At 31.2% G+C, this 72,089-nt stretch overlaps 1 long non-coding RNA gene across 1 annotated transcript; it reads left to right on the forward strand.

Moving 5' to 3' along the window:
• Positions 1-261: 261 nt before the first annotated feature.
• Positions 262-47,666, forward strand: LOC135953234 (uncharacterized). The gene is made up of 3 exons (XR_010576200.1): positions 262-495; positions 2,007-2,176; positions 47,602-47,666. It is a non-coding gene; the product is annotated as an uncharacterized LOC135953234 (long non-coding RNA).
• The last annotated feature ends 24,423 nt before the right edge of the window (positions 47,667-72,089 follow it).

Consider the following 72,089-nt stretch of genomic DNA (forward strand, 5'->3'; position numbering starts at 1 on the left):
CACAAAATGGCCGGTGAAAAGAAAGGCGAAAAAAACACAGAGTTGTTCAAACAAGTACTTTTATGTTTTTTAAATTAAAATTCAATATTTAATAAAAACTATAAATATTGTTAAACATTAAAGAAACCTGTTATTTATGTAGAAACATGTTTATAATAAAAATTTAACAATTTTACTAAATTAATAGTTTTTTCTACACACAGTTGTTTTTTTGAGTACTAAAGTGTTTTCTAAAACAGAGTTGTTAATTGTTGTAACATTTACGGCGATTTTGTTTCCTTTCGTTCAGTCTGGTTGGTGCGGTTCGTGTGTGAAGATTTTTCCTCTTGTTCTAAAGAAAAAATATATAGACGGTAGTTAATTTAAAAAAAAATATATCTATAGGAGTATTACAGAAAAATTATAACTGTTAATTAAAATTAATTAAATAAATTGAAAAGAAAAAATAAACAGCTCAATTGGATTATTATTAGTGTTTTAGCACAGTGTGAAAAAGTAAGTGTGTTAAAAGAATGGTTAGCAAAGAGTGAAGCAAAAAAAATAGTTAATAATTATAATAAATAATAAAAAAAGTTAATAAAACATGTGAAGATATTAATTGAAGAGAAAAGATTTAAAACACAATGAAAACATAAATAAATTAAAAAGTTTTGAATTAAATTTAAACTAAAAAAAGAAAATATTTAAATTTGTTATAAAAAAATATACAAATAAGAAAAAATAATTGAGTTTACTATTTTAGTTAAAAAGAGATAATGTGTATGTGAGTTGTGTGTGCGTAAGTTTATGTGTGTAGGAAGGTGGAGACCCGACTTGAGTTTAATTAATAAAAAAAAACTTAGTTTTTTCTTTAACAATTTTTCAATGTCTACATTGGTTTTTGTTATTTCATTTAGATTTTTCTGCACTTTTTAATCCTTAAATATTTTTCTATGCTATATTCTAGTCCGGTCCGAGTTTTTTTCTTATTTTCTTTGTCCTATTGTTGACTTTTCTTTTTTTATTATCTCTGTATGTTTTTTTTCTGTATTTAGTTTGTCTGTTATGCTGCTGCTGTTTGTTGTTGTTGGTTAGTCGGTCTGTTGTTCCTGATTTTCTTTTATTTCATTCTGTTTTTTTCCTTATTTAATATTTTCTATCCATAAATCAGGCAAAATACACATGTTCGGATGTGTATGCTGAATTAGCAACATAGTTTTTCGATTTATGCTTCTTCCATTCTTTCGTTTTGTTGCTGTTGTTGTTATTTTTTATGAACAGTGTCGTTCGTTAACATTACTGCTGTTGTTTGTTTTTTTTTTCTGTATAAATTTTATTTTCGGTGAGTTTGTGTCCATAAAACTTAGAGTTTTTGCGTGTCGTCATCATTGCCACCACAACCACCACCATCGTCATCATTGCCATCATCAGCGACAACAAAAATATTCATACTTACCGTTATTTTGCCACTCCAACTATTTCTTTCCTTTTTGTCTACACCTCGCCCACTACACAATCATCGTATACATTTTGTTATTGTTGTTGCTGTTGTTTTCTTACCCACATACTTTTTACATATTCTCGTTTCTCTCTCTTGTGTTGTTGTTGTTGTATAAAGGCATAAATAAACTTTGTAACTGTTCATCCCCCTCCCACCCAAAATTGTTATTATTATTATTGTTTTCGTTGTTGTTGTTGCTATTGTCATTGTACATTAACAATAAAAACAAACCACCATCATTCTTTAATGAATGCATATTTATAGTCTAAAAATCCTATCGTCGTATACCTAGTTAAACAGAGATTTTCCATTTTTTTTTCATTATTTCTATTTTTACCGGTGTGTCGCCGTTGTTAGCATGTGTATGTATGCTTTTTATGCTATTTTCTTTGTCCTTTATACCAATTAGTATTTTTTTTATCTACCTGCAGACATACCACATATACTTATCTCTGTATTTATATATTTTTTTTCGGTCTAATTCAATATTATTTGATTCTGATTATGTGCTGTTGTCCTGTTACAGATACATTTTGAAAACAATTGGAATTTTGACTCAAGTCAACTAATTCATACCAAGTTATAAAGTGTTCAATTAAAAAATAAACTAAAACAACAACTATATTTTTGTTATTAAACAAATTATAAGAAAATTAATTGAATAAATGGATTAACATCATTGCAAATAAAAATAAGGTAAGTTTTGAGTAACATAAAAGAGTGGAAAAAACTTCAATGACACTCGCTAGAATTAATTGTTCTACGAAAACATCAATGAAATAAGTCTTAAACATGATTAAATTGTGCAATGAAAGATAGTGAAATAAAAATTTGTCATAGACCTTCCTTTTATGTTCTAATTAAGATGTTAAACGTGTTTATAAATAAGGAGTGAAATCGAAAAATCTTAACATACATTAATGTTAATAAAAAAGAAACCACTAAACCTACAAATTTTATTTTTTTTATTTGATCTAAATTATTATTACAATTTACAAAAAATATTTTTTTTATAATTCTAATCGTGATGAATTTATGAACCTTTATGAACCTTTCCGGAAACCCTTCCATTAATGTTTTTATAGATCTTTCTGTCACTTTGTTCGAACTGTTAGTCCATCTCCGTTTAAAATCTACCACACATTTTGACCTTGCCTCTTTTGTTGCAAATACCACATTATTGTTCTTGTACCACTCAAACCCTTTTTTACCATAGTGACTGCATCTCCAATCAGGCCAAAAATATGTGGATCCATTAAAAAGTCTTATGAAGCATTCTTTTTGGTAAACATTTCATTATGTAAATTTCGGTATTTACAGAGCCCTTTGTAACAAATGTTTGGCTTCTTTTGCTGCAACTGAATATTGCTTGCCGAGAACTTTTTGGGAAATTTTGTCTGCTTTTGGGTCCTAAACTTTTCTACAACATTCCCTCGATTATCAGCGAGATAAAAATTGACCCGGAAGCTGCGAAAAATGTCTGAGCCTTATAGTTTTTATACCCTTCACCTTCGTGAGAAGTTGAGAAGTTTGTCATTCCGTTTGTAATTTCTACATTTCTCATTTCCGACCCTATAAAGTATATATTCTGGATATTCTGGATCCTTATAGATAGCGGAGTCGATTAAGCCATGTCCGTCCGTCTGTCTGTTGAAATCAATTTTCTGAAGACCCCAGATAACTTCGGGATACAAATCTTCAATAATTCTGTCAGACATGCTTTCGAGAAGTTTGCTATTTAAAATCAGCAAAATCGGTCCATAAATAACGGAGATATGAGCAAAAAACCGGGACAACCTCGATTTTTTACCTATTTTTGATCTACATACATCTGGATTACTAAGTCATTAATATAGACAATATGGATATCTAATAATAGATATTTCAAAGTCCATTGCAACGATGTAGATAAGTTGGACCTACAATGGGTCAAAATCGGGAAAAATAATTTTTAACCCGAATTTTTTTTCATCAAAAAATTTTTTTTGTCATAAATTTTTTTTAAAAAAAAATTAACAAAAATTTTTAAAAAAACTTTTTTTAAAAAAAATATAAAAAAAAATTTTGAAAAACAATTTAAAAAAAAAATAATTTCGTTTACCTAAAAAGGGTATATAAGATTCAGCATAGCCGAATATAGATCTCTTACTTGTTAAACCTTTCTTTATTGGTTTAACTTCTTGTATCAAATAGTCCGAGCACTGAGTTAACCAGACTCCTTTCTTACCGGATGTGTTGGGAGCTCTTTTGAAAATGCTTTCTATTTTTATGGCTTTAGAAACACCATGTGACCATTCTACCTGAACCCGGTTTTCTATCAAAGGACAAGTTCTCCCAATACTGTTTAATAAAATTGGAATCAGTCTGACGACAGACCTTTGATTGTTTGGCCAATTTTTTGCAGAACAAAGTTGGGTTTTGTTGAAAATATTTAATAATTTTAGTAGGCACTTCTTTCTTGTCACTCATTTTAATCAGATTAGAAACAAATGAACTTGATCAAAGGTTACTTGATCAAAAAAAAAATCAAATAATACTTGGATTAAAAGTTTTAAGGTAAAACTTTTGTTAAGATTTTTTCGATTTCACTCTTTAAAATTAGGGATTAAATTTGAAAAACTCGATGCAACATTTTTTTTATTTAACGAATACTTAGAATAATTTTGTTAAAAATCACTTTTTTGACCATTGCCTGAAGTGAGGTGCACATTTATATCGATTTAAAAAAAGTCAAGTTAAAAATCGAAAATGGAAAAATTATAAATGGAAACTTGATAACTTGATGAAATAAACAAGATTTTTTTTAACGAAAATTCATTTAATATCCCTCCGTATTTGTTAAGTGCTCTAAAAAGGTTTGCAAACCAAAAGTTTTGCATTCGAACGATCCTCTATTTCACTAGGTTTATAAGAGCAGTTGGAAGTGCAAAAAATTAATCCATGTCTAATTTTGAGCTTTAGTAAATTAAATAATTAATTTGTGTCAAAATTCACAGTAATATTTTCTATTATGAAGATCACATTTCAATCATTTCATTCTCAAAATGTTTAAGATTTTTTTAAAAAGTCCCACAAATCTCGAGTAAAATTCAATCCCTAAATTTTGACAACTGAGTTAGGTCTTTGATATGAGAGTTTCCGCTCTATGTATATTCTCTATGCCATAGGGTAACATAAATACATAGACGTAATTGTCAAAAACCTAACTCTTGCAACAACAAACTACATGCTAGTCAAAGTATTTTGTTGTTGTTGTGTCAGACATATGATTTCTCGTCTCGTCTCTATGTATAATTCTCTATGGAGGCAACGCTTAGAATTTTCAAATAGTACTCGTAATATCGAACAATCTAATCTAGCAAATAACTGTGTTATAATTAATTGTTGAAGGTTTTATTAATATTCTCATATTATAATAAATTTTCAGAGTGAAACAAATGAAAGTGTGAATTTTTTACCAACTATAACACAAATTTATATTTTTGTTTTTTAAAAATTTCTCTTCAATTTTATGAACAACATAACATAATCTTTTACTATTATCTTTATTGTTTAACTCTTTAATTTATCATAATCTACACGGCCAACAAATGTCATTTCGTATTTATTTCATTCCACAAATTGTTGTATGTACCAATAAAAATCTATGAAAATGTAATAAAAAAAAAACTGAATACAGACAAATAAAAATAATAAAAAAAGAAGAGAAATATGTAAAATGTTTATAACAAACCAGTGCGTCGTAATAAACTTTAATGGTTCATTTGGAAAATTGTATGTACACGAGCATTCATATTGACTGAGCTGATAACAAGATTGATCAATAATTTTTATGTAGTACGAGTTATTTATTTATATATAAGTAAGCAACAGAGTGAGGAGATTCTTTTTTTCTGCATGGTAATGGATTAGAATCAGTAATATGTTTTATAGAAAAAACAAAATATTATTGCTAACTGATTGCAGCCGTTATGGCAAATTATATGTATTTGTATAAAGAGAATGGAGATTTAAACATTTTTACTGTTGCTGATTTTTAATGTTTGAAATAAATAAAAGAGAATGATTTTTAAAATTAGGCAATAAACAAATTTTGATCATTTCGAAGCAATAAAATAAAATTTGTTCACTTAGAAAAAAGCGCTTCTTAGAAGCTATAAAGTAAGTGATAAAAAACCAAGCTAGATCCGAGTTCACTCTGCCAAGTGCTGTCAACTCTGCAATCACTGCTGCTACAACAACAACAAAATCTATGATTAAAACAAAATACATTCAAACCTATTTCCAAGTGAAAATTCTCCCGACCAATCTCCTTAACAGAAAAAATGATTTTTGTATGTCGAGTTCTCATTTGGAAGCAAGATTGTATGTCTCTTGTTTAAATCATTGCTTTTGATTTCTCGCTTATCATTGATTGCTTATTCTCTTACATTATAACATCTACGAAGCGCTATTTTCTTAGGTACTTCCAAAAATATGTAAAATCTGTATTGGATGATATTCAATGTCAATTTGGACTTTGATCCCATTAAAATTAATTTAAAAATGTTTAAAACAATCTTAACATGAGAATGCCTTTAGATTTTTCATTATAAATACAACACTTATTTCATCTGAATCTATATTACCTTAATTAATGTTTAATAAAAAGTTCAATTACATACATTTTGCAACTGTCAATTTGCAACAAAGTAAATTGACACTGTATATAGATATATCTTCATTTTCTGTTTAGACATGCACAATATTTTCCCTCTAATTAATATTCCAGTCTAGATGTTAAAAACTTTTAAATTCAGAAAATAATCTACAACTGAATGAACTTATTATAACTCATTAATCTATGAGCTTTTCTCAATTAGTAATAAACTTCAGAGAATACTAATTATATTTCATTGAATGCAACAAACGTATTGGAATACTTATTACGAGTTTTTAAATGGAAAAAATTTGAAAAAAAAAATTTCTATTCTATTATTTTCTTTGCTGTTTGAAGGAAAATAAAACGTGCTGTAATAATTGAATTCTGGGGTGAATAAAATTTGTACAAAGTAAATAAATAGAAATATAGAAAAAATAAAGTATACAAATTAAAAATAGAACAGAACCTGTAACATTAATGGGCTAATGTAGTGATTTTTTTACATGAGATTTTATTTAAATGGTTTAAAAATAAGAAAATAATGCTTTATATTTATTATTTTATAGAATTTATATGGTACAAAAACTGGTCGCTATAATTTACTGATCTTGACCATGTCGTGATAAGCTTTTAAATCATATAAATTCTGTAAAGTAATAAATACGAGTAGTTTGATTTAATTTAACCCTTAAATGCATATTGTTGCCAATTGTCTACATTCCAGTTCCTCTTAATTAATAATAATATTCTCCTTCAGCAAAATCAAATGGAATACTATAAGTTTCAGCTAAAGAAATTCTAAATCAAACTAAAGCTATAGTAAATATAATAAATAAAAATCAAATAAATATTTGATACTTTATAGAAAAATAAAAGTAAAAATCATGCATTTAAGGGTTAAAGTTTATTTTATTCTTTTTATCCTTATCAACATGATGTATGGTTAAGTGTTAACTAATAGTTATACTGACAGTTTTCATACACATAACCAGACTTCTTGTTAATGGGGGTTAGAGCATTTAAATAAAACTATGTTTTAAACAAATTTTTTATTAATTTATTTTCTTCCTTTATTTCGAATTTAAATTCGAATTTTCGAACATATTTTAAAAGCTTATATTCTAAAACTACATTAAAAATTCTTTAAAGTTCTTAAAAATTTGAATTTTTTTTTTCAAAATTTTTAAGTTCGAAATTGGAAAATATAAAAAATTTTCCACAAATAAAACTAAAATTACTTTTTTTAAGAATCCTCATGATTTCGAAATTATTATAACAGTTTTCAAAATTTTTCGAATTTTTGAATTTAATTTCGAATTTTCGAAAATAATATTATTCCATTGTAATCAGGTTCATGTATGTTCTACAGATTATTTTAACAGCTTTAAAAAATATTTCACCTAATTTTCGAATATCTTGGGTGTATGACTTAACCCTTTAATGCATATTGTTGCCAATTGTCTACATTCCAGTTCCACTTAATTTTAGACGAATATAAGCTTGATACTAATTCAGATTCTAATTCAGAAAAATCAAATGGAGTACGAAAAGTTTCAGCTTACGAAATTCTAAATCAAACTAAAGCTAAAGGAAATATAATAAATAAAAATTAACAAAATATTTTATACTTTATAGAAAAATAAAAGTAAAAATCATGCATTTAAGGGTTAAAAATGAGGATTTTTTTTTTAAATTTTTAGCTTTTATTTTGAAACATTTATACAACATAAATTTATTCAAAGTATTGGCCAAAGTGAAGTTAATTCCAGAGAGAGCTTTCTGCATCGATCGAATCAAATAGTAGTCGGACGGTACAAGGTCTGGACTATAAAGCGGGTGAGACAAAACTTCCCAATCACTTCAGGTACCGTGAAATAGCTCCCAAATGAAATAAATCCCTATGAAATAACTCCCAATGAAATAATTCCCAGCAAAAATGAAATAATTCCCAAACTTGAAAAATTAAATAACTGCCAAAGGGTAAAATGAAATTACTCCCAATAATCGGCGGTTTCATAATTTTAAAAATATTAATCCCAAAAAAGCGAAATAACTCCCAATGAAATAAATCCCAATAGAAATGAAATAATTCCCAATCCGAAGCAATTCATTAGTGTAATCTAACTCCCAATGAAATAAAGAACTAAAAAGGTAAAATTATTCTTCGCTTACCAAACATTTTTTGCATTGCGGGCCTATGGCGTAGCGCAAAGTTTTCCTCCTCTGGGGTGTATGAAAAACTGGCTTCGCATAGAAATTTTTTTGGCATTGCCGGCCTTTGGCCGGGCGATTAGGTTTTCTCCTCTGGGGTGTATCAAAAACTGGCTTCGCTCAGAAAAGTTTTTTGCTTGACGGCCTTCGGCTGGCCACTAAGGTTTTCTCCTCTGGGATATATCAAAAACTGGCTTCGCTCAGAAAAGATTTATTTCATTGCAGAAAGGTTTTACAATATTTCAGAAAGCCGAATTTCATTTCGCACCAGATTAAGATATTGTTACGACCTGACAAAGGCCAAAGGACAAAGAATCTTTTCTGATCGAAGCCGGTTATTTGATACACCCCAGAGGAAAAATCCTTTGCGCCCGTCCTATGGCCAGCAATGCAAAAAAAATTTTCTGAGCGAAGCCAGTATTTGATACACCCCAGAGGAGAAAACCTTTGCGCCCGGCCGATGGCCAGCAATGCAAAAAACTTTTCTGAACTAAGCCAGTTTTTGATATTTTGCTTTTGCGAAGTAGAACCTAACAAAAATGAAATAACTCCCTATACAGTGAAATAACTCCTAATTCTCATAATAAAATGAAATAAAACCCAACAAAAATTTCATTGGAAGTTGTTTCATTGGCAGTTATTGCATTATGAAATAACTCCCAGCTAAAAATTATGAAATAACTCCCTATGCGTTAGGAGTTGTTTCATAATGAAATAATTCCCAAGTTGTATGAAAAATTTGTCGGGTGTTATTTCATTTTTTCGTGGGGAGTTATTTCATTTAGGAGTTATTTCACGGTACCATCACTTCATTCTTAATACTTTTTAACAGGTATTGCAACAAACGTTCCGAACGTTGTCATGGTGGAATATTACAGTTTCATGTCTGGCCGTATATTCTGGGCGTTTTTCGCCCAATGCTCGCTTCAAACGAATCAGTTGTGTTCGGTACAGGTTCCCTGTGATGGTCTGGCCAGATATCACCAAGTCATTATAGATAGCACCCGTTTGGTCCCCTGAAATACAGAGAATTACCTTAGTGTCATGGATATTTGGCTTTGTTGTCGATTCGGCTGGTTGGCCGTGCTTCACATACGATCTCTTACGCTTCGGGTTTCGTAATAGATCCATTTTTCATCGCAAGTAATGATTCGGTGCAAACATGATTTTCTTTTGAAGCGATCAAGCAGCATTTCAAACATACACAATTTACTTTCCAGATTTCTCGTCTTCAATTCGTATGGTAGCCAATTTCAGTGCTTATGGATGAATCTTACTGATTGCAAAAGCTTTGGTACCCAATTTCAGTGCTTATGAATGAATCTAAAATTAAAGATGTAAAGCAAAACTTCCCAATATTTTTGTACAAAATTCGATATTTTCGAAGCAAAAATAAACTATGGTGTTTACAGTATAATGTTCAATAACTAAGTGAGAATAAATTACAGATATGTACCCTTCAAAATTGCATTAAAGTTATTGAGAACAGAAACCGCATTCAAAAGATACGCCATCTATTGTAAATCCATAATTTTGAAGTCATACACCCAATGAATATTTCGAATTTAAATTCGAATTTTCGAACATTTCATAAAAGTTTATATTTTGAAACTACATTCTTCAAAATTTATGAAAACTTAAAATTTTTTTTTCAAAATTTTGAAATTCGAAATTAAAAATTTAAGAAATTGGCCTCAAATAAAACTAAAATTATTTTTTTAAGAATCCTCATAATTTTAAGATCATTTTAACAGCTTTTAAAAATTTTCGAACATAAGTTCGAATTTTTGAGTTTAATTTCGAATTTTCATTTATAGTATTCAATTATGATCAAGTTATGATCTAGAGATTATTGTAACTGCTTTAAAATTTTTATTCGAACATAACTTTGTATTTTATTTCGAATTTTCGGACATAATATTGAATGTCAAATATGAAAAATATACAAACAATGTGTGTTTGTATATTTTTTTTAGGAAATTGAAAATGTAAGAAATTGAAACTAAAATTGTTTTTTTTAAAAATCCTCATAATTTCATGATCATTTTAACAGCTTTCAAAAATGTTCGAACATAATTTCGAATTTTTGTTTATAGTATTCAATTATGATCAGGTTATGATCTAGAGATTATTTTAACTGCTTTCAAATTTTTGTTCGAACATAACTGTATTTGATTTCGAATTTTCGAACTTGATATTGAATGAAGAATATACAAACAAATAAACAAACAATATTTGTTTGTATATTTTGTAGGTAACAAATTTTAACTGAATTTTGAACCAGTCATCGTAGCCCGAATAGATTGAAATTTGACATTCAATAATATGTTCGAATATTCGAAATCAAATCAATAAAAGCTTGGACAAAATATTTTTATTAAAAAAAATTGTTTATTTCTCTCTTTAGCTAATTATGTAGAAAACAAAAAAGACATTTTGTTAGCTGATACAAAACTGTTTGGTTGATAAATGAAATCTGACATAAAGCCTATTTTTTATCTGTAAATATTTATCTATTAGTTCTTTTTTTTCCTGTAATAACCTAACCTTATCATTGCTTCATTGGAAGCATTCAACTTTAATTATTTTTTATTTTTAGTTTTTGATAAACTACTAATATATTATTACTAATTTGACAGAGTACCAGTATTTTACTTCAAATATCAGTTATACTGTCACTTTATTACTTTTTAAACTAATCTTTTTTTTTAGTTATTGCTCTAGACGCTTTTTTCTATATTATGGCGTTTGACACTACTGTTTGCAATGAAAATATGTAAAAAAAAAGTAAAATAAAATAAGTGGGTTGACTGACTACTACTGCTGCCTCTTCTGGTACTATTAATGCCAGAGTGTTAAATATCATTAGCTGTTGGGGGTAGCTAAAAGTTCATTAATTTATTTATGAAAAATATTTAAAAAAAATAAACTCAAACTCAAATATAATCTCTAATATTATTCAGGTTATCTAGTGAAGTATTTAGTTAATAAAAAAATAGAAATCAAAATAAAAATTCACGTTTTTAATTTAGTTTTTGTAAAAATTTTGTATAAAAAGGGAGTTTTTTAACAAAGTTAATGAAAACAAAGTAAATAGTTTTGTCTATAAAAGAGATAATCAGTTTTTTGATTTTTTAAAAAGTTTTTAACAAATTTGAGATGTATTTCCTAGATAATGCCAGTGATTAAAACAAAAGTTAACTAAAACTGTAATTTTAGTTTTCCATTATTAAATGAAAATTATAGAGAATTGAAGTAATAGGCAATTAATTGAAATTTCATTTATTGAAATGTTTAACACATTGACAAAAGTGGCAAAGCCAGAAGAAATGTTTTCTGGAATAATTATCAATCTCAGAAAACATTCACGAAATTCGTCCTGGAGTGAACAGCGACCACAATTGGGAAATGTAGTAACGAAGTACTGTAAAGGGATTTCAACAAAAAATTAAGGAAGCTGATCGGCATACGTTGAGTTTACCCTGAAGTTCATAAAATATTGTACATCGGGAAAACATATTCAAGATTTAATATTATTAACCCTACACCATCATAGTGGGTACATCTGGTACTTCAGATTTAATTGCTAGGTCTGAAGAAACAATAGCTGCATTTACAATGCATGTAGCAGAGTTATTTCGTCCTTTGTGGAGGATGTTTTAGGACGCTTGCAAAAGAGTATTGATTTTCTGTGTTAAATGTTTAATTTCCCGGGAATTACGAAGAAAATATTTCCCCTGCATAGAAACCCTAATACACAAACTCCTAAACAAAGTAAAATTTTGTTTAGATTGTTTTTCTATACAACATTTCCTAGCATTATTTTCCATTTGGAGCCATAGGAAAAATAGAAGTAGTGGGATGGTTGCCGGTTTATTCACACTTAACACCTTTTGGTGGCATAATGTAAGAAATACTTGTTATAAACTTTTGTTTATTTAAATTGTTTTAAGAGGATTTCTATTTATGTAGCTACAATATAAGTAAACAATATACATACATACAATATTATTTACATAGACTTGAAATATATTGAAATAAACATTTAAGTAGCATAGATGTTATACATTTTGTGTGTGGCAAATGTATTATATATAGCTTGTATTCATTTATATATGTAAATATGTCTGTATATACATATTTATTTGTAACACCTTTATTTTGTATGTTACACTTTATTCTCTTCTTTTCCCTCTCTGACACTTTTTAGTTTTTTCTATTTATTGTTAAATATTTATAAATTTCAATTGCCAATGGCAACATTTATTTTAAATATAAAAACTTTTTTTTTTTTGGTTTTCTTCTTTATTGTATCGTCGACGGCGTCCATCCATCTATCCTTTGGTAGATATAAGTTAGTTGGTCTGTCTGCCTTGCAGTGCATCGTCTGTTGCTTGCTGGTTAATGTCAATAGAGTTGTTTTAACTATGTAGTTCATATGCATTTACAGTAGTGGTCATATGAATAGTTGTGGTTACTGCAGTTTCTTAATATTGAGGGTTTGTCATATAGTAAGTGATGAAATTATGTTTTGAAAAAATAAAAAAAACTTTAAAATACAAATTTTAAATACTTTTAGGAAAACAAGTTATTTTTTTTTAATTTAAAAAAGAAATATTTTTTTTTTTTCGAAATTGTTTTTTTTTTAAATTTTTTTCCAAAACAAAATTTATGACAAACAATTTTTTTTGGTAAAAAAAAGTTCAGGTTAAAAAATATTTTTCCCGATTTTGACCCATTGTAGGTCCAACTTACTATAGCCATATATTCATCGTTGCAATGAACTTTGAAATATCTATCATTAGATATCCACATTGTCTATATTAATGACTTAGTAATCCAGATATAGATCAAAAATAGGCCAAAAATCGAGATTGTCCCGGTTTTTTCCTTATATCTCAGTCACTTGTATGCCGATTTCCTCTATTTTAAAAAGCAACCGAGCCGGGAAAATTCCCTAAATATTGGGGTCGCAAATGAAGAATGTAGAAATTACAAACGGAATGACAAACTTATATACCCTTGCCAATTATGGTGAAGGGTATAAAAATATTCTCTTGAGGAGAGATATTTTCCCATGATCATTTCACTTGAATATTTCAAGCTGGAAAAACAACATTCTGGGATTTTAATGGTTTTGGTTTTACTATTTAAATTTCGGCGCATGAGCTTATTTCTGCATTTTCAAGTTCTAATCACGATCCTTCGAATCAGTTTCGACATTTCTTTGGACCATTCGTGATCTTTTCAGCAACAACTCGGAGTTATATATTAAATTTGAATATATTTTGACTCCATGCTTTGATTATGCTTGATTATATAAGGAGAATCTTAAATTTCCAATCAATCTGCTCACTCGGGGAAAGTATATTTTTCAAAACAATTTTATTAAAGAGACATCACTGACTTAATATATTTTCACTATTGCAGGTTCTAGGCTTTAGTTTTAAGAGCTGTCAACTTAAGCAATCAATTTTGATCATCGAAGCAACATCGTCATTGTTGCTCCACATACTCGAATTGATGTAAATCCTGTGGCCTGTGTTCATGTCAACCGAATTAAGGTAGTCAGGTAATGCTCCTGACTAAGTTAGTTTTTGTTGTCAAATGGTGATTTATCGGATCTATCGACACTGTCACTTTCGTCTTTACACGTCCCAATGACCCGATAACATCAATTGCTCCGCTCACTCACTCGTTCACACTATTAAGCAGATCTGCGGTGTACCTATAATGCATTTCCTCCAAAATAATTGAGATAAATCGACTTATGCAAATTAATAACATATAGTTTGCTGCGTTTCAAGATGCCATTCTGACGCGCACTTTCAGTCCGAAAAGTCCACACCAGAAGTAACGGTGGTTGTTTCACACTCCCTTTCTCACGATCTTGACGATAGAGACCATTATCTTGATGCTCGAGGTCAGAGCTCTATTATGTCAAGATTTCACCAGTAGCCAGCTCTGAAAAAGGCTATCATCTTGTGAATTGATAAGAAACAATTTATGAGTGCATACTCATCGAAAATTATTCTATTCGGTTAATATATTTCCACGATAGCCGATATGTACCAGAATGTTCCTAGTTCCCGAGTTCGAGAGCTCAATTCATGCAACAAATTTTAACCATCGGAACAGCAAAAACGAGTTTGGTGCATTTCAAAAGGTCAAACTGAAAGCCTAAACAGTCACAACTGATGCCACGTTCTAAGAAAAGATCACACCAGTAGCATTGTTAGATGTATCGCATTCTCTCTAAAGATCTTGAAGCTAGAGACAAATACATCGAAAATCAAGGCAGTGGGCTCTAGGGTTTCAACAGTAGCTTTCAAACCCTGTATTTATTTTGGGTAACAGCTAGAAATACATCCAGACTCAAGGCAGTGGTATCTAGGTTTCAATAGTAGCTGTCAAACCTTATAGGTTTCAATAGTAGCTGTCAAACCTTATAGGTTTCAATAGTAGCTGTCAAACCTTATACCTATTTTGGGTAACATAGTTCATTAGTGGAATTCGCAGATGAAATCCGAAGTAACAACCAAGAGGACAACCAAAAGATATTGTCAGATCATTTTAAGTATACATACAGTGGTTGCCAAAACAATGGAAACTTTTCCAAATATTCCATATGTAGCCCAAAATTTAAAATATTTTTTTAAATAAATTTTTTTTATTTTTGTATTTTACTTGTATAGTTTTATTTATATAAATTAACTGAAAAACAAACAACATAATTAATTATATTCTGAAAAAAATGAACAAAATTAAAAATATTCACTATTTCGCTACTGACAAAACAATGGAAACTTTTAAACTTCTGCAAGAAAGAAGTTTAAAACGAAAATAATATTTAAAAGAACGATGTAAGAAGCATCCTGTTTACAGTTATTTTATTTTATTTTATTTCATTTTATTTTATTTTATTTTATTTTATTTTATTTTATTTTATTTTATTTTATTTTTAAATTCTGGTAATTTTTCACAATTTCTTTTTCTAAGTTTTTGTGAAGACTTAAAAAATAAAATAATTAACGATTTTAAAGCTGGTTTAAAACAAAAAAGTATCTGTGACAAATATTCAATAAATAAATCAGCAGTTTCAAAAATTACAAAGAAATTTCGTGAGACCGATTCTGTAAAAACTCAAGATTTAGGTGGAAGAACTCGTGAGACTACTCCTAGACAAGATAATTTAATAGCGAGAGAGTTCAAGAAATTCCCAAAAATAACTAATCGAGAGGTTGTTAATAGCCTAAAATTATCGTCCTGTGAAAAAACCAAAAAACCATTTCTAAAAAGAACCGTTCTGCTCGTCTACAATTTGCCAGGGATCATTTAAACTGGTCGATACAGAAATGGAATACTGTACTCTTTACCAACGAATCCAAATACAATTTAAGAGGCAGTGATGGGAGAACATTTGTAAGACGACCAAAGCGAAAAAGATTAGATCCAAAGTACACAAATAAGACTGTAAAGTTTGGCGGTGGCAATATTATGGTATGGGGATGTTTTTCAGGGCAAGGTATGGGCCCAATTTATATTATAAAAGACACCATGTCAGGTATAGGATACAGAACCATATTAAACGATGTTATGTATCCATACACTGAGGAAAATATTCCCCTAGTTTGGAGATTCCAACACGACAACGACCCAAAACACACCTCTAGGGTTGTAGCCGAGTGGTTACAATCCAACGAGGTACGTGTTTTGATGTGGCCTGCCCAATCGCCAGATCTCAATCCCATAGAAAATCTATAAAATAAGGACCCAAAATTACACCAGGAAGGAAGATTTATCGGAGGCGGTTATAAGGGAATGGCAAAATATTTCAAAGCAGACCATTGACTCTTTAATTGGTTCAATGCATCGTCGATGTGTTATAAAAAATAAGGGATACCCAACAAAATATTGAGTTATTGCAAAGTTTAGACCATATTTGTTAAAATAATACCTAAGTTTCCATTGTTTTGTCAATGCCGTAATAAAGAAATCTTTTAATTTTGTTTTCTCATTTTTAGAATTTAATTAATTATGTCCTTTGTTTTTTTGTTAAATTAAGTTAATAAAAGTATACAAATAAAATACTACAAAAATGTTAAAATTTTTTTAAAAAATTATTTCAGATTTTAGGTCACTAATGAAATATTTGGAAAAGTTTCCAAAGTACCACTGTATACTGCAACTTTGGGTATCTCGAAGCCGTCGAAGATCAGTGACAAGGTTGTGACATATCGGATCTTGAACCTTGACCTCATAGTCTTTCCGCTTATATTAATTAAACACTCAGAGAGAGAGAGAAGAAAAGCTACCGGGCTTCCGAAAATATTACATCAATTTAACAATTTTCTTTTAAAAGCCCCTGCTATTCTTAACCCTTAAGCCAATTTATATTATACTAAACCTTTACATCATATTTTAAAAAAATACTATTTTATTTTCTGCTACACTTAAAAATTAATCGTATTTTTTTTTTCCCATTTGAATTACAACTTGTGTTTGTGCTCTTTGTAAAATACTAAACTCGTATAAATTTCTATCAATGTGTAGTTGGTGCGCCGTGTACAGTGGTGTTGTGTACTTGTATTATTATCTATCCTTTAAATTGAGGTCGTCTCAATTGTCTGTTGCTTTATTTTATTATTATTTCATTTTTTTTTGTTTCTGTGTTTATTTTTATTTTTTTTTCGAAAAAGACTACTATTATAGTCTTTTTTATTACATTTGTAAAAGTTGTGTGCATACAATTTTATTCTAAAACCTACACGTAGTTTATTTCTCTCTCATTTTTTTTTGTATTGTAATATTGTCAAATATTTATATAGTTAAATGTATATAAGTATCTAGTGATATATGTGAAGCTATACCACCATTTGTATATATATTTATGTAGCAAGCAGTGTATAGTAGGCTGGACCCTTTTAGAAGGACCTAATAAAAGTTTTTGAAGGAAGGACCTGATTTAGAAACACGACCGGAAAACAATTTTAAAATATTCACTCAGTTTTCAAATAATTGTTGAGTATTTTTCATAATTCAGACTCTTATTTTTTGATTAATTGGATATTTTATATTCCCTTTTTACAAATATGAGAACCGGAAAAAGGAGCCTTTGGAACTTTTTCCTTGATTGAGAACCAGAAGGTTGGTTCCCATTTCTTTTTTTTGTGTGGGTCCTTCTACTATTCATATATATTTAAGTGCCTTTGGTAGTAGAGTGTATTTAACACAGTAAATACAATTTTTGAGTTCAATGTTCTGTAAAAATTTTCATTCGATTTTTTTTTGTTTTGTTTCTGTGTGATGCCAGAATGAAAAGGATTTTTTAGTATTGTTTTTGTTGTTTTGTAATTTTTGTTTTGGCCCTTTTTGTTTTAAAATTATGATTGCTCAATTAGAATTGGATATGAATTGGCGTGCAGTTAGAGTGGTTTTTGTGCAGATTTCAAAATAAATCGAATATTTGTGCTAGCTTTGATTTCAATGTTGCTAAAACAAGGGTTATTTACCTAATAACGACAAAGTTTGTTTAAAAGTTCAACAGAATTGCATATTTAAAAGTGCATTAACTTTGTTTTGAGACTCAAAACGTACTACTGGTAGACTAAAGTTTAAAAATTTCCTATATTCAAAAGGATTGCCTAATTTTGAAAAATCAATTTATACTTTTATTAAATTTTTGTAAGGGAAAAAATTTTGAATTGTCTAATTGTGTAAAATCTTTATTGTTGCCATTGTTTGCCAACAATAATTGAAGACTTGTAGTATTTTTTTAGTTTTTCCCTAAAATTAACTTTTGTTTGCATTTTTACTGCTGCTGCTCCTCCTCCTCCTACTTCCATTATTATTTACCATCTATCTATCATTTGTCAAACAGTTTAATTGCTTTAGAGTCCTTTGCTTTTAGTACCTCCTATTATGCCAAAGTCAAATCAATTTATTGTAATCCTGTTGATTTTTTTATTTTCATCTTATTTTCATGCTGCCTGAAAAGAAGGATTCCTTAGAGAAGCAAATCAATTAATGGCTTTTGTTGGTATTGATAACTTCAATTAAGTGTTGTTAAGAGTTAAATGCCAAGAGTTTTTTTTTTTAATAAATTCTTTATTGTTGACATGAATTTGAAGTGCATTTGTAGTGCTGAAACATCTTCTGAATTTGTGTGTGATCGCTGTTTGTCTTCAGCGAAAATTGTGTGAAGGCGGTTCAATATCCTTCGTAGTATCAGAAAACATCTGTACAAGAACTAATAATGCAAGATCATCATGCAATTTATAATGAAATTTAGACATGTTTGGCCACTAGTTCCAGTCGCAAACATTTAATACTACATGATCATTTAGACATCAATAATAATTGATATTTCAACAGAATAAGTGAAGGCGATCGTGAAATGAAGTAGTCAACTGTGTGAGTTTTCAAGGAGAGCGATTGCTTACGAATTTCTTCAAAACAAATGTTAATTTTAACAAGTAAGGAAGTATGGTCGGTCAAACCCGACCATATAATACCCTACACTAAGTAAAAGAGCAAAAACATTTTTCTTTTAAAATTTCAATAATTTATATTTTTGAGTGATTTTCGGAAGTGGGCCTTATATGGGGGCTATGACCAATTATGGACCGATCACCATGAAATTAGGTCCTGTGATTTATGTCTATGTTGAATTTTGTGAGCATACCAACATTTTTAAGCGATTTATGCACGTTAAAGTGATTTTCGGAAGCGGGTCTATATGGGAGCTATGACTAATTATGGACCGATCGTAACAAAATTTGGTGACATGAATTTTGTGTATATAAAACTTATTTGGAGCGGAATTTGTGGAGATACATATATAAATTAAACATTTATGACCGATAAAGTCCAATTTCGGGAGGACATTTGTATGGGGGCTAGGTGAAATAATGGACCGATTTCAGCCAGTTTCAATAGGCTTGGTCCTTGAGCCGAAAAAATAATATGTACCAAATTTCATCGAAATATCTTCAAAATTGGACAGCCAGCCAGCCAGCCGACCAGACCGACGGACATCGTTTAATCGACTCAGGAAGTGATTCTAAGTCGATCGGTATACTTTAAGGTGGGAGTTAGACTAATATTTTTGGGCGTTACAAACATCAGAACAAACGCATTATACCAAAAAAGCTCACATGTATTTCAAGAGGCTCCATTGTAATATCGCGAAGTTACGAACAATAGTAGTCGCAAACGGGCCTAGTTGGAAGAACATTTTTGCACAGAATTTGATGGCGTGATATGTTGTTGTTGTTCTTGTAACAGCGTAAACAATTTTACCATTATTAATCAGGGGGTTCGGCATGTAGATCTCGTCCAAGGAATTGTGCTACTTCTACTGGCTGGGTCCATAAATCCACTGGACGTACTGATGTAGGGTTGGCTGGACAGTTGAATATGTGGAGGGTGTCATGAGGAACCTGACCTCATGCTGGGCATAAGTTGGGGACGGCAAGGTCTATGCGTGTTCGGAAGGCATTAAGCATGTTGCTCCATCCTGATCTTAGTTGTGCCAGAACGACTCTTGTTTTACGCGGCAGAATCTTTTCGGTGTCTGCTATCGATGGTGGGCGACCTACAAGTACGACATTCATACGGTATCATGCTACCGCGGAATTGATGGCGTAACTATGAATGTCGTTCAAAGCTGTCATATACGAGCTGCGATCAAATGGATCTTGCACATAAATCTGTATGCTCTCCTCGTATTTGCTTAGGTCCTGTCTGACATGCCACGGGGGAGAATCCAACCGTGTGATATTGAAGTTTGGATGACTCCTCCGGTAACATCCCAGGCAGCCTGTAACGGTCTTTAATGCTGCATGGACTTGATATCTGTTGATTGACAAACTTACCACTCATGGTGAAGGGTATAAAAATACTCGTCCATCTATGGCGAATACCTTTCTTCCTAAGTTCCCTGCATTGTCAATTTGCTGTATAGAGTACTATTAATATTGACTTTCCATTACTTGTGTTGTTTACGTTTTAACAAAGAATGTCCTTTTTTCATGCACATTGATTAAGGAGTGAGATCGAAAAATTCTTAACACACGTTTTTCATTACATTTTTTAACCCAAGTATTATTTGAATTTTTTTTTGATCAAGTTACCTTTGAAAAACATGTCAGTTATTATGTGTAATGTCAATTATATTAATTTTTTTGTTAATCTGATTAAAATGAGTGACCAGAAAAAAGTGCGTACTGAAATTATTAAATATTTTCAACAAAACCCAACTTGGTCTTACAAAAAGTTGGCCAAGCATACAAAGGTCTGCCGTCAAACTGTTTCCAATGTTATTAAACAGTACCGGGAGAACTTGTCAGTTGATAGAAAACCTGGTTCAGGTAGAAGGAATGGTCCACATGATGTTTCTAAAGCCAAAAAAATAGAACGCATTTTCAAAAGAGCTCCCAACACATCCGGTAGGAAAGCAGCCCGGTTAGCTCAGTGCTCGGACTATTTGGTACGAAAAGTTAAAGCTAATGCAGGTTTAAAAACATACAAGGCTCAAAAAGTTCCTGACAGGAACGCTACTAAAAATTTAGAGGCCAAAAACAGAGCACGGAAATTGAAGTCAAGTTTTATAAAAAAATATTCTTGCTGCATAATGGATGACGAAACGTATGTTCTGGCAGATTTTTCGCAACTTCCAGGTCAAAAATTTTATGTTGCTGATGCTCGAGGGAATGTTGAAGAAAAGTTTAGGACCCAAAAGCAGACAAAATTTCCCAGAAAGTTCTTGGTATGGCAAGCAATATGCAGTTGCGGCAAAAGAAGCCACTCATTTGTTACAACGGGCTCTATAAATACCGAAATTTACATCAAGGAATGTTTACAAAAAAGGCTGCTTCCATTCATAAGACTTCATAATGTGTCCACTTATTTTTGGCCTGACTTGGCATCCTGTCACTATGGCAAACAAGCCCTTGAGTGGTACAAGAACAATAATGTGGTATTTGTACCAAGAGAGGCAAATCCTCCAAACTGCCCGGAGCTAAGGCCAGTGGAGAGATATTGGGCTCTTGTTAAAAGAGAATTGAAGAGTACAAAAAAGGTGTCCAAAAGTGTGGTAGATTTTAAACGGAGATGGACTACATGTTCGAGCAAAGTGACAGAAAGCACTATAAAAACGTTAATGGAAGGGTTTCCGAAAAAGGTTCAAAATTTCATCACTAGTGATTAAAACTATAAAAATAATTTTTTTTGTAAATTGTAATAATAATTTCAATCAAATAAAAAAAAAATTAAAGCTGTAAGTTTAGTGGTTTCTTTTTTATAAACATATATGTATGTTAAGAATTTTTCGATCTCACTCCTTAAAGGATTTTATTTCTAAAAGCCAATTGTCTTCCTAATCCCTCAATTCATTTACTCTGTTATTTATTACAACAAAAGATGAGATTTAACTTTAAGTATTTACTCTCATCTCATAGCTATTATTATATATGTACAACAAAATAAAGCAATAAAGAACAAATCACTTAAATTAACCCTTTAAGAGCATCTTTAACATATTAATTTATACTCAACAACTTTTGATTTATTAAATGTTTAAATCCTTTTTTATCTCTCACTTTTTACAATAATATTTTTAATTAAGTATCTACCACAAAAAGTATACCTACCTTGTAAAGTATTGTTAAAAATTTATATATAACAAACCAGAAAAAAGAGAAAAAAAAGAAGAAACTTTTAATAAAATTAAAAGTTGCAAATTGTTTTCATTCTACTGCTGCAGCCAACATTCAACATTGCTGAACTCTGCAACAACTCCAATGCATATGGGAACATTGTACAATGTACGATACGAGCGAGTACAAAATTTAACTTATTGCTTTGTGAATTGTGTATCAGTTTTCAGAAAAACTGAGGGGCTGTATATTTTTTCTGTGTAAATTAACAAATAGTGAAGAAAAAGTGGGGGGAAACCAATTTTTTTAGTTGGTCAAGAGCAGTGGAGCAATGAACCTAGCAAGAGCTACCTTTTTATATTCCTTATAAATAGGGTTTGTTTAATAAAAAGAAATATGTTCAGTGGATGTAGTTTTTAAAGAAAAATTCAAACAAGTAAAGAAACAAATACACATCATCGAAATTGCTTTCAGTGTTTTTTTTTTGAAACTGTATTCATGATGATCAATACAGCTATGTTTAACTGCGTTTGAAGCAATTTTTTCTCTTCAGACGAGATTAATCGAAAAGCATCTTCCATTATCAATACTATCATAAAGTAATGAGTGGGATAATACAATGGGAATTTATTTGAAAACTATATCCAGCAGTATCTAGGCCAATGTCCCAACTAGTGATTTCACCTATCATTTATGGTGACAACTAGTTACATAACTAGCTACGTGACTAGTGACTATTAACCCTTTTTGATTACAATGTGAAAGTCTAATAGCTGGTCCAAAGTATTATACGCATTGGATTCACATACCGATTACATAGAGTCAGTTACCTTACTAGCTATCTAACTGATTATGTGATCAGCTACATAACTGGTTATTTTAATATGTACGGGTGCTAACTGACCTCAAATAGTAAGTTAAAAAGACATCTCAAAGATAGTCCAATATCCGATTGCTTGTCAACAAACCTTCCTCCAGCAACTCTTCAATATATTACTTCAATTACAAAAAAATATAAAAAGATCTTAAGGCAGGTACTGCAAAAACTCAACATTTGGGAGGAAGACCTTGAAAATCTACACAACATAATTTAATAGCAAGAGTTTAAGAAATTCCCAAAACATAACTTCCCCGAGAGGTTGTCAATAAACTAAAATTGTAAATCCATTTTAAACGATGTTATGTATCCATACGCTGAGGAAAAAAACCTCTAGGGTGGTTAAAATCCAATGAGGTACATGTTTTGAAGTGACCTGGGCAATCGCCAGATTTTAATCCCATAGAAAAATTATAGACTCCAACCCAGCATTAGCTTTGTCTTCGCACAAAATCATCAGAGCATTTAACTTTATGAGCTGCTTTTCTGATAAGGAGTGAGATCCACAAGTTTTCCTTTAAAACTTTAAACCCAAGAATTATTTGATTTTTTTTGATCAATTAACTTTTAAAAAGTATTTCAGTTATTATGTTTTATGTCAGTCCGATTAGCTCAGTACTCGGACTATTTGGTACGAAAAGTTAAAGCCAATGCAGGTTTAAAAACATACAAGGCTCCAAATAACTTACATACATGATTCATACATCAATATATCGAGAATTCTTTGATTGTTATTTAAAATCGACAAAATCGGGCCACAAATTTCTGAGATATAAGGAAAAACAGGGACAGCCTCGATTTTTGGCCCATTTTTGATCTACAGTGGTTGACAAAACAATGGAAACTTTTCCAAATATTCCATATGTAGCCCAAAATTTGAAATATTTTTTAGTATTTCACTTGTATAGTTTTATTTATATAAATTAACTGAAACACAAACAACATAATTAATTATATTCTGAAAAAAGGGAACAAAATTAAAAATATTCACTATTTCGCTGCTGACAAAACAATGGAAACTTTTAAACTTATGCAAGAAAGAAGTGTAAAACGAAAATAATATTTAAAAGAACGATGTAAAAAGCATCCTGTTTACAGTTATTTTATTTTATATTTAAATTCTGGTCATTTTTCACAATTTCTTTTTCTAAGTTTTTCGCATAATTTCTTTTTTTCAAAGTTAACGAAAATGGCTAAAGTTTGTGATTTGTGAAGACTTAAAAAATAAAATAATTAACGACTGTAAAGCTGGTTTAAAACAAAAAAGTATCTGTGACAAATATTCAATAAATAAATCAGCAGTTTCAAAAATTATAAAGAAATTTCGTGAGACCGGTTCTGTAAAAACTCAACATTTAGGTGGAAGACCTCGTAAGACTACTCCTAGACAAGTTAATTTAATAGAGAGAATCGCTGGGCAAATGAGGCTGGTCTTGGTTGTTATCGTCCTGTAAAAAACCCACTCATTTCTAAAAAGAACCGTTCTGCTTGTCTACAATTTGCCAGGGATCATTTAAACTGGTCTATAAAGAAATGGAATACTGTCCTCTTTTCCGACGAATCCAAATACAAAATTTAAGAAGCAGTGATGGGAGAACATTTGTAAGACGACCAAAGGGAAAAAGATTAGATCCAAAGTACACAACTAAGACTGTAAAGTTTGGCGGTGGCAATATTATGGTATGGGGATGTTTTTCAGGGCAAGGTATGGTCCCAATTCATATTATAAAAGATACCATGACAGGTATAGAATACAGAACCATATTAAACGATGCTATGTATCCATACGCTGAGGAAAATATATCCCTAGTTTGGAGATTCCAACACGACAACGACCCTAAACACACCTCTAGGGTTGTAACCGAGTGGTTACAATCCAACGAGGTACGTGTTTTGAAGTGGCCTGCCCAATCGCCATAGAAAATCTATAAAATAAGGACCCAAAATTACACCAGGAAGGAAGATTTATTGGAGGCGGTTATAAGAGAATGGCAAAATATTTCAAAGGAGACCATTGACTCTTTAATTTGTTCAATGCATCGTCGATGTGTAGCAGTTATAAAAAATAAGGGATACCCAACAAAATATTGAGTTATTGCAAAGCTTAGACCATATTTGTTAAAATAATACCTAAGTTTCCATTGTTTTGTCAATGCCGTAATAAAGAAATCTTTTAATTTTGTTTTCTCATTTTTAGAATTTAATTAATTATGTCCTTTGTGTTTTGTTAAATTAAGTTAATAAAAGTATACAAATAAAATGTTTTAAAACATTATTTCAGTTTTAGGCCACTACTGAAATATTTTGAAAAGTTTCCATTGTTTTGTCAACCACTGTATATCTGGATTACTAAGTCATGAATATCTAATGATAGATATTTCAAAGAGCTATGCAATGACGTATATTAAGTTGGGTAAATGGGTAAAAATCGAGAAATTTTTTTTAACCCGATTTTTTTTTTTCATTAATTCTTTAAAAAAAAAATTTTTAATTCAAAAAAAAATTTTAAATTTAAAAAAAATCATTTAAAAGAATTTAAAAAAAATCAAAGAAAAAGAATTGGAAAAAACTTTTTCAAAAAAATTTAAAAAAAAATTTAAAAAAATTTTGCAAAACAATTACAAAAAAAATTTTAATTTGTTACCTAAAAATACATAATTAAACAAAAATATTTTAAAGTATAATTTGGTGAAGGGTATATAAGATTCGTCACAGCCGAATATTGCTCTCTTACTTGTTTTTAGCCTGATTTTGCATCCTGTCACTAATGGTAAGCAAGGTACAAGAATAATATTGTGGTATTTTTGTACCAAGTGGGGCAAATCCTCCAAACTGCCTGTCGCTAAGGCCAGTGGAGAGATATTGGGCTCTTGTGAAAATAGTGGTTTCTTTTTTATTAACATTTATTGTATGTTAAGATTTTTTGGATCTCACTCCTTAGTATTATAATTATAATCCATGTTCTATACGTGTCGACCACTATATTAATGTCACTTATGGTTCCATGAGGAACGGAAATCCTATTTCAAGCCATATACAGAAACAATGATGAATTCTTCAAGTCTCTCTAAAATTGCAATCGTATGATAAGACGTAATCAGGATTGAGTATTCGGTGTTGCCATGCTTCAAAGAATAATATTAATTTAATGAAATCTAAATATGCTATTCTAGTTTTTATAAAGCTTTTTACTACAAAATTTAATATTTTATTAAATTATTTTTGCATTTAAAATAAAAACTTTAAACTAAGTTGTGGTTGTAATAAAATTTTTGGCAACATTTTGTAAGCAAGTTTTTTTCTTTCTCTATTTTTTATCTTTTATTTGAGTAATAGAAAAATTTTCACCTCTTTTTGTTATGTATGTTGGCTGTTGCTGTTGTTGTAAATGAAAATGTAAATTTTTGTCAAAACTACCAACCATTGTTACTCCTAAATGCATCTCTGTTGTTTTCCTCGGGTTTTTGTTGTTGTTGTTATTGTTGCTGTTGTTTTTTTGGTATTCGGTATTTGGTTTCTGGCAATCTATGCCAATTGTGATTTTATGGTCAATTTATAGTATACAATAGAATAATTTTCTACTGCTGCAGTAATACTTGAAATGAAACTGCAAAATGATATTTTCATATTATGTATTTCCATTGTAATATTTCTTTCATACTTTAGTTTTATTATTTTTCAGTTCTTTTTTTTACAGTGTTGCTCTTGGAGCTAGGAGGTGCTGAGGTTGGTGTTCATACATATACTATAGTCATAGTCATAGTCAAAGCAATAATAATAATTGTAGCAAGTGCCTTATACTGTGAATGCAAACTTAACTCCATTATGGAAGAAGGCAGTCTGAAAGACAGGCAGACAGACGGACAAACAAACAGACTGAATGACAGTTGGGACACAAATGCTGCAATACTCGAACTTAAACTTAATTTCTTTTCTTATTTTTTTTTGCTTTTTTTGTTATTGTTGGTGTTTTCTAGTTAAATTTTAAATTTAACATTTGTAGTTGTACTTGAATACATATGAATATGTGATGAACATTGTCATGACAAACATAAAATTGTAGAAGATGTGAACATAAAATGGTACATGTTTTTAAGTGATGTTGCCATCTCTACTAGACTTTGTATACATTACTTTACTCTACTCCTAAAAAATGCTGCCATTATAGTGGTTTTCCTATTGTGTATGTTTTTTTTTTTTGAAAACTTGAACAATATAAAGGGTCTTTCTATAAGCGCTTCCTATCTTCAAATTTAAATAATGAAAAGCGTTTGAAAGGCCTATCAATGCCATTATGTATGGAATATAACATCAAAATTATTAAATATTTTCAACAAAACCCAACAAGTTGGCCGTCAAACTGATTCCAATGTTATTAAACAGTATCGGGAGAACTTGTCCGTTGATAGACAACCTGGTTCAGGTAGAAGCAATGGTCCACATGATGTTTCTAAACTCAATAAATTAAAAGCATTTTCAAAAGAGCTCCCAACACATCCGTTAGGAAAGCAGTCCGGTTAGCTCAGTACTCGGACTATTTTGTACGAAAAGGTAAAGCCAATGCAGGTTTAAAAACATACAAGGCTCAAAAAGTTCCTGACAGGAACTCTGCTAAAAATTTAGAGGGCAAATACAGAGCACGGAAGTTGAAGTCAAATTTTATACAAAAAATATACCTGGAACATTTTTCGGGTCAATATTTTTAAGTTGCTGATGCTCGAAGGAATGTTGTAGAAAAGTTTAGGATCCAAAAGCAGAAAATGTTCCCAAAAGGTTCTTGGCATGACAAGCAACATGCAGTTGCGGCAAAAGAAGGCAAACATTTGTTACAAAGGGCTCTTTAAATACCGAAATTTTTTAGTATTTTAGTATTGTGTAGTATTTTATTTGTATACTTTTATTAACTTAATTTAACAAAATACAAAGGACATAATTAATTAAATTCTAAAAATGAGAAAACAAAATTAAAAGATTTCGTTATTACGGCATTGACAAAACAATGGAAACTTAGGTATTATTTTTAACAAATATGGTGTAAACTTTGCAATAACTCAATCACCCCTATCGGCAATAACATGTGAAATTTTATTCCCATGAAATATCCATTTCCCTCGAAGGGAAAATAGCTATCGGGAATATCATGATGAACTTTACATTCACAATAGTTGATTTTGTTCGTAACAGCTGTTTATTGTTTACAAAATTCCATCTAAAAATTTCACAACAAGGGGAATTTTTTTCACGTGAACAAAGTTGATGAACGAAAAAAGAAAAAGGGAAAATATTTCATGTGAAATGTTGATTCGCGATAGGGGTGAATATTTTGTTGGGTATCCCTTATTTTTATAACTGCTACACATCGACAATGCATTGAACCAATTAAAGAGCCAATGGTCTCCTTTGAAATGTTTTGCCATTCCCTTACAACTGCATCCGATAAATATTCCTTCCTGGTGTAATTTTGGGTCCTTATTTTACGATCTACAATTTCCCATAGATTTTCTATGGGATTGAGATCTGGCGATTGGGCAGGCCACTTCAAAACACGTAACTCGTTGGATTGTAACCACTCGATTACAACCCTAGAGGTGTGTTTCGGGTAGTTGTCGTGTTGGAATCTACAAACTAGGGGCATATTTTCCTCAGCATATGGATACATAGCATTGTTTAATATGGTTCTGTATCCTATACCTGTCATGGTATCTTTTATAATATGAATTGGGCCATATATAATATTGCCACCGCCAAACTTTACAGTCTTATTTGTGTACTTTGGATCTAATCTTTTTCCCTTTGGTCGTCTTACAAATGTTCTCCCATCACTGACTCTTAAATTGTATTTGGAATCGTCGAAATGGACAGTATTCCATTTCTGTATCGACCAGTTTAAATGATCCCTGGCAAATTGTAGACGAGCAGAACGACAGGACGATAGCAACCAAGGCCAGCCTCATTAGCCCTGCGACTAACTGTTCGGGTACTTATTTCTTATTTTAGGCTATTAACAACCTCTCGAGGAGTTTTTTTTTCTAATTTCTTGAACTCTCTCGCTATTAAATTATCTTGTCTACGAGTAGTCTTCCACCTAAATGTTGAGTTTTTATAACTGGCCTCACGAAATTTCTTTATAATTTTTGAAACTGCTGATTTATTTATTGAATATTTGTCACAGATACTTTTTTGTTTTAAACCAGCTTTAAAATCGTTAATTATTTTATTTTTTGAGTCTTCACAAATCTTAACTTCATTTTCGTTAACTTTGAAAAAAAACAATTATGCGAAAAACTTAGAAAAAGAAATTGTGAAAAATTACCAGAATTTAAAAATAAAATAAAAGAACTGTAAACAGGATGCTTTTTACATCGTTCTTTTAAATATTATTTTCGTTTTACACTTCTTTCTTGCAAAAGTTTAAAAGTTTCCATTGTTTTGTCAGTAGCGAAATGTGAATATTTTTAATTTTGTTCCCTTTTTTCAGAATATAATTAATTATGTTGTTTGATTTTCAGTTAATTTATATAAATAAAACTATACAAGTAAAATACTAAAAAAAAAAAAAAAATATTTTAAAAAACATATTTTAAATTTTGGGCTACATATGGAATATTTGGAAAAGTTTCCATTGTTTTGTCAACCACTGTATATGTTGTTTAAGTTTTTTTTCGACCTCAGTCATTGTTATTGACATTTACGAATTTCTTTAATTTTTTAAAGTTCTGCTTATTTTAAAATAGTAGTGGGCATCACTGTTCTTTATGAAACTCATTTGCACAGTTATACAAATACATACTCAGTACTTGCACAGTACTACAAACATTTCCACACACACATACTCTATTGTTGTTGTCATCTCCCAAACAAATAAACAGACAAACAAAAAACCTCAAAAGCCAAAAAGAGGGTTGTTGACGAATTTCTTATAATAAACATTTGGAAAAAACAACAACTACAACATAAATAACCGTAGAAAAACTGTAAGGAAAACAATAAACAAGGACAAAGACAATGTTTTCATGCTTTTTGTTGTCGTTGTTGTGTTTAAGCAAGAGTTGCCAAGTGTGTGAATGTGTACAAGTGTGTTTGGCTGTGTTTTTTTTAGTTCTTTTGGAAAGAGAGTGCAGATACTTGAAGAATTATTGACAGGAAAAGGATCTTTGTAAACATTTTTACATATTGACAAGGTCTTGATATAAACAAGCAAATTTAACATGATGCCAATATTGAATGCAAATGAAAAGAAAAAAGAAAATTAAATTTAATGTTTAAAGATAACAAAAAGTATAGGTGTAATTTAGTGAATTTTATTTAATTATCGAGTTTATTTAGATGAAGAAAAAAAATGAAGAGAACCTTGAACTATGAAAGAATAATCAACGTTCATGTCAAAGATCAAAGTATGGGCATTTCCATGTACAAGAACGTGACATCCATAAGCCTTTGAAGTTATTTCCAGTATATTAGCAATAAACATGGGTTCTAAAAACGCGACAGAAAATAGAACTCGCTATCGACTGCAAAAATCTGCGATTCGAACATACAAAATGATTAATGTGCTGTTTTTCTATAGCGATGTATTTTGTTTTTGTTACAATAACAAAACACATGTTAAATTTCCACTCAAAGTACAGCACATAAAACCGATTTTCTTTAAACTAAAGTAGAATAATGTGGCTTTATGTTGGTAGTTGTCACGTTGAAATAATTTCATTCGTTTTTCTTTTCAATCTTTAATGTGATTTAGCATGCGACATATTTTTCCGTATTTAGATTATGACACGTAAGACAAATTCACCCAGGTCTACAAAAAAGTTTGAAGATTATGAATTGGAGACATTACTCCATGAATATTGTTGTAAAACTCAACAAGATGTTGCAAAATCATTGGAAGCTTCTTAATCAACAATTTTAAAACGTTTGCTTTTGGATGAATGCGAATTAAAGACCATTTTGCATGTCCGAAATGATGCTTGAATGCTATAAAAGAAAATCAAAATTACATGGATCCAATATCATAACCCGAAGCTTAAGAAATCTTATGCCAATCATCAGAATCGACACCAAGGCCGAATATCCATGGTGTTAAGGTAATGCTCTGTATTTGTTGGGACCAAAAGGGCCCAATATATTATGAGCTGCTGAAATCTGACCAGACCATCACTGGAAACCTGTACCGAACACAACTGATTCGTTTGAAGCGAATCAATTACGGCCATCAAGTCAATTATGGACCGATCCTCACAAAAGTTGGTAGAAAGATTTAGTTACCTTTGACAAATATGTCAGTTATTAGGTTTAATGTCAATTATGTTCATTTGTTGTTATTCTGATTAAAATGTTTGACGAGATAAACTTTTTCAACAAAACCCAACTTGGTCTTATACAAGGTGGCGCAAAAGTAAACTTCCGATGTTTTTTGGCCAAATTATACTTCAAAATTTTATATTTTTAGGTAAACAAAATTTAATTTTTTTTTAGTTGTTTTTTTCATTTTTTGGAAAAAAAAATTTTCGATTGTTATTTAAAATTTTTTTTTTAAATTTTAAAAAAATTTTTTTAAAAAAAAAAAAAAATTTGGGTTAAAATTTTTTTACCGATTTTGACCCATTGTAGGTCCAACTTACTATGGTCTTATTACGTCGTGGCAAATGTTTTTGAAATATCTATCATTAGATATCCATATTGTCTATATTAATGACTAGTAATCCAGATATAGGTAAAAAATAGGTCAAAAATCGAGGTTGTCTTGGTTTTTCCTCATATCTCAGCCATTTGTGGACCGATTTTACTGATTTTAAATAGCAAAATTCTCGAAAGCATGTCTGACAGAATTATTGAAGATTTGAATCCCGAAGATATCTGGGGTCTTCAGAAAACTGATTTCAACAGACAGACAGACAGACGGACATGGCTTAATCGACTCCGCTATCTATAAGGATCCAGAATATATATACTTTATAGGGTCGGAAATGAAAAATGTAGAAATTACAAACGGAATGATAAACTTATATATACCCTTCTCACGAAGGTGAAGGGTATAAAAAATGAAAAACTTTGATTCTTCTTGTGGATTATTTTTATTTGGTCTTTTAATTTTTTTTTACATCAAGTCGAGAATATGATGTCATGTAAATGGCCGTTGATTGTCATTTGAGCCCTTTTTATGGCATTTTCCATCACTTTGGCCAAAACTTCCGGCGATAGGTCCTCACATTCTTGACGGATATTGTCTTTAAGAGCTGCAAGAGTCTGAGGCTTGTTGACATAAACCCGCGACTTCAAAAAGCCCCACAAAAAGAAGTCTGGAGCGGTCAAATCAGGCGATCTTGCTGGCCAGTGCAAATCGCCAAAACGGGAGATTAGGCGCCCGGGAAATGCATCCTTCAGCATATCGGTTGTGGCACGTGCAGTGTGTGCCGTTGCACCTTCCTGTTGAACCACATGTTTTCCAATCCCAATTCATCAAGTTGCGGGAAAAAGAACTCGTTGATCATTGCTCTGTAGCGCTCACCATTCACAGTAACCGTTTGGCCCGCGACGTCTTCGAAGAAAAAAGGTCCGATGACTCCTCCAGCGAAAACACCACACCACGCGGATTTTCAGTGCCCCAGAAGCGTAAATTTTGCTTGTTTACGTACCCGCTAAGATGGAAATGGGCCTCATCACTCATGATTATTTTTGATGAAAAATCATCTTCCTTATTGGTCAAATAAATAGTCAGCAATATTCCGCGTTCTGGAGCAGTGTATAGTAACATTGTTTATTAACGTGTATTTCGCATGTGTTTACTACACAAATGTCAAAACAGAACTGACATTAGTGGCCAAAATTTATAGAATTTTCTGATAGGAGGATTACTTTTGCTCCACCTTGTAAAAAGTTGGTCAAACAATCAAAGGTCAAAGATCAAACTGATTCCAATGTTATTAAACAGTATCGGGAGAACTTGTCCGTTGATAGAAAACCTGGTTCAGGTACAAGGAATGGCCCACATGATAATTCTAAAGCCAATAAATAGAGAGTATTTTCAATAGAGCTCCCAACACATCCGCTAGGAAAGCTGCTCGGTTAGCTCAGTACTCGGACTATTTGGTACGAAAAGTTACAGCCAATGCAGGTTTAAAAACATACAAGGCTCAAAAAGTTCCTGAGAGGAGGCCAAAGACAGAGCACAGAAATTTAAGTCAAATTTTATAAAGAAATATACCTGCTGCATAATGGATGTTGCTGAAGCTCGAGGGAATGTTGTAGAAAAGTTTATGACCCAAAAGCAGAAAATGTTCCCAAAAAGTTCTTGGTATGGCAAGCAATATGCAGTTGCGGCAAATGAATCCACACATTTGTTACAAAGGGCTCTATAAATACCGAAATTTACATCAAGGAATGTTTAAAAAGAGGAAGCTTCCATTCATAAGACTTCTTAATGTCTCCAATTATGTTTGGCCTGATTTGCCATCCTGTCACTATGGTAAGCAAGGTCTTGAGTGGTACAAGAACAATAATGTGATATTTGTACCAAGAGAGACAAATCCTCCAGGCCAGTGGAGAGATATTGGGCTCTTGTTAAAAGATAATTGAAGAGCACAAAAAAGGTGTCCAAAACGGAAGTGGAGTACCTGTTCGAAAAAAAGTGACAGAAAGTGACCGGAAATGGTTCATAAATTCATCACTATTGATTAGAACTATAAAAATATTATTTTTTGTGAGTTGCGGTAATAATTTCAATCAAATAAAAGTGGTTTCTTTTTTATTATCATTTATATATGTTTTTTCGATCTCACTTCTTAATGTGGGTCTGCGACAAATATTTTGATGTGTTACAAACGGAATGACAAAATCAATATACCTCTCATCTTTTTTGATGGTGGGTATGAAAACCAGTTCAGTATTATTTCCCTAATCGTTGATAATAAAGTTATTAAGAAATATTTCAAAATATATATAAATTCAGCTTTAAACCTAAATATGTTATACTTGGCAATATTGTTTGAAAACTGCCTATAGCCGGGCTGGTTTCCTGTTTGTGTTAAGTTTATTTCTTAAAGATTTTAGGAACGAATTTCAACCCTCTATCTAGCTAAAAAATGTTATTTGCATGGTTGCAGTTGCTGTTTTAGCTTTACTCTATGTATTTTTATTTTTTATTTTTTTGGTATTTTTTTTCTGGGGAAAAAGGTTTGAGCATGTCTGGGGTGTTAATGAAAATATGTTGCATAAAATTTATGAATGAACTACTGGGAAATGAAAGATTTTTGTGAATTTGCTTAAGAGATAGAGAGAGAGTATGAGAGTGTGTTGGAGCATATGTATAATACAAAAAGAAACCCCTAAAAAAACATCAGCATTCCTCTAGATGGGATTTTGAAGTAAGCTGTATGAATGTTGTTCAGCTAGCTGTATGTACTTACAGATAGATGTATATATGTACATAGTAAGTTTATGTACAATGTAAAAAAGAGTTTGTGAGTGTGAGAAAACTTTGCAATTTGCAATGTATATGTTCATGTTGCTGTCTGAATGTATGCTCTAAATTCTTAAGTAAAATTTCAATATTTTGTTGTTTCTTTATTATAATGCTTGTGATAATGGAATTTTATGTACGTTTACAAAAATTTTCTAGTTGTCTTGGAACGAAAGTTGAAAATGTAGATTTTACAGTCACTTGATTTTACTGGATGATTGTCAGTCAGTTTTTATTTAATTTTTGTTTTACTGCAAAATGTAGCATATTTTGTGTGTATGCTTTTAGTTTTTTTCTTTTATTTAATTTTAAGCAGCTGACTGCTTTTTTTTTGTTATTTATTTAATTGTAATTGACTTAAAATTAGTGCTGTCATAATCGTTTTCAAATTATGTTACTAAAAATTACTTAAGATTTTTAAATGGTTGTAAAGGATTTAAGGAAATTTAACTAAACTGTTACAATTTTCAGCAGAAGTTACTTACCACTTGTTTTAAAAATTCCTTTGAGTTTGGATTGTTAGTTTGTAAGGCAGAGTAAGTCATTATTTGGTGGTAATTTTGTGCTGGAGTCGTCATTGGATTAACATGTTTAAAAATGATGCTGCTTAAGCAGTGACTGTTACTAGTGCTCGATATCGCAGCAATATAACTGAGATCTTTCTGTCTAACTTTGATGTAATTGATGTGGACGATATGTGATTTCAACAAGACATGTACCATATACCATACAGCCAGTAAAACTATTAAATTACTGCATGAGACATTTCCTCGCCGAGTACTCCTTCGTTCGACGATCAGAACTGCCCCCTAGATCGAGATATTCAACATGGAGATTGCACAAATTTTCAATAAAAGCCACCAAAAACTAAGCTGGCTTTCGAGCAGAAAATTTATGTATCGATTGTATATGACCATTTCCTAGGTCATGAACGCGACATTCGTACGCCTACAAATAAAGAAATCGTTACAATATTTTGTTCGTGTTTTAATTTTTCGATGAATATGGGTTCAAAAACACGAGAAAAATAAAAAATCTTTTTCGGCTGCATGTAGAAACAAAACGGCGAATTGGAAGATAATTTTTTTATTAATAAGTAATTTGGAATAATGATTTAGAACGCGACATATTTTTCCGTCATGTTGATAATATTGATTAGTTCATGATCTATTGGTTCGAGATACTTTTTATATTGTGCTTCATTAACGTTAACTCTTAAATAAAGCCCACTTGTAATGCTCACTTGTATTGTATTGTTTTTCTAAATGATAGCTTGTAAGGTTCGGACATCTCTTTTTCTTTAGCATAATTTTTCTGGTTTGCATAACATTTAGAGCTTGTAACTTGTACAAATATATACAGATTTCATTGAGTTTTACTTTGTAGGAAAGTAATACTTTAAAAGTTTTTTATTTTTATCTTGACTTTATGTTGTTTTTCGCAAATATCTTCGGTAATAGTTCTAAAATGTTCTAAAATGATCCTCTTATTTATAATAAACACCAAACTAACACGTAAAATAATCCATATAGTATTGAAAGATAATCAAAATAAATATTTTGAATTAAAATTGAGGGATTTACAATAGATGGCGTATCCTTAACTTTCCTTTAATAACTTTTATGTAATTTTGAAAGGTACATATCTGTCATTTATTCTCACTTACATACTGAACATTATAGTGTAAACAACAAAGTTTTTTTTGCTTCGAATTTTGTACCAACAATGAGTCACATGCGGGAAGTTTTGCTTTACTTCTGTAACTTGAAAAAAATTTCCGCTGAAGAACACCGATTGCTCACCAAAGCTTATGGTGAATGTGTTCTATCGGTATCAATGTGCGAGAAGTGGTTGGTAATTTTGACACGGAAGATTGTTGTAAAAAAAGAGCTTGAATTAGGTGCTACTCAAGCAGCAATTTCAAAACATTTGCAAGCAGCAGGATTCATTCAAAAGCAGGAAAATTGGGTACTATACGAATTGAAGCTGAGGGACCTTGAAAGACCTTGTATGTCTGAAATGCAGAACCAATACTTGCAATGAAAAATGGATCCATTACGATAACCCGAAGCGTAAGAGATCGTACGTGAAACCCGGCCAACCATCCGAATCGACACCAAAGCCAAATAAATATCCATGGCGCTAAGATAATGCTCTATATTTGGTGGAAGCAAAAGGGTCCTATCTATTATGAGCTGCTGAAATCTGGAAAGACCCTCACAGGGACCGGACGAGCATTGGGCGTAAAACGCCAAGGATATGCGTAATATTCATTCATTACTATGCGCGGCCACATGTTGCACAACCTGTTTAAATATATTTAGATTGAAGTGGTTGGGAAGTTTTACCTCACCCGAATACTGTTTGTTTCGATCGCTGCAGAAAGCTCTCTCTGGTATACGCTTCCCTTTGGAACGGGGTTCTTGGCCTCAAGAGATGAACAGTTCTTTTGGCTTGGAATCCATATGTTGCCAGAAAGATGGGAAAAGGCCAAAGCTAACAATGGACAATACTTTGAATAAACTTATATTGTAAAATGTAATAAAGTAAAGTCTAAACGTTCGAAAAAATCCCAGCATTTTTAAGTTATACAACCAAAAATATTTTTTGGAAATTATCTTTTAAAATTTAGAAAAATACTACGATTCCTAAAACAAAAAAGAGCTCTGCAAACCAAAGGTGGTCGACTTTAACACCCTCTATCTTACATTGTATTTTAACGGGGTGGTTACAAGTTTCATTTTCTGAAAGCTTATGTCCTCCTGTACGATTCGTTTGTATATCATTTTGCAATTGCAACAGTGGATTAGAAATAGCTTAGTCGCAAAATTTTTCATATTTTAGTGGATCTCTTTTTATTTTTTGGAAGTACCGCATTCTTAACTCCCTTATTATTTCGGTACACGTTTTACTTTTCTAAATAAAAACATTTAGTTTTTGAAAAATATATACTTACGATAGATAAAATGTATAATTTTTTTATATTATGTCGCGTTCTTGTACCTAACTTACTGTGTTATGGCTATTTTTTTTTTTATTCGATTCGAAATTTTCAGGAGATGGTTTGTAAAGAAAAAAATACGGAAATTTTAATTTTTAATATATTGCCTTCTTTTTACTTCTCCTTTTCGTTAATAAGAGACATTTTTTGGAGAAATTCAAAGAACTAACATTAGTAAATAGCTACCGGGCGAAGCCGGTGCGGTCATCTATTTTGTGAACAAAAATCATCATCATTATCTTTTTATTGTCATTACATACATATGTATTTGCAATAATTTTACTCCATATATGAATAATTTCATATGCCTGCTTAATCTAGCTAATGTGCCCTACATTGTACCACCAACCAGTCAACCAAGTGTCTAAAATCGAAAACACTCGGAATATTTAACCATAAATTCAAAATGTTTAGATTATGATGATGTTTTTAGTTTTTTTTGCCTCAATTCTACAGCTCATTTATAAACATGTCACGTGAATTGAGTGTTGGCGTTTGTATTATTTACAATTTCTAGTTTGTAAATGTTGGTAAAGTTTCTTTACATTTTCTTTTTTGTTGTTATTGCTGTATCTTGAGGATTTAACATATTCCAGGGATACATAAATAAACTTATCTTATTTACACTAAATGTGAACATTGTTTTTTTTTTGAGATGTTTGTTGTAAGCTAGACGTGGGCTGGATGAAAAGTACTTAAGAAAAAACTTTTATAGATGGGCTTTTTAAATTTATATAGGAGTCGATATAGACGAAAATCGGTAAGCAAATGGCTGAGATATAGGCATAAAAAAAACAGAACTACTTCAAAGGGTATATAAGTTTAAATTTTAGTTTAAACTAAAGTAAAAAAATTTGGCATTCTGTTGATAGTTGTCAGGTTAAAATATTTTCATCCTTTTTTTCTCTTACAGCCTTTAGTGTGATTTAGCACGTGACATTTATAACGTGACATATTTTCTCGCTATGTCTCTAATATGGATTATTTCAAGTAATTTTTACAAAATTATTAAATTAGCCTTAGAGGGCGATCCAGACTCTTGTTTTTCATAACCAATAGCTAAATTTGTAACATGACTCTCGTATTTAATTTTTTATTTTACAGTTTTAGTTTTTCTTTTTAAACTCATAAATAATATCTGTGTTTTTATATTCAAAAAATAAAACTAATATAGGTATTTTTTCTATGTATTATTTAATTTACAGCCAACCCATTAATCTTTTCTTTTTTTTCTCGCTACCTCTGTTCTTTTTGTTACAGTCTTCTAAGTTCAAGATAAGAAAACACACCAGCAAAAATACAACTGAATGAAACTAATACACAACTTTTCGTTCTGTTTTAGTTTCAAATGTTTTCAGTTTTCAGTTTCATACTCGTTGTCGGCATAATAATAATAAAAACAAAAAATGCTACAAAAACAAAAGAAAAAACAATAATAATAAACTTTTACAGATGTTTGTTTTTGTTGTTTATTCATGCTATATTTTTTCCTACACATACCAACATTTCTTTCCTTTATTTCTTGTTATTGTTGTACATTTGTTTTGTTTTGTTTTGATTCTAGATGATTTTTTTTCTCACTTGTCTTGTTGGTCTTCCTTGTGTGATGCTTTAAATTGTGTGTGTGTGTGGAAGTCGTTGTTGCAGCTTTTTGTTTTGATTTCTGTTTTATCTTCCTTGTATTTTAAGTTTATTGTTTATACTTTTTTTTTTTTTTTGTTTATAAAAATCCATACTTGCAAAAAATGCTTATACACACACTCTCTTTATGTTGGCCAGAGTACGATTTCATTACATTATTAGAAATATTAAAAGCAAAAGAGCATGAGGAAAATGAGCCTGAAATGTATGAAAATCAATAATTTTTTTCTTTTTTTTATCAAAGTTTTTGCTGTTTTTATGCCTTCTGGTACTAATGTCATATTTATTTACATTAAAAACCTATTTTAATAGGATTTCATATTTGTTGTTCTAGAGACCAGTTGTTTATGTGTATTTTTATCTCGATATATTTTTGTATGCAATAGATGAGTTCATGTTTATGTGCATTTGATTATAAATAAGTGTTCTATTAAAGAAACGAGGGCAGTTTCTAATAATTTTTGGTAATATTTTGTTTGGTACAAATATAAAAATTTACATATTTTATTAAAAGTAAAAAAGATTTCTTTTTGAACTACATAGTTGAAAATTCATATGGGCAGAAAGGTTCTGCAGTATAGAAATTATAGAAAAATGTCGCGTGCTAAATCATACTAAAGGTTTGTCCACAAAAACTAATTCAAATATTTCAACAACGATAATAATCATCAGAAGAATATTCTACTTTAGTCATAAACAAGTAATTTTTTTTAAGAACGGAATCTATTAAGGACTGAGAACATTTGATTGAAATTATTAATACAATTTACAAAAAATATAATTTTTATAGTTCCGGAAACCCTTCCATTAAGGTTTTTATTGAGCTTTCTATCACTTTGGTTCGAACAGGTAGTCCATCTCCGTTTAAAATCTACCAAACTTTTGGACACCTTTGTTGTGCTCTTCAATTCTCTTTTAACAAGATCCCAATATCTCTCCACTGGCTTTAGCTCTAGGCAGTTGACAGGATTTGCATCTCTAGGTACAAATGCCACATTATTGTTCTTGCACCACTCAAGAACTTGCTTACCATAGTGACAGGATGCCAAATCAGGGCAAAAATAAGTGGACACATTAAGAAGTCTTATGAATGGAAGCATCCTCTTTTGTAGACATTCCTTGATGTAAATTTCGGTTTTTATAGAGCCCTTTGAAACAAATGTTTGGGTTCTTTTGCCGCAACTGCATATTTCCTGCCATAGCAAGAACTCTTTGGGAAAATATTCTGCTTTTGGGTCCTAAACATTTCTACAAGACTCCCTCGAACATCAGCAACGTAAAAATATTGACCCAGAAACTGCGAAAATTTCCAAAACGTACGTTTCGTCATCCATTATGCTGCAGGTATATTTTATATAAAATTTTACTTCAATTTCCGTGCTCTGTATTTGGGTCTTGTATGTTTTTATACCCTTCACCATGAGTGGCAAGGGTATATATAAGTTTGTCATTCCGTTTGTAATTTCTACATTTTTCATTTGCGACCCCACAAAGTATATATATTCTGAATCGTTATAGATAGCGGAGTCGATATAGCCATGTCCGTCTGTCCGTCTGTGTGTTGAAATCAACTTTCTGAAGCCCCCAAATAACTTACATACACGAATGATACATCAATATCTCCGAAATTCTTACGGCTCGGTTGCTATTTAAAATCGAGAAAATCGGTGCACAAATGGCTGAGGTATAAGGACTTACTAAATCGTTAATATAGACAATATTGATATCTAATGATAGATATTTCAAAGACCTGTGCAACGATGTATATAAGACCATAGTAAGTTGGACCTACAATGGGTCAAAATCGGAAAAAATATTTTTTAACCCGAATTTTTTTTTTCACCAACATTTTTTTTTCACTAAATATTAAAAAAAAAAAAATTAAAACTAAAAGAAAATTTTTTATAAAATTAAAAAAAAAATTATAAAATTTTAAAATTTAAAAAAAATTTAAAAAAACAATTTCGAAAAACAACTGGAAAAAAATTTAAATTTTGTTTACCTAAAAATATTTAAAATTTTTATTTTAAAGTATAATTTGGTGAAGGGTTTATAAGATTCGGCACATCCGAATATAGCTCTCTTACTTGTTAAACCTGCATTGGCTTTACCTTTTCGTAGCAAATTGTCCGAGTACTGAGCGAACCGGACTGCTTTTCTACCGGATGTCTTGGGAGCTCTTTTGAAAACGCTTTCTCTTTATTGGCTTTAGAAACAACATGTGGACCATTCTTTCTACCTGTACCAGGTTTTCTATCAACGGACGTTGTTCTCCCGATACTGTTTAATAACATTGGAATCAGTTTGACGACAGACCTTGATTGTTTGGTCAACTTTTTGAAGGACCAAGTTGGGTTTTGTTGAAAATCACCCCTATGTGACATTTTGTTCCCATGAAATATCCATTTCCCTCGAAGAGAAAATTGCCATCGTGATATTTCCATGAATTTTTCATTCACAATAGTTAATTTTGTTCGTAACAGCTGTTTATTGTTTACAAAATTCCATCTAAAAATTTCACAACAATGGGAATTTTTTCACGTGGACAAAGTTGATGGATGAAAAAAGGAAAATATTTCCTTTGAAATATTGATTCACGATAGGAATGAATATGTAATAAATTTAGTGCGCATTTTTTTCTCGTTTAATCAGATTAACAACATTTGAACATAATTGACATTAAAATGATATACTTTTCAAAGGTAACTTGATCAAAAAAAAAATCAAATAATATTTGGGTTAAAAGTTTTATCTGAACTTCTAAACAAACCTCGTATGGTACCTGGTACCATATGATACAATAATTGAAGTATACTTTAACAAAATTACTTTTAATGTTTATAGTACTTGTACTAGGAAACATTTGGACGACAGGCTGACTGAAAGACTGCATGTCGATCTGTCTGTTTCACTGGTACTCACGTGAGTGAGTTTGTGCGTGTGTGAGTAGGTGCGTGTGTATATAATTTGTTCTAGATTTAAGGTGGTCTTGTATAAACTGTAATTTAATTAATACTCGTACATAGTGTGTGTGTATGTGCATTTATATGGATGTTTTCTTTTATTGTATTTTATTGATGTGTGCGTAAAATACATAAATATACTCAGCGGGATAAAGCTGCAGTAAAGAGGCCTTCCTGAAGGCCTTATGACACTCAGCCGGATAGCAAAATCATTTATGTTTTACACTGTAGAAGGTCTATTTAAGAATTCCGCGTAATGTCTCCTAGAATGTTTACATAAAAACTTCTATTAAAAGTCATGAAAATTAAAGCCTAATGAAGCTTTTAAATAAGGTTATTATTGAATTAATGAATTCACCATAAACCCTAAAGAATTTACTTTAAAGAATCAAGTATACTTTTTATAAATTTAAAAAGTATTGGGTTTATGACTTGAAAATGCGGGACTTTTTCTAATTTTTTGCTTTTATTTTGAAACATTTGTACAATATAAACTTATTCAAAGTAATGGCCATTGTAAGCTATGACATTTTCCCATCTTTTTGGCAACGATTGGGTGGTTCCGAGCCAAAAAAAGAACGGCTCATTTTTTGAGGCCAAGAACAAATCAAGTCAATATCGGATACTCTGTTCTGAAGAGAAGCATATGCCAGAGACAGTAAATAGTATTCGGACGGGTTAAGGTTTCATGTCTGGCCACATATTCGGGGCCAAACGATTCAGTTGCGTTCAGTTCTGGTTTCCTGTTATGTTCTGGCCAGACTTCAGCAGCTTATAATAGACCCTTTTGCTCCCAGCAAATACAGATCATTGCCTTAGCGTCATGGTGTTTGATTTGGTGTTGATTCGGCTGGTTGGCCGGGCTTCGCATACGATCTTACGCTTCGGGTTATCGTAATGGATTTAGTTTTCATCGCAAGCAATGATTCGGTGCAAAAATTATTTTGTTTTATAACGTTCAAGCAATATTTCAGACATACAAAATCATATTTTAAGTTCTCTCAGGTTCAATTCGTTTGGTACCCAATTTCCCTGTTTTTGGATGAATCCTGGTGCTTGCAAACGTTTTGAAATTGCTGACTGAGTAGCAGCCAATGATTTTGCAAGCTCTTGTTGAGTTTGACAACAATTTTCATAGTGTAATGCCTCAAATTCTTGCTCTTTAAATTTTTTTTCTTTGCCTTCAGACTTCACGAATTCTGAAATGCTCAAACCATCTCTTGCATGTTGAAAGCGATAGTACACATTCACCATAAGCTTTGGCGAGTAATCGGTGTGCTTCAGCAGAATTTTTTTTTCGAAAATAAAAGTAAAGCAAAACATTCCGCATATGACGCTTTGTTGGCACAAAATTCGACATTTTCGAAGCAAAAAAAACATTGTGGTTTACACTATAATGTTTAATAACTAAGTGAGAATTACAGATATGTCAGATATTTAATCAAAATGACTAAATGTTTAAGCTGCTAACATTAACATCGAAAACTCTAGAATTCGAATATACTAGTTTTGTCCGCATTGTAGAAGCTACGCGAAAGATGGCGCTGTCTATATATAGTGGCAGAGGTTGTAGTCGTTTGTCAGTTTATCATAGACGCTGTTAGAGTTAACAACAACTGTCTTGTACATTATAAACTGTTGTGTATATTTGAATAAATAAAGAGTTGTTACAATTTTAAACTACTAAACTGTTTTTATTTGCAATCAAAAGTATCCGGTTTATTTAAAGGAAATGCACCACCATTTTTAAAAGGTAAAAACGTAACAATATCTTCTGCGAGAAGGCAGAGTATAATGAGAATCACATATTTTTGAATATGTAACAGATCTATTTCTGTTAGAAGGCCTATGAAGTGAAGACCTAGTATTTTTAACCACTGGGATATTGTTAAATACACACATATCCACATATATACATACACATAATTAAATATGTGGGTGTGCGTATTGCGTACTTTTATCAATACTCCATGTGTGGATAAATAGCTGTACATAATTGGTAATTAGCATTGTTAAGTTCTATAAATATTTATAAACTTGTACATAACACAAAAATAACAACAACAAAAAGAGAGAATGCCCTAGAATACAGCTTAATTTATAAATATCAATATTTAAATTTTGTGAAGCTATTAAAGGTTTTACTTTAACAAATATGCATTGAATTGTATGTATTTAGAAATGTTTATATTGGAAAATTTTGTAAAAAGGAAATTACAGAAAAAAAAAATTAAATGAAAATAAATTTATACGCATAAATACATACATACATATACTATAAACTTATTTGGCTTATGGAAGCGATAAATTGTAGCTATTTTTAGCTTATTTTAGCTAAAATCTTTTCCATGTAGCAGCTAAGTTTAAAAGGTTACGTTTAAGTGTTTGAATGGCAGCAAAAGATTTGCAAATGCCGTGAGCAACTTTTGAGTTTTACAAGGAATTTTTTTTTTTAATAAAATAAACTGGGTATGAAGTAGGGAATACTATTTAAAGTGGTTTTTATAACTTAATTTACCTTATCTTAGCTTAGTAAGCAAACGTGCTAAGTCCCTTTTCACAAATTTTTTAGAATTTTGTTTTACATTTTTTGGAAATCTCTTTTTTCTTTTTAAGGAGTGAGATCGTAAAAACCTTAACACACATTTTTCCTTAAAACTTTTAACCCAAGTATTATTTGATTATACCCTTCACCATCGTGAGAAGGGTATATACATATGTATAAGTTTGTCATTCCGTTTGTAATTTCCACAATATAATTTTCCGACCCTATAAAGTATATACAGTATTGGCCATAACTAAAGCACCCCCTCAATGGATTTTTTCAAATCATAATTTTTTTGATAAAAACGGCTTTTTTGGGATGTATTTTGTATATATTTTATTAACTAATATTGTTAATGTTCATTTAATATTCATTTAGTAAAAGATAATTTTATTAAAAATTAATTTAAAATGATAAATCATATAAAAACTCAAAACGCATCGGACAAAACAAAAGATGTTTAAAAATTTGACTCGGTACTGCATATTTGCAATGTTCCAAAAGATAAAAATATAGGAAGACGCAGTGTGCAAAATTTAAGTTTTATACAGTTTATTGTGAAAAAAAAAACAATTACAAGGAACAAGTACTCCAGTAAATTTAAAATTAAAGTTATTGAAGACTGGAAGACGGGCTTATCACTACATGAATTTAGTAAAAAATATTCAATTAACAGATCAGTTATTTCCAGGCTCGTTTCAAAATTTTTTAAGACTGGTCGAAAATCTCCGGTGTATTCTGGAGGTCGTTCGCGAAAAAAATACGATATTATGATTCCTTGATCAAAAGAGCAATACAAAAAGATCCTACAGCATCAGCTATTCAAGTACAAACAAGTTTAAGATTATGCGTTAGCGAAAGAACAATCCGTAGAAGAGTAGTAGAAGCCCGATTATTCAGCTGACGACCAGCAAAAAAAAAACATTTCTATCAGCTAAGAACAAGAAAGCTAGACTGAAATTTGCCAAAGCCCACATCGACTGTAGTGTCCAAAAATTAAAGACAGTACTGTTCCCTGCCGAATCCAAATACAACTTAAAAAGTTCCGCTGGAATAAGGCGTGTATGCATACCAAAAGGAGGAAGACTGAATTCTAAGTATTGTAAAGGAACAATTAAACATGGAGGAGGTAATGTAAAGGTCTGGGGTTGCTTTTCTGGTCAAGGATTTGGGCCAAATCATAAAATTTATGGGATTATGGATCGGTTCATGTACCGTGATGTATTGAAAGCTGTAATGTTGCCTTATGCCCGTGAAGAGATGCCAATTATAGGGAGCTTTCAACAGGATAACGATTCTAAGCACCCCTCCAAAGTTTGTAATACTTGGCTACACAGCAATAAGATTCAAGTTCTTCATTGGCCTGGTCAAACTCCCGATTTCAATCCTATTGATAACTTATGGCACATTGTTAATATGAAAATAAATCGTGAAAATTGTTCAAATATGGATCGGAAATTTTCACGATTTATTTCATGCCGTTAAAATAGCCTGGGAAGGAATATCGAAAAACGCCATAAGAACATATTATCTTCTATGGCAAGAGATGTTCTTGTGCCATCCAAAACAAAGGATTTGCAACAAAAAATTAACTAAATTTTTTTTTTTATAGTATATAGTATATTTTTATAGTATATAGTATATATAAAGGGGTGCTTTAGTTTTGTCCGTTTCATTTTCTACCTTAAAATATTTTTTGATTTTAAGTTGCCTCTTATAGAAAGGTTAACTTTGAAAGTATTTGTTTATCAATAGTAAACATATTAACAAATGAAAATAATACATAATATATATTTAAAACTTTGATTTTATATGAAAAAATTCATTGAGGGGGTGCTTTAGTTATGGCCAATACTGTATGTTCTGGATCCTTATAGATAGCGGAGTCGATTAAGCCATGTCCGTCTGTCTGTTGAAATAAATTTTCTGAAGAACCCAGATATCTTCGGAATCCATGCTATCGAGAACTTGCTTTCGAGAACTTTCCTATTTAAATCAGCAAAATCGGTCCACAAATGGCTGAGATATGAGGAAAAAGCCAGGACAACCTCGATTTTTTTAAACCTATTTTTGACCTATATCTGGATTACTAAGTCATTAATATAGACAATATGGATATCTAATGATAGATATTTCAAAGTCCATTGCAACGACGTATATAAGACATAGTAGTTGACCTACAATTTTTAATACCAATTTATATAAAAATTAAAAAATACTTTTTTTTAAATAAAAAAAAAATTTAAATTTAAAAAAAATTTTAATTTAAAAAAAAAATTTAAATTTAAAAAAAAAAAATTTCTTTTATATTTTGGTTTTTAAACCATTTATTTGCATCACTATTACCCTTTATTATTTATTAAAATATATTTTAAATTTATTAATGTAAATAAAATTAAAACACACTTATAAAAAGCAACTCTCGTTGAAATGCGTCGCGAATAATTTAAAAACATTGCATTGTCGATTCGTACCCGTTTGTTTACAAATTGTAAACGTACGGTGTTGAAAAAAAGTGACACCTTATGGTGTCAAAATTACACCAACCGTTGTCGATTTAGCAACGTCGTTTTTCCCTCAGTGTAGTTAAAAGAGAATTGAAGAGCACAAAAAAGGTGTCCAAAAGTGTGGTAGATTTTAAACGGAGATGGACCTTAATGGAAGGATTTTCGGAAAAGGGTCATAAAATTATCGCTATTGATTAGAACTATAAAACTATTTTTTTTTGTAAGTTGTAATAATAATTTCAATAAAAAAAAAAATCAAAACTGTTGGTTTAGTGGTTTCTTTTTTATTAAAATTTATTTATGTATGTTAAGATTCTTTCTATTTCAGTCCTTAATAGTTTTGTATTAAACATTATAAATCATAAGAAAATAATGTCAACTTAACAACAAGCCCCATTTTAGTTTTTAACCTCCTTCCTTTTTTCCCTCTTAATCGGTCAATTAATGACTCCTGACACACACACACACACACACACTTTTCCACTCTCACTCTAGAACTGTGTGGTAAATTTAGCATATTAAATACTTATACATTCGCACTTCTAATTTCAATTTTATAATAATAATAATAGCACTTCTTTAACATCCTGTTCTCTTCTTCCTTTTGTTCCATTTCAGCATTCAAGGATAAAAATATAACACGTGGACTATTAAACCAAGAAGATATACAATAACACAAAAAAGTGAAAAAAATATAACAAAAAGTGGAACGTAGAAAAAACAGCAACCAGATGGTAAGTTAATAACAATAATAAGTTGCCCCTAATCCATATAATCTCCACTTGCTGCTTGTTTGTGTTTCCTACTACTCTCCGGCTTTGCTGGTTTGCAACCAGCAACAATAAGGAGAGGGGAGTAGTATAGAAATAAAACAACCAAATACGAATTTACTGAAATCATGTCAAAGGTTTATTTCTATTTTTATGCTTTTGCTATGAAAATCTACTAAAAAAAAATAAGTAAAATCTAAGTCATTTTGCTGGTGGCGGTGTCGTCGTTGCTGCCGGTAGCAATTTATTACATGAATGAATATCAAAAAAATTCTAAAAAATGTATAAAAAAAAAATAATATTGTACGAGTTTTGAATGTTTGTTTGTAGGTTGCTAAAGTATGATGATGGTTGTTAGAATGTTTAAAGGAATGTTATCATTATTATAAGCAAAAAAAAAAGTATGAAAATGTGGCACAAACCATTCATGTAATTTCTTGTAACTACACACTACTACAAATTTTTAAGCACATACACATTCAAAAGCCAGCTCTAACATACCAATTGTGAAATACAAAAAAAAAATGGGTACATGCCATCATTATTAGGGTGTTACATATTTCTTAATAATTGTGTACATTTTAAACAATTTGCGACACTTGTGTTTTTTATAAATAAAATAATATAATTTTGCAAATGTACGTGGGTGGGTCGTCCGAGCCTTTTTGAATTTCCCGCCTCTTAAATGAAAGGGCAAAATTGCTCCTGTCAACAAGCATCTGTCAGTTGACTCCTCTCAAAATTTGTTTGTGTTTGACTTGAGGAGAAAATGGGAAAAAATTAATTTCATGTGCTCATGAAACCATCAATTAAACCAAGGCTAAGCTGGATAAATACTGTTGGAACTCTGCACCATCAATTTCAATGGTAAAAAAGTGGATTGCTGAATTACATTGTTGCCGTAGAACCACTGAAGATACACCCGAAACAATTGAAAAAATTCACGATATGGTGAATAGGAGATTGAAGCCATCGGCATCTCACATGGCTTAGTTGTTTCAATTTTGAATAATCACTTGGGTATGAGAAAGCTTTCCGCAAAATGGCTGTCGCGTTTGCTCACAATCGACCACAAACGCAATCATGTGATAAGTTCGCAAGAGTGTTGGCGTAGTTCAATCGCAGTATGGACGAGTTTTTCCACCACAACACATCAGAGCCCAAACGGCAGTCAAAACAATGGGTTTCCCAGGGTGAATCGGCGGCAAAGAAGACCAAGGCGTGTTTGTCAGCCAATAAAGTCATTGCGACCGTTTTTTGGGATGCACGCGGTATAATCCACATTGACTACCTTCAAAAGGTATAAAACAATTCCCTCATCTGCCCTATTTCTTGTATCCAAACCTGAAGAAATGGCTCGAACGAACTTCGTTGTAGATTTCGAAAGTAATAAGGACTGAGATCGTAAAAATCTTAACATACACTCATAAAAAAAATTGAGTAATCCGTACTTAAATCAATCCGGAGCGGTGTCAATAGTAGGGTAAGTACGGATTTTCTTAAACCGAGTACATAATACTTGATTCAAGTACGGATTCATCAAGCCCAAAACTCTTAATTTTAGCTCTCCCTAAGTACGGCCGAGATTGAATTAATCTTAAAATGAGCTTGATTCAAGAATTCTAAACTTGTTTTAAGCACGAATTCATACTTGATATAATCCAAAAATCGGATTGGTTTAAGAATGTACAAGATTGAATTAATTCAAAATGAGCTTGTTTCAAGAATTCTAAACTAGATTTAAGCACGAATTCGTACTTGATATAATCCAAAAATCGGATTGATTTAAGAATGTTCAAGATTGAATTAATCGCAAAATAAGCTTGTTTCAAGAATTCTGAACTAGATTTAAGCACGAATTCGTACTTGATATAATCCAAAAATAGGATTGTTTTAAGCCCGAATTCGTACTTGATGTAAGCCAAACTAAGATTGATTTAAGAAATACACATTTTTTTTATTTTTAATAAATTTTATTTAGTTTTTTTTTTTAATTTAAATTTAATACAATTTAACAATTATTACCTTGCTTAAAATTGTTTGCCACGGAAGTCATCTTCTTCAATTAGCCAGTTGTCAACTTTGGATTCAAAAGAAATTGTGTCGTCATCGACGCCAAACTGTAGAATAAGATTAAGATTTGTTAAATTATATTTGCAAAAATCTGTATTATTAAATTCTTACCTGAATTTTGTCCACTTAAAAGCTTCTTCCTAAATTCGATTCGAAGACCAAGAGGAGGTATTGCTTCCTTAATGTTTTCACCATTGCAAGTTGTTGTATGTTACCTGAGAAGCTAAAAATGTACAAACAAATGATATAATATGAAAATTATTTATAAATTCATTTATAATATTAACTATACGATATTAAAGATTTACCCCCATATTCATAAACAATTTTCAAAGGTTTATAAAACAATAATTCCATACAAAATTCGTTTTATAAAACTTTGATAAATTTAAAAATTATTTATTAATATGAGGATAAATCATTAATATCGTATAGTTATTTTTATATTTTTTCTAAGTGACTGTACTTGTATTTTTGCAATAAGAAACATATTTTTCATTTGTGAAAATTTTCTGTTTTTGTGTTCTACACTTTCCTACAACATTCTCTCGAGCATCAGCAAGATAAAAATAGTGACCCGGAAGCTGCGAAATATTTTCCAGAACATACGTTACTTCATCCATTATGCAGCAGGTATATTTTTTTTATGAAATTTGACTTCAATTTCCGTGCTCTGTCTTTGGCTACTAATCAGAGTTCCTTTGAGCCTTGTATGTTTTTAAACCTGCATTGGCTTTAACTTGTCGTACCAAATAGTTCGAGTACTGAGTAACTTGACTGCTTTCCTACCAGATGTGTTGGGAGTAGGGTTTTTAATTTCCCGACCTTTTTTTATTCCCGGGAATCGGTAAAATTTTTCTCTACATTCCCGGGTACCCGACTATTCCCGAAATATATAACTATGAATATTATAGCAAAATTTCATATAAAAACTTAGTGTTATAATCATTATATATAGAGCTTCGTAGTAATTAATTCAATTTGAGCTTAATTCACTAAAATCTTAATCCATAATTAAAAAATGTCAGCCTTTCATTTCATAAATCCATTCCCAATATCTAATTCTTTAGCTTCCTTCAAAAGCTTCATTTAAATTGAATTAATTTTGAAGTTAATTAATAACAGAATTTATTCAAACATTGAATGATTAATTTTTGTTGATTCAAATCTACTACAAATTGAGTTTAAATGGTTTTTCTTCATTCAGTTTTATTTAGTTTTTAATAATTTTTAAAATGATTTGAAACAAAAATGTCTTAAGCCTTTTAGTAAAAGGAATGAATTCAATACAATGAATTCAAGAGAATAGTTAAGAGATAAAATTTATGTTGATCTCGAAAATTTCGAAATAATTGGATTCAAGGGTGAATTTTTATAATACAATATCTGCAAAACACACTCATTATAAAGCAATCTTTGTTACCAAGGACTATTGCTGTGTTTCCTTTCCAAGACCAAAATCAATTCTATACTTGAAAATACCAAATGGTATTTCTCTACTCTAGTGTGCTCTACTAGTGTTTTTCTGGAATAATTCGCACCGTTCAATCTTGGCATTGAAGATTTTCCATATGCTTTTTTAAATGTTCATTCGAAAAACCCCAAATAAATAATAATAATAATATAATAAGCGGTCTATTATTGCCGAGATATAAACGAAAAATTGTAAAAAAAAAATGTTTCACTTTTTTAAAAAAAAAAATCGAGTCCTAACTTGTTTTCTTTGTAGTTTCGTCAATTTTTAATTCCCGTGAATCCCGACTAAAAATCCCGGGAATCGGGTAGTGAAAAATTGGCAAAATATCCTGGAAATTTGTGCCGGGAATTCCCGGGATAAAAACCCTAGTTGGGAGCTCTTTTGAAAATACTTTCTATTTATTGGCTTTAGAAACATCATGTGAACCATTTCTTCTACTTGAACCAGGTTTTCTATCAACGGACAAGTTCTCCCGATACTGTTTAATAACATTTGAATCAGTTTGACGGCAGACCTTTGATTGTTTGGCCAACATTTTGTAGGACCAAGTTAGTTTTTCTTGAAAATATTTAATAATTTTTTTCTCGTCACTCATTTTAATCAGATTACAACAAATGAATATAATTGACATTAAACATAATAACTGACATGCTTTACAAAGGTAACATGATGTAAAAACAAAAAATCAAATAATACTGGGGTTAAAAGTTTTAATGAAAATCTCAGTCCTTAGTTTGGTGATATCCTACGTTATGAAGAACATTTATACCGATGTATATCTGTAGAAACGCCTGTGTTGTTCTTAAGACAAATCATTTCAGTCTGTCAAAAACTCCCTGAATTGGCCTGAGAGCAATTGTACCATAAGAGTAAAATGGACCTTGGAATAAGAAGAAGAATTTGAATGGTTTGAGCATTCTGATGTGAGGAATTAGACCATCCTAAAACTGATCGCAAAGCCATTAAAGTCTTGGAGAATTGACTTTTGCGGATGAACATTCTGTAATCGGAAGATATTGTCACATAACGGATTCATGTAACGGATTCATTCCTGTAAATGTCTTACCATGATGTTAAAGCAGTAAAGCTGTCTAATAATCCAGTATCGTCGATATAAATAACATCCATAAAGTATATTAAGTTTGTTCTAAAAAGTTCTTTGAAAATCTCCTAAACTATCAAGGTTTAGACTATAAAATTTACTAATTAACTAGGAAATTATGCGTTTGTAGTTTGTCGCACCAATTGTAATTACATTCTATCTAACGACAAAAAAAAAGTCAAGAGATGAAATCCACTAAACTTGTTCTACTTTATGCTTTAGGGTACTTAGTGTAGTTATCTCATACATACACTTTGTCTATATATATTACGGCACGAGCCCAGCAAACACAAATCCTTTGAAAATTGTGTTCTTTACATTTAAAAGCTGGAATTTTATTGGGTGGTCATTATTAGCTATGACCTTTTCCCATCTTTCTGGCAACATATGCTCGGAAAGGGTGACTTGAGGACAATTACTGGATTATTCACCGGACACTGTGGTTTGAAGTATCACCAATTTATATTCTATGTGACTGCCCAATGCTAGCAATTGCACAAAAGATCATTTGGGTCGCAGTGCGTAGAGCTTCACTAATAATAATAATACGGCGGGTGAGGCAAAACTTCCCAACCACTTCATTCTAAATACTTTTTACCAGGTATTGCATAATGTGGCATAGCGTTCACATGATGGAATATTGCGGTTTCATGTATGGCCGCATATTCTGGGAGTTTTTCGGTCAATGATCACTTCAAAAGAATCAGTTGCGTTCAACCATAGTGGAATGATCCCATCTAATAGCAAATGTTTGCTGGGCCAACCAACAAACACTCATAAACAGACTAATAAGGAGTGAGATCGAAAAATTCTTAACACACGTTTTTCATTACATTTTTTAACCCAAGTATTATTTGAATTTTTTTTTGATCAAGTTACCTTTGAAAAACATGTCAGTTATTATGTGTAATGTCAATTATATTAATTTTTTTGTTAATCTGATTAAAATGAGTGACCAGAAAAAAGTGCGTACTGAAATTATTAAATATTTTCAACAAAACCCAACTTGGTCTTACAAAAAGTTGGCCAAGCATACAAAGGTCTGCCGTCAAACTGTTTCCAATGTTATTAAACAGTACCGGGAGAACTTGTCAGTTGATAGAAAACCTGGTTCAGGTAGAAGGAATGGTCCACATGATGTTTCTAAAGCCAAAAAAATAGAACGCATTTTCAAAAGAGCTCCCAACACATCCGGTAGGAAAGCAGCCCGGTTAGCTCAGTGCTCGGACTATTTGGTACGAAAAGTTAAAGCTAATGCAGGTTTAAAAACATACAAGGCTCAAAAAGTTCCTGACAGGAACGCTACTAAAAATTTAGAGGCCAAAAACAGAGCACGGAAATTGAAGTCAAGTTTTATAAAAAAATATTCTTGCTGCATAATGGATGACGAAACGTATGTTCTGGCAGATTTTTCGCAACTTCCAGGTCAAAAATTTTATGTTGCTGATGCTCGAGGGAATGTTGAAGAAAAGTTTAGGACCCAAAAGCAGACAAAATTTCCCAGAAAGTTCTTGGTATGGCAAGCAATATGCAGTTGCGGCAAAAGAAGCCACTCATTTGTTACAACGGGCTCTATAAATACCGAAATTTACATCAAGGAATGTTTACAAAAAAGGCTGCTTCCATTCATAAGACTTCATAATGTGTCCACTTATTTTTGGCCTGACTTGGCATCCTGTCACTATGGCAAACAAGCCCTTGAGTGGTACAAGAACAATAATGTGGTATTTGTACCAAGAGAGGCAAATCCTCCAAACTGCCCGGAGCTAAGGCCAGTGGAGAGGTATTGGGCTCTTGTTAAAAGAGAATTGAAAAGTACAAAAAAGGTGTCCAAAAGTGTGGTAGATTTTAAACGGAGATGGACTACATGTTCGAGCAAAGTGACAGAAAGCACTATAAAAACGTTAATGGAAGGGTTTCCGAAAAAGGTTCAAAATTTCATCACTAGTGATTAAAACTATAAAAATAATTTTTTTTGTAAATTGTAATAATAATTTCAATCAAATAAAAAAAAAAATTAAAGCTGTAAGTTTAGTGGTTTCTTTTTTATAAACATATATGTATGTTAAGAATTTTTCGATCTCACTCCTTACATTCATACATACATACAAAAGAAATTATTCCTCTATGAATTTTCAGTGCGCTTTGGCTGACTGACTGGCTGTGTGACCAAGTGGCGTCCAAGGCATTTCTTTAGTACTTGGTTTTTGTTTGTTTGTTGTTTATGGTCGTTGTTGTTTGTAGTGCTGTTTTCTACTTTTGTATTTTTGTAACACTTTTTCTTTTTAGTTATTTGATGTTGAAGAAATATAAAGAAATTCACGTCTTTATGGCTTAATAACGCCCTCCAGAGTAGGAAATTGTAATCAAAGTTGATTTTATTTTCAATTTTTCTATTTTAAAGTATAACAAAAATGTATGCAGTAGAGAAGAAAGAAAGAAACACTATAACAATAGTCTATGGTTGGGGTATTAGTTTATTAAGAATTGTTAATGTTTTTTTGGATTTCAATGTCCTTGAAGAAGATTAAATTGTGTGTTTAAAATAAAACATATGCTGTTGGCTTTTATGCAGATGAATTTTATTTAAATTATTTAGTTGTAATCTAATTATAGTAATAATACTAGAATGAATTTCTTTTTTTTTGGGGGAAAACTAAATAACAAACTGAAAATTATACTCTTTGGAGTTTGGGAATGTTTTACAACCCTAAAAACATTCTCCATGCTATTTCTGCATATAATGCCAAGTTGCTAGTTTTTCTGTAAATAACAATAATATTTATGTGACAGTTCATATTCTTACTTAACCTTTTTCTGTAAATATTTAATAATGTGTTTCATACCAATAAGTACTTATACTGAGGATACTTTATATGAAATGTAACATTTGTTAAACACTCCAGGGTTTGAATTAAATATTTAGTCAAAAGGTTACCTGGCAATAATTTGAAATAATAAATAACCATATGCATTAGGATGGCCAAAAAAAAGTTGTGAATAATTTAAAAAATTTAAAATTTTTGCAAAAAAAAAGTTAAACAATTTCAAAAAAGTCAACTTTTGGTGTGCAAGTGGTCCATATTTCTTAGTGAACAACATTGGCAAGGCCATCATCGTCAATGGGAGTCGTATAGGTCGATGATTACCAACTTCTTTTGGTCTGAATTGGATGATATGTACACAAAGGAGTGATTTGAGGGCATGGTCATCTCACGTGGATGAGATCGTGCGATTTGATTCTGTTAGACTTTTTCTTGTTCGGAAGGCCTTTCAAACTTTCAAAAAAGTCAATCAGCCCAATTTTGAAAAAAATTTCCCGGGAGTTTTTTCCCTTTTCTAATTTTTCCTATTCAAATTCTATGTTAAGAAAAAGACAAGGGAAAAACTCCGGGGAAATTTTTTTTTCATAATTGGGCTGAATATCTTTGAGAACGACATTATCAAGGCCATCACCGTCAACGGAATCATCGGGATAGGTCGATGATTTCCAACTTCTTCTGGTCTGAATTGGATGATATGCACACAAAGGAGTGATTTGAGGGCATGGTCATCTCACGTGGAGGAGGTCTTGCGATTTGACTCTGTTAGACTTTTTCTTGTTCGAAAAGGCTTTCAAACTTTCAAAAGAGTCAACGTTTGGTGTGCATTTGGTCCATATTTCTTTGTGAACAACATTGGCAAGGCCATCACCGTCAATGGGAGTCGTATAGGTCGATGATTACCAACTTCTTTTGGTCTGAATTGGCCAAAAGGGGGGCGATTATGGATGATGAAGAGATCGATCCCTATTTCCCTTGCTAATTGCAAGATGGCTGTTCAGCGGATACTATATGAATCTGCACAAAGCAGGTGGACCAATGAGTCTTCCTGTGTTATAACGAGGTCTACTTGGCCCGTATATGATGCCAACAGGACGAATCTACTTATAGAATTTCGTCGTGAGCAAATAAGGCTAATTGTTTCATTCATTACAGGAAACTGTATAATTGGGACACATGCTAGGAGATTGGGCCTACGGTACAATGACTACTGTAGGAACTGTCACAATGAAGAAGAGGAGGAGACGGTGTCCCACCTATTCTGCCAATGCCCGTCTCTTAGACGAATCTACTTTTTCATCAGAGAATCTGGTTGGTTTAGCCTGGAAACGATGGACGTATAATTAATACCCAGACGTTTACCCCTTGGGTATCACAATGGGATCAGTTTTCTTAATGGACTCAAGTGAGCTGCTTGAAGAGTGGCTACCCATGGAACCTAACCTAACCTTTGGTCTGAATTGGATGATATGGGCACTGGAGTGACAGCTGATTTTTTTTTTAGATTTCAAAGAGTGCCGGGTGGAATATTGTGACACTAGTCCTAATAGTTAAGTGCTGAAAATTTGAGCCAAATCGGACAACGATTTCAGGATGCGCATCGAGGTCAAAGTTCAGATATATGCAAAATTTTACTATTTATATGGAATAAATAGATGAAACTCGTTAACTTTCTGCATTTTTTTCTAGAAATATGTAGATTTATTTATATTAATGAATATTACATTAAAATTTTTTTTTTGGAAATTAACCCTATATCTCCTTTGGGTCAAAATGTCCCAAAAACTGTATTATCGCCAAAATTAGAGAAAAATGCAATTTTTTCAGTTTTTGAAAAAATTTTGCTACTAAATAAATAATTTTGCAATTGAATATATGTACGTAATTATCGTTGCAATGAGATATAAATTACAAAATTTGGTTCGCCAGACTTTTAACGTGTTTCAGGCCACTTGAACAAAAAATTTAGGAAAAAAATTAAAATATTTCGAGAAAAATTAAAATAAAAGCTAATTTTTATTTAAAATATATCCGTATTTACTTGTGTATGAGTTTTTGTCTTCGTATTATACCGTTAACCTATTCGCAGGTATGGCCAAAAAAATCTTTTCGAATCTCCATTTTAAAATTTTTCAAAATTTTGTTAAACAAATTTCAGAATTTTTTGATCATCACATTGGGATTTATTGAGATCAAAATAGGGAATAAAAATATGAAAAAATTATGTCAATACCTCTTACAGATTTTCTGTACCTGCGATTTAAATTTTGCGATTTTCAAGAAAAACTAATTTTTTGTCCATATTTCGGTGAATGAGCCCAATTTTCTTACTGTTATAAATTTTAAGTAAAACTTATTCATAATATTATAATTCTGGTAATTTTAAATATGGTCTGAAAGTTTTACTAAAATCGGAAAACGATAACCTTTAAATCGTGAAGGTCAAAGGCCAAATTTTTCAATATTTGGAATTTCTAATGAAAAGATAGCGAATTTTAATGAAACTATCGCTATCACTCACACTTTTGTTTTATTTTAATTTAAAGATATGAAGAGCTTAATAAAATATCCTTTACAAATGGGGCCAAACCTAATGTACATACAAACAGAAATACTACATTTTACCTCATTATATTTGAGGTGTTTTAATATGTATTTTATTATTAAAGTGGCAGTAATAATAATAATTTTGTTATAATGTGTATGTAGGTGTTCCAGTTAAGGCAACAAAAAATGAGAAAATAAAAATAAATTAGTTTCCCTAACTGCTCTAACACACAAATTCATAATCATCATTATCCTAAAGGGAGTTACATATAATGTAACAAACAATTTCTGTTTAGTTATTTTTTGTTTATTTTTTCGTTCATATTTTATGAAATTTTAATTTTTAATGTTGTTTTTTTATCTGCTGTTTTTTCATGTAATACAATTTAGCCATAAATGACATTTTGACATACTTTTTTCGTTACTTCATTTTGTTTTAGCTAATCTCTGCTCATTTTCATTCATAATCTTATATTTAGGATGTGTTTTTCGTAGTTTTTTTTTTAAATATATTTTTTGTAACTACTTAAATATAACTACAGCAGCAACACCTTGGTTGGCATCATGCTAATCTTAGTTTGAAATTTACATTTAATGTTTCTTAAGGTGGTTTTAAATTATAATTTATAATTTTCCATCTATTTTTAGCAAACTTCTGCACAATTTGTACTATCCTAATATGTTAGCATGTTGCTGGGGTTATTTTTTATTACGTCTTATTATAAATACATTATTTGAAGATGCTACATGGAACCTTAAGCTTAAAGCAAAACTATGAATACGTGAAAGAAAAACATGAACACAAGAATCTAGTGAATTTCAGCTTTTAACTAAAATCGAAATAAAAAAAATAAATAATATTTAGGATAGTTTAATAGTGGTTATTATACCCTTTACCATAAGTGGCAACGTTTATTATTATATATTTTTCATTTGCGACTCCTTAAGGTGTATTTATTCTGGATCGTTATAGATAGCGCAGTCGAAAAGATGAAAGTCTTTCAGTCTGTATGTTGAAATCAACTTTCCAAAGCTCCCAAATAAGTCCCGCTTAGATTGCTACTGAAAATTGGCTGAGGCATAAGCAAATAACCACGACTACCTGGATTTTTGTTACTTACTTTTGATTTCTATCTGGGTTATCTGGTTTGAGACAACATAAGTAAGAAAATTATTCAAATCATAAAAAGATTTTTGAATAAATTCCCAACTTTTGGTATTTTGGTTCGAAGGACCAATTTTGAAATTGGTTATTTTTTAACACAGACACTTTTCATTTGCTAGTAAAATATTATGGTTTCGAATTTGTTAAGAGTTCAGAAGATTTTTACTGTTAATATTGTGAAAATATGGTTCGAAGGACCATTTTTTTAAATTAAAGTTTCTTAATACATAATTCGTTTTTATTAAAAAATAGCAACTAGAAATTACTTTAAATTGCTGTTTGTTTAAAAAAAAAAAATATTGGCTTCGAAGGACAAATTCAAAAATTGATTTTTTTAAATCCAGTCTCTAGTGTATTCTCTAGTTTAGTCTTAGTTTTTTAGTTTATAGGGTGTATGACCAAAAATGAGGGATTTACAATAGATGTGTATTTTTTTTAATGCAGATCTGTCATTTATTCTCACTTAGTTACTGAACATTTTAGTGTAAAGAACAAAGATTTTCTTGCTTCGAAAATGTCGAAATTTCTGTCCACAAAACGTCATAATCGGGAAGTTTTGCTTTACTTCTTTTATTTGAAAAAATATTGCCGCTGAAACACAATGATTGCTAACCAAAGCTTATGGTGAATGTGTTTCATCGGTTTCAACGTGCGAGAGATGGTTTGTTCGGTTCAGAAGTGGTAAGGAGTGAGATCGAAAAATTCTTAACATACATATATGTTTATAAAAAAGAAACCACTAAACTTACAGCTTTAATTTTTTTTTTATTTGATTGAAATTATTATTACAATTTACAAAAAAAATTATTTTTATAGTTTTAATCACTAGTGATGAAATTTTGAACCTTTTTCGGAAACCCTTCCATTAACGTTTTTATAGTGCTTTCTGTCACTTTGCTCGAACATGTAGTCCATCTCCGTTTAAAATCTACCACACTTTTGGACACCTTTTTTGTACTCTTCAATTCTCTTTTAACAAGAGCCCAATATCTCTCCACTGGCCTTAGCTCCGGGCAGTTTGGAGGATTTGCCTCTCTTGGTACAAATACCACATTATTGTTCTTGTACCACTCAAGGGCTTGTTTGCCATAGTGACAGGATGCCAAGTCAGGCCAAAAATAAGTGGACACATTATGAAGTCTTATGAATGGAAGCAGCCTTTTTTGTAAACATTCCTTGATGTAAATTTCGGTATTTATAGAGCCCGTTGTAACAAATGAGTGGCTTCTTTTGCCGCAACTGCATATTGCTTGCCATACCAAGAACTTTCTGGGAAATTTTGTCTGCTTTTGGGTCCTAAACTTTTCTTCAACATTCCCTCGAGCATCAGCAACATAAAATTTTTGACCTGGAAGTTGCGAAAAATCTGCCAGAACATACGTTTCGTCATCCATTATGCAGCAAGAATATTTTTTTATAAAACTTGACTTCAATTTCCGTGCTCTGTTTTTGGCCTCTAAATTTTTAGTAGCGTTCCTGTCAGGAACTTTTTGAGCCTTGTATGTTTTTAAACCTGCATTAGCTTTAACTTTTCGTACCAAATAGTCCGAGCACTGAGCTAACCGGGCTGCTTTCCTACCGGATGTGTTGGGAGCTCTTTTGAAAATGCGTTCTATTTTTTTGGCTTTAGAAACATCATGTGGACCATTCCTTCTACCTGAACCAGGTTTTCTATCAACTGACAAGTTCTCCCGGTACTGTTTAATAACATTGGAAACAGTTTGACGGCAGACCTTTGTATGCTTGGCCAACTTTTTGTAAGACCAAGTTGGGTTTTGTTGAAAATATTTAATAATTTCAGTACGCACTTTTTTCTGGTCACTCATTTTAATCAGATTAACAAAAAAATTAATATAATTGACATTACACATAATAACTGACATGTTTTTCAAAGGTAACTTGATCAAAAAAAAATTCAAATAATACTTGGGTTAAAAAATGTAATGAAAAACGTGTGTTAAGAATTTTTCGATCTCACTCCTTAATTTTGACAAAAGATCGCCCATTCCAGTAAAAAATGTTAGAAGACCAAGAATTAATTGGCATTACTCCATGAAGATTGTTGTAAATCTCAACAAGAGCTTGCAAAATAGCTATTTCAATTTGTTTTATTTTATTTAAACAATAAAAATTAACAATTCTTTTTCATAATTTCCCGTATAAATATACATAAATTCTAATTAACTGATCATAAATAAATATATGTTGAGGTCTGCAATAAAAATTTCTCGCCTTGTCTAATTCACATTATTTGTTTTTTCTCTGACTGCCTTCATATAACATTTTGTCTGTTGAAATGTTTAACAAAACTAATTTAAATGCATTTTTAGACCCCCAAAAAGGTTGTATGCAGTAAAAATAAACATTAAGAAGAGAAGAAAAAAATGAAAAATTTGTATAATTTAGGACATGTCACGTTTAACACATGTATGTATAAATACAAACAAATATGTAGTTGGATTTCAAAAAAAAAAAAAAGAAGAAAAAAACATGAAACTAAATGCAACACGACAAGTTTGTCATATTGCAAAGTATCTATAAATGTAGTGCTGAAAGGGGGTTCCCTAAAAAAAATTTGTTTAAATATTATTTTTAAAATTTGAAATATAGCAGAATGTTTCAAGATTTAAGTAAAAAAATTGGAATTTGAACAAAATTTTTACAAATCTAAAATCACTTTTGTTTTAAGGGAACACCCTTAACTGCATGGATCCCCAACACCAGATAGAAAACGACCACATGCAGTAAAACTGCATAAGAGTACAAGGTGTTTTACATGCATGTAAAGTTTGTTTATAACAACAACTATGTTGGGATATGTGTACATTACAACAACAGCAGAGAAGCAGCAGTAGTTGTACAACAAAAGAGAGAACAAAACAAAAACTCTTTTTTATTTAATGTACTCATACTCTTGTTGTAATATTTGCTAGAGGTACTTGTTAGTTTTTCCTCAAAAACAAATCTTTAGGATTTTTTTTATTTTTTTTTAGGGGAACACAAACTGGGTTATTTTTAGACATAATCCAAAAACAAAAAAAACACTTACACTCATATAAAATTTCCTTATAATCTTAAAGTAGCTCACAGTGACATATTTTTATGTTAAATATTTGACACTTGATGGTGTAGAAAAAAAATACAAATTTATATGTATTTGGTGTTTATGTCTCTATTATGCTGAGTTAGGAATGCGGTCTTCTTTCTCTAGCCTGTTTAATGGGGGTCCCAAATAAATATTGTAATCACATGATAATTGTAAGAGGATCACTGAGAAAGTCTTGGAAAATTCAAGAAAATCAAGGGCAAGGCAATTGTTTATTATTAAGCAGAGAATTATCATTCTGAAAACTTATAAATGTATAAAATGGGTTAGAAAATGTTTTAGTTAATTCGACCGACCATTATGTGTGCCAGGCTATATATGTATAAGCAAGAGAAAAACAAGAAATGGAAATGTTTGTCTAACTAGGATAACATTTTCCTATTCTTCTCTGCGTACAGTTGTGTCGATCTTAAAAAAAAAGTGGTAATAAATCTGTAATTTCTAGACTACTGACCCGATTACAAAATGATGTACAAATCTAATCTCTTAAAATAAAAGGTGAGATACAGGGAGTCAAAGTCAACCTTCTCTGCACAGTGTTGCAGAATAAAAATACAGTGGAGTCGGGATAGAGTGAACTAATTAATGCAAGGCCTGTTCACTTTATCCAATAAATTCACTTTATCGAGACTGAAAAAATTTTAAAAATTCATAAATTTTTTGGCTTTTTGTACTGCTGAATAACGAAATTTTTAAAACGAAGATATTTTCATAATCTTTAGTATTGTTCTCAGCTCAGTCAATGGCTTTTTCAAAAATTTAAACAGCTTGAGTTGCTGGTTTATACCTCCTGATCGTGTAACTGCTCGTGCATTTGTTTTTATTTTGCCTTAAGCATTTCTTCACTAACAGACAAATTTTTACATCGCTGCTTTAAAAGTCCATTATGGAGTATTTTTTCGACACTTTTATTGTGGCATAGAATTCAACTTTGTATTTTTTTAAAGCCACATATTGTGGACTTTGAAACACCAAATTTATTTGCTAGAACTGTAACTCCCACTCCATTGTCCATATCTTTAATTATTTCTTGCTAAACTTTTATAAAAAGATTGTTTTTTTGGTTTATATAGTAGAGTCAACAAAAGTAAAAAATCTCAGAAAAACCAAAACAAAAATAACGGTGTTGTATACAAAATGTGTGAACAAATGTACAAAACTTAGTTTAAGTGGTATCAAAATACTAATGAGAGTCAAAACTGCCTGTAGACAAAAAATAACAAAAAATAAACTAAAGTTCACTCTATAGTGGTAGGCGATGTTCACTCTTTAGAGTCTCCAATGTAAAAATTTGTGAGTTCATACTATTCAGTAGTTCATATTATCAAGTGTTCACTCTAACCCGACTCCACTGTATTTTAGAAATAAATCTGCCATTTCTATCAAGCTGATCCGATTGACATAACATAGACGAATCAGAGGAGTAATCGAGTTTATATTTTGACGATGGTCCCTATAGACATCACAGGAGCGAAGCTGTAGCGAGTCTCAAAGTAGGACACCTCAGACATGCTAAGTTTTTTAACGCTTGCGACTGTTTATTTTGGCAAATCACCATGGACGGAAATAGTGCAAATGATAAAATTATTTTATCAAAATGGGTTTTCAGTTCGGGCAACGTTCCCCTCGTTTATCTCATTTTACAGGGATGACCATTTCTGTATGAATGGGTACGTCAATAAATAAAATTGTTGAATTTGGGACTATTACAATTCATATAAGATCCAACAGTGTCTAATGCATCTCGAAAAAGTCACCGTTTGGTGTGGATTTTGGGCTGGCGGCATCATCGGTCCATATTGCATGGAGAACGGCGCTGACCAGGCGATCACCGTCGATGATTACTAACTTATTTTGGTCTGAATTGGATGATATTGACACCAACGACATGTGTTTTGAACAGATCGGCGCTACGTGCACGCTTCTGCACGAGAAATTTGAGGGCATGGTCATCTCACGTAGAGGTTATGTGAACTGACAACCGAGATCGTGCGATTTGATCCCGTTAGACTTTTTCTTGGGGTGGAGTTTTCATAAGTTGCAGATCTATGCGACTAAGCCACAAAACAGAACGGCTCTCAAAGCCAATATAACAACATGCTATCGGTCAAATTCAGCATGATTTATGTGCCAGAGTCATGGACAATGGGATATTTCGTGTGCGCGCAGCCGCGGTGTACATTAACGTACATAATGGCATCGATAGGCCTTTCAAACGAATGAAAAATTGTTGCTAATATCTCACACTATCATATCATGGATATTTGGCTTTGTTGTCGATGCGGCTTGTTGGTCGGACTTCACATACGATCTTATACGCTTCGGGTTATCGTAATGGATCTATTTTTCATCGCACGTAATGATTCGGTGAAAAATGTTTTCGTTTATAACGTTCCAACATCTTTTTGGATATGCGACATCATCATTCAAGTTCTCTTGGCTTCAATTCGTTTGGTACCCAATTCACCTGCAATCTTCATGGAGTAATGCCTCCAACTCTTGGCCTTCAAACTTTTTTGACTAGCCTGGGCGTTCTTTATCTTCCGTGTCAAAATCACTACTTCTGAATCGCACAAACCATCTCTCGCACTTTGAAACCGATGAAACACATTCACCATAAGCTTTATTTATTAAATTAAAGAAGTAAAGCACAAAACTTCCCGCATATGATGATTCGTTGATACAAATTTCGAAATTTTCGAAGCAAAAAAACATTTTGTTTACACTATAATGTGCAATAACTAAGTGAGAATAAACAAGTAAGAGAGCTATATTCGGCTGTGCCGAATCTTATATACCAAATTATACTTTAAAATACAAATTGTTGTTTTTGAAAATTTAAAAAAAAAAAAAAATTTTAAATTTTTTTTCCTATTTTTTAAAAAATTAATTAGTAAAAAAAATTTATGACAAAAAATTTTTTTGTAAGAAAAAAATGCGGGTTAAAAAATATTTTTCCCGACTTTGACCCATTGTAGGTCCAAATTACTATAGCCTTATATACATCGCTGCAATGGACTTTGAAATATGTATCATTAGATATCCATATTGTCTATATTAATGACTTAGTAATTCAGATATAGATAAAAAATAGGTCAAAAATCGAGGTTGTCCCGGTTTTTTCCTTATATCTCAGCCATTTGTGGGCCGATTTTTTGATGTATCAATCATGTTTGTAAGTTTTGCGGGCTACAGATGGACAGACGGACAGACGGACAGGGCTATATCGATTTCGCTATCTAAAATGGAGTCGCAAATGAAAAATGTAGAAATTACAAACATAATGCTAAACTTATATATATACCCTTGCCACTCATGGTGAAGGGTATAATGACAGATATTTACCCTTCAAAATGGCATATAAGTTATTAAAAATAAAACCGAGTTCAAAAAAGGCCATCTATTGTAAATCCTGCATTTTTAAAATACAACATTTTTAAAATAATTTAATAAAACCTGCAATTCTAAGTTGTGCTTTTAATAACATTTTTTTAAAATCCTTTGTACACATACAATTTATTGCTGAATACACACTTTATTCATTAAATTCCAATCATTCAACAAAAATCCCCAACTCCTTTTTTTTTTTTTTTTGTTGCTATTTTTTGCAAATATTAACAAATATTTAATTTATTTATAATATGTATTTGTTGTATACAAAAATATCTCATGCTAATAAATAACTATAATATTGTTCTCACTCTTTCTCTCTCTCTATCTCGCCCTCTGTTGCATTACAGTTTATGTCTTGATTTAACTACAATAAATTTTCCATTTAAATATTTATGAACTGCATTTGTACGTATGAATGATTTTTACTATTTTCTGTATATTTCATTTTAGTTTTATACTTTTTAATTTACTCGACATGCAAAATACAATTACAATAGTATTTAAAAAGTTTCAGTTTGTTACTGAAATTGAAATGAAATACGTGACAATTATTATTTATTTACTTTTTTTTTTCTTCTTTGTTTTTTTTTTTTTTGTTAAACAAAAAAGGAAAACCCCAAAAAAGAATATGATTCCCTCCCAGCTCATGTAGGAAAGTAAATATGTACTATATTTATATCCGTTTTTTTGTTTTTTTTGTGGAACAATGTAAATATTTCTCGTTGTTTTACAATATAGTTTCACATATAGCTTCAAAAGTACATAGTTCTTTTGTGGGGTTATTAGGGTTATGGTAGGTTTAAAAAGGATTATTTGTAGGCGAAACAAAAAGGTTCAATGCTATTTGTATTTAAGCTATAAATAGAGATATTTTCGTTATTGAGTTTAATTTATGGCGGAATATTTACTTTGCTATCTTTGTGGTCAGATTAACTAACATTTTATTTTCTCCTTGTAAAATGTGTGACTTTCTAACCTACTACCTTTTTTTTTTGCAAATATGTATACGTAACCCTAATATATTGATAAAATCCAAATGATTTATTCTCATTCCAATTGTTGTATTTCTCTCCAAGTGTTGAACTGGTGACACATATTTTACTCCCTTCAAATCTGTATAAGAAATAATGCATGAAATGTAAATATGCATTTATTTGAATAATGAATTGTCTGATAATTAAGTTTCAAACCATAGAGAAATATAGAGTGGAAACTAGAAAAAAAACTCAAACAAAAAATGTATTCAAAATAATTGCACATACGAGTGTTGTTATACCCTACACCCACCTTAAAGTATACCGATCGACTTAGAATCACTTTCTGAGTCGATTAAACGATGTCCGTACGTCCGTCTGGTCGGTTGGCTGGCTGTCCATGTAAACTTTGTGCGCAGAGTACAGGTCGCAATTTTGAAGATATTTCGATGAAATTTGGTACATATTATTTTTTCGTCTCAAGGACCAAGCCTATTGAAACTGGCTGAAATCGGTTCATTATTTCACCTAGACCCATACAAATGTCCTCCCGAAATTGGACTTTATCGATCATAAATGTTTAATTTATAAATGTATCTCCACAAATTGCGCTCCAAATATGTTTTATATATACAAAATTCATGTCACCAAATTTTGTTACGATCGGTCCATAATTAGTCATAGCTCCCATATAGACCCGCTTCCGAAAATCACTTTAACGTGCATAAATCGCTTAAAAATGTTGGTATACATACAAATTTCAACATAGTTAACTTTAATATAAACATTACTCACACGACCTAATTTCATGATGATCGGTCCATAACTGGTCATAGCCCCCATATAAGGTCCATTTCCAAAAATATAAATTATTGAAATTTTAAAAGAAAAATGTTTTTGCTCTTTTACTTAGTGTAGGGTATTATATGGTCGGGCTTGACCGATCATACTTTCTTACTTGTTTTTGTTTTCACATAGTTTTTTCTACTAATACAATCTCACCACTTAGGTTTCTGACAACTGAGTTATTTCTTTGACAGGAGAGTTTCCTCTCTATGTCCATTCTTTATGTTTCAAATAGCTCCCTTATGTTGAAAGAAAAGTGAGTTAAATAATTTTTATTCAAAATACTCAGTTTTGAAAATATTTTTTAATAATTTTTTTTATAAATTTCTTGCAATTTATTTTCATTCGACATATTGAAACTTTTAAACTGAAATATGTTTCTCTCGCATTATTATACTTTTTGATGAGTTTTATGATTTTACATTAAAATCTCTAAATGACATCATACAAATCCGGGTCATTGTATTTAAAAGGAGTGTCTCAAGATTTCATGGAATATTTGATGGACAATAAAATATTTGTTTTCAAAAATTAAACATTTAAATAACCACTATCAAAAAGGATGGGGGTAAGGCATAAGATCGAAAAAACCTTAACACACGTTTTTTCCTTAAAACGTTTAACCCAAGTATTATTTGATTTTTGATCAAGTTACCTTTGAAAAGTATGTCAGTTATGATGTTTAATGTCAATTATGTTAATTTTTTGTAAGTCGGATTAAAATGAGTGACGAGAAAAAAGTGCATACTAAAATTATTAAATATTTTCAACAAAACCTAACTTGGTCCTACAAAAAGTTGGTCAAAGGTTGACGGCAGAAATTTGACCAACTTTTTCAATGATTTCAATGTTTTAAACAGTATCGGGAGAACTTGTCCGTTGATAGAAAATCTTGTTCAGGCAAAAGGAATGGTCCACATGATGTTTCTAAATCCAATAAATATAAAGCATTTACAAAGGAGCTCCCAACACATCCGGTAGGAAAGCAGTCCGGTTAGCTCAGTACTCGCCAATGCAGGTTCAAAAACATACAGGCTAAAAAGTTCCTGACAGGAAGTCTGCAAACAATTTAGAGGCCAAAGACAGAACACGGAAATTGAAGTCAAATTTTATAAAAAAAAATTCCTGCTGCATAATGGATGACGAATTGACGAAAGCTCTAGCAGATTTTTCGCAGCTTCCGGATCAAAATTTGTATGTTGCTGATGTTCGGGGGAATGTTTAAGATAAATTTAGGACCCAAATGCAGACAAAATCTCCCAATAGAATGCTTCCATTCATAAGACTTTTTAAAGTGTCCACTTATTTTTGGCCTGATTTGATACTGTCACTATTGTAAGAAAGGTATTGAGTGGTACAAGAACAATAATGTGTTCTTTGTACCAAGAGAGGCAGTTAAGGCCAGTGGAGAGATATTGGGCTCTTGTTAAAAGAAAATTGAAGAGCACAAAAAAGATGTCCAAAAGTGTGGTAGATTTTAAACGGAGATAGTGACAGAAAGCAGTATAAAAAACCTTAATGGAAGGGTTTCCGGAAAAGATTAAAAAATTCACCACTAGTGATTAGAACTTTGTTATTTACTCAGTATTGGGTATTAAATGGTCGGGTTTGACCGTTTGTTTTAGTTTTTGCTTCGGAAATGTTAAATTTTGTGTCAACAAAGCGTCATATGCGGGAAGTGCCACTCAAGCACACCGATTGCTTGAAAAACGCTGACCAAAGATTATGGTGAATGTGTTTCCTTGGTTTCAAAATGCGAGACAAGGTTTGTGCGGTTCTGAAGTTTGATGACCAAGAATTGGAGGGATTACTTCATGAAGATTGTCATTAAACTCAACAAGAGCTTTCAAAATCATTGGAAGCTACTCAATCAGCAATTTCACAAGAATTGAAACTGAGATACCTTGAAAGACGAGCACTGGCTGAAAAACACACAGATTATGCGGCCAGACATGAAACTGTAATATTCCATCATGACAATACTAGGCCACATGTTGCAATACCTGTTAAAAAGTATTTAGAATGAAGTGGTTGGGATGTTTTGCCTTATCCGCTTTATAAACCAGACCGTGCCTGGTCCGCCTACTATTTCTTTCGATCGATGCAGAACGTCTTTCTGGGATACACTTCACTTTGGAACAGAGTATCCGAAATTTACTTGATTCGTTCTTGGACTCAAAAAAAGCAGTTCTTTCCTTTTTACTGGAGAATGCTATTGAAATAAAGTGTAATACAACTGTAATTTAATTGCCTGACTATAATTCAAGGCTTGAATTACCCTTGCTTTCAACTTGAATTCCAGTAAAATTGCTTATTTGGAAGCGTCATATGCGGGAAGTTTTACTTTACTTTAATTTGGAAACAATTAACCGTAAAACTTATTTCTAGTAAGCACAGAGCAGTAGCAGTTTTTTGGCCAAAAAATACGAAAATTCTACGTTTTCGCTATTTCCAATCGACTATTTCTGGTATCGTAAAAAAAACTGTGCTAATGTATAGTGAATTTTTAAACTATAATTGATAAATTCAACTCAACTCAACTACGGATTTTTGAGCCGGTTGAATATTTGGTTTCCATCTTCAAAATATAAACTCGAATACTCCTCTGCCAGAATTCTGATGGCAGATTTATTTTCAAAATATGTTGATTCTGTGTACTGGTGGATTTCCATAAAATCCCTATTTTGATCCCACAACAAGAACATTTTTATAAATTAAACATGTTAATATTTTATAAATTCGTATAGCATTTCCATAAATTGAGGTATTTTTGTAAGAATTTGCAATGTGAAAAGCTAAAAGCTACGTCTTCTTTTTAGAAGTGAGCTGAGAAATGCATCATCACCTAAACAGCACTATTTATCGTTTGCTCAGTTAACAAAATATTTACATGGTGATAAAAAATACTGACATTTTGTCAATGATATTTCGCTTGTTGGTTGGCTGGCTCGCTATCTGGCAAGACTAGCTGCTGATGGTGGTTGACGATTAACAATTGAGGGTTTTTTGTTGCATGCTTGATTGATTTCAATAGTTATGAACTTTATTATTATTATAAAAAATATATACACACAGATACACACGTACACTCTCAAAACACCCATACAAAAGACAAGTGAAATGATCATAATGTTGTTGACATGCTTTAACAACAACAGCAATAACAATAATAATAATAATAATGAGGATGATGACGACAACGACAATGTTTTTAGTGACATAAAATACAATGAACGAACGATGGAGAGCAATGTTTAAAAAAAAATGCCAGCCCCATTATGAACAAAAATACGTACTTATAAGTACGTATTTTTTTGTGTGTGTATGTGTATTGTACGAGTGAGTATGACATTGAAAAAGTTTAATAACTGTTGTCCACTGTCATTCACTCACATTCACAGAAATTCACTGGCAAATGCATGCAACACTGGAGCGTATGTTGCACATACAGTGGGGCACAATACAATTAAAACTTTTTCAAATATTCAATTAATAGATCACATTCCAAAAGTTTTAATAATTTTTAGCTTTCATTTTGAAACATTTGTACAACATAAGTGTATTCAAAGTATTGGCCATTATCAGCTATGACCTTTTTCCATCTTTCTGGCAACATATGCACCCCTATCGCGAATCAATATTTTACATGAAATATGTTCCCATTTCTCGTTCATCAACTTTGTTCATGTGAAAAAATTCCCCATGTTGTGAAATTTTTAGATGGAATTTTGTTACAAACAAAATCAACTATTGTGAATGAAAAATTCATGGAAAGAAATATCACGATGGCAATTTTTTCTTCGAGGGAAATGGATGGATTCTGGGCCAAAAGAACTGTTAATTTTTTGAGGGCGAGAACGATACTCGGATACTCTGTTCAGAAGTGAAGCGTATCCCAGAGAGAGCGTTCTGCATCGATCGAAACAAATAGTAATCATAGGGGGTAAGGTCTGGACTTCATTCCAACTTCCCAACCTCTTCATTATAAATACTTTTTAACAGGTATTGCAACATGTGGCCGAGCGTTGTGTGATGGCGACCATTTGAAATTTCATTTTTATTAACATATTTATTTGGGTGTAAGAAAATTTACTGTATTTAAAATATTTATAGTTTTTTTTTTAAAAAATTCCTGAACATGCTTTGATTTTGTTTTCCTAAATTACATCAAAATTTGAAAAAATATTTTCATTCGAAAATTAGTTATCATATTGAATAGTCGCAAACAAAATTTTTTTTTTATTTGAAATTTTGTCCAAGCAGTTTAAGATTCTTTAAGATTTCTGGGAAGTGTTATTCGAAAGGAACGGGATATAAAGGAATAATTGGTAAGGATAGTCTTAATTTCTTTTATAGAATATTTTGGTTGTCATTTTCAAATATTTTAGGAAGTTGTGAATTTCATTATCATCGATCATTGGTGGTCATTTTAGCCCAAAAATTTTGTTGAGGGCGAAAACTCGGAAAATAAATTTAATTACAAGAGAATTCAGTGTCCTGGAGCAAACATCAAACCAAATTTCGTAATAAAGGAGGAAAATAATATTTTATATCCTAAAGACAAATTACATTATTAAGTACCTGATATCACAAATTTTCAAGATAAGGAATGAGAGGACCAATCCTCTATTCCAATAATCATTGGGGTGACCAGGTTTACTTGTGAATTTTAATTTTATTGATGCATTAGTTAATGTCATCATCTTAATTGATTTAGTAACTGACATATTGATAAAACAACTACAAATTTTCTTAATAATTCTTATAACCACTTTCAAATTTTAAAATTATCACCATTAATCATCCTGAAATCATCAAATTTTTACCAGTT

This window comes from Calliphora vicina, chromosome 3 (assembly GCF_958450345.1).
Source record: "Calliphora vicina chromosome 3, idCalVici1.1, whole genome shotgun sequence".
NCBI lineage: Eukaryota > Metazoa > Arthropoda > Insecta > Diptera > Calliphoridae > Calliphora > Calliphora vicina.